General features: G+C 44.3%; 6 protein-coding genes across 6 annotated transcripts; 5 read left to right on the top strand and 1 right to left on the bottom strand.

Annotated features, from left to right (window-relative positions):
• Positions 1 to 16401: 16401 nt before the first annotated feature.
• On the top strand, positions 16402 to 20557 carry LOC127307651 (transcription factor HY5). Its single transcript, XM_051338394.2, has 4 exons — positions 16402 to 16817; positions 16995 to 17175; positions 19542 to 19698; positions 20058 to 20557. Exons 1-4 carry the CDS (start codon positions 16736 to 16738, stop codon positions 20106 to 20108), a joined length of 471 nt encoding a protein of 156 aa, XP_051194354.1. The 5' UTR covers positions 16402 to 16735; the 3' UTR covers positions 20109 to 20557.
• Positions 20558 to 21231: 674 nt separating this feature from the next.
• Positions 21232 to 26007, top strand: LOC127307650 (F-box/kelch-repeat protein At1g55270). Its single transcript, XM_051338393.2, has 2 exons — positions 21232 to 21509; positions 24598 to 26007. The coding sequence occupies exons 1-2, from the start codon at positions 21483 to 21485 to the stop codon at positions 25855 to 25857; spliced, it is 1287 nt and encodes a 428-aa protein (XP_051194353.1). The 5' UTR covers positions 21232 to 21482; the 3' UTR covers positions 25858 to 26007.
• A 14860-nt stretch (positions 26008 to 40867) lies between these two features.
• LOC127310400 (protein FAR1-RELATED SEQUENCE 5) lies at positions 40868 to 44175 on the top strand. The gene is made up of 4 exons (XM_051341080.2): positions 40868 to 41242; positions 41360 to 42944; positions 43030 to 43633; positions 43803 to 44175. The coding sequence occupies exons 1-3, from the start codon at positions 41033 to 41035 to the stop codon at positions 43356 to 43358; spliced, it is 2124 nt and encodes a 707-aa protein (XP_051197040.2). The 5' UTR covers positions 40868 to 41032; the 3' UTR covers positions 43359 to 43633; positions 43803 to 44175.
• A 1122-nt stretch (positions 44176 to 45297) lies between these two features.
• On the top strand, positions 45298 to 49246 carry LOC127307648 (uncharacterized). Its single transcript, XM_051338392.2, has 8 exons — positions 45298 to 45621; positions 45709 to 45837; positions 45960 to 46075; positions 47840 to 47921; positions 48074 to 48133; positions 48221 to 48328; positions 48436 to 48481; positions 48701 to 49246. The coding sequence occupies exons 1-8, from the start codon at positions 45520 to 45522 to the stop codon at positions 48916 to 48918; spliced, it is 861 nt and encodes a 286-aa protein (XP_051194352.1). The 5' UTR covers positions 45298 to 45519; the 3' UTR covers positions 48919 to 49246.
• Positions 49247 to 50029: 783 nt separating this feature from the next.
• Positions 50030 to 52248, top strand: LOC127307647 (uncharacterized protein At2g34160). Its single transcript, XM_051338391.2, has 5 exons — positions 50030 to 50364; positions 50502 to 50550; positions 51651 to 51713; positions 51790 to 51854; positions 51928 to 52248. The coding sequence occupies exons 1-5, from the start codon at positions 50221 to 50223 to the stop codon at positions 52027 to 52029; spliced, it is 423 nt and encodes a 140-aa protein (XP_051194351.1). The 5' UTR covers positions 50030 to 50220; the 3' UTR covers positions 52030 to 52248.
• Positions 52249 to 52425: 177 nt separating this feature from the next.
• On the bottom strand, positions 52426 to 54975 carry LOC127307646 (adenine nucleotide transporter BT1, chloroplastic/amyloplastic/mitochondrial-like). The gene is made up of 3 exons (XM_051338390.2): positions 54523 to 54975; positions 53426 to 54035; positions 52426 to 53333 (listed from the first exon to the last, which is right to left on the bottom strand). The coding sequence occupies exons 2-3, from the start codon at positions 54005 to 54007 to the stop codon at positions 52665 to 52667; spliced, it is 1251 nt and encodes a 416-aa protein (XP_051194350.1). The 5' UTR covers positions 54008 to 54035; positions 54523 to 54975; the 3' UTR covers positions 52426 to 52664.
• Positions 54976 to 70378: the final 15403 nt, after the last annotated feature.

Genomic DNA, 70378 nt, shown 5'->3' with positions numbered 1-70378 from the left:
TACTCCTGAAAATACTAAGTTGTGTGACTTCACAACCACAAATAATAATGATTTATTATGCACACCTATTGCTCCACCTGCTACTACAGCAGAATTCTTTGAAATTAAACCTGCTTTACTAAATCTTGTTATGCGAGAGCAATTTTCTGGTGTTAGTTCTGATGATGCTGCTGCCCATCTCAATAATTTTGTTGAATTGTGTGAAATGCAAAAGTATAAAGATGTAGATGGTGACATTATAAAATTAAAATTGTTTCCTTTCTCATTAAGAGGAAGAGCTAAAGATTGGTTGCTATCTCTGCCTAAGAATAGTATTGATTCATGGACTAAATGCAAGGATGCTTTTATTGGTAGATATTATCCCCCTGCTAAAATTATATCTTTGAGGAGTAGCATAATGAATTTTAAACAATTGGATAATGAGTATGTTGCACAAGCATGGGAAAGAATGAAATCTTTGGTTAAAAATTGCCCAACCCATGGACTGACTACTTGGATGATCATCCAAACCTTTTATGCAGGACTGAATTTTTCTTCGCGGAACCTATTGGATTCAGCTGCTGGAGGTACCTTTATGTCCATCACTCTTGGTGAAGCAACAAAGCTTCTTGATAATATGATGATTAATTACTCTGAATGGCACACGGAAAGAGCTCCACAAGGTAAGAAGGTAAATTCTGTTGAAGAAACCTCTTCCTTGAGTGATAAGATTGATGCTATTATGTCTATGCTTGTGAATGGTAGGACTAATGTTGATCCTAATAATGTTCCGTTAGCGTCATTGGTTGCTCAAAAAGAATATGTTGATGTGAATTTCATTAAAAATAACAATTACAATGATTCTAGGCCATATCCTACTAATGGTAATTCTTATGGTAGATATGTTTCACCTAATGAGGAAAAGATGTTAGAAATTGAAAGATCCACCAAGAGCTTTATGCAATCACAATATGAGCAAAATAAATTGTTTACTAAAACTATGAATGAACAATCTACCCTGTTGAAGAATATAGGAAATCAACTTGAAAATCTGAATATGGAGATCTCTGGGTTACAAACTAAACTTGCAAATGGTGAAAACCGAATCTCATACATGTCTGCGTCACAATCTTCTTTAATTAATAAAATGGCTGCTAAACCTGAGGATATTGATAATAAAATTGTTACTACAGCAAATGCCATCCAAGTTAGAATTAATGAGAATATAAGATTGATGGCCGAATTGCGTGCTAGGTGGGAAAGAGAAGAAAAATGAAAAAGAAGATAATATAGCTAAAGTCTGGACTATTACCACCACTAGCAATGCTAATGCTTCACATGTTGCTGCACCTCCTACTAATAATGGTAAAAGAATTGGTGTTGGTAATGTTTCCACTTCAAATGCAAAGAGCGAAAAACTGCCTGAAATTGCTAAAACTGCTGAAATTGCCTGTGATAAAACTGCTGAAATTTTTTCCAACATTGGGGATGATGATCCCATTGCTTTAGATTATAATGGTTTAGATTTTGATGATTGCCACATCTCTGAAGTTATAAAGTTCTTACAAAAACTTGCTAAGTGTCCTAATGCTAGTGCTATAAACTTGGCTTTCACGAAACATATTACAAATGCTCTCATAAAAGCTAGAGAAGAGAAACTAGAACGCGAAGCTTCTATTCCTAGGAAGCTAGAGGATGGTTGGGAGCCTATTATTAAGATGGAGGTCAATGACTTTGATTGTAATGCTTTATGTGATCTTGGTGTAAGTATTTCCGTTATGCCTAAGAAGATTTATAATATGCTTCACTTGCCACCATTGAAAAATTGTTATTTGGATGTTAATCTTGCTGATCACTCTACAAAGAAACCTTTGGGGAGAGTTGATAATGTTCGCATTACCGTTAACAATAACCTTGTCCCCGTTGATTTTGTTTTCTTGGATATTGAATGCAATGCATCTTGTCCCATTATATTGGGAAGACCTTTTCTTCGAACTGTTGGTGCTATCATTGATATGAAGGAAGGGAATATTAAATATCAATTTCCTCTCAAGAAAGGTATGGAACACTTCCCTAGAAAGAGAATGAAGTTACCTTTTGATTCTATTATTAGAACAAATTATGATGTTGACACTTCGTCTCTTGATAATACTTGATATACACTTTCTGCGCCTAGCTGAAAGGCGTTAAAGAAAAGCGCTTATGGGAGACAACCCATGTTTTTACTACAGTACCTTTATTTAATATTTGAGTCTTGGAAGTTGTTACTACTGTAGCAACCTCTCCTTATCTTAGTTTTGTGCATTGTTGTGCCAAGTAAAGTCGTTGATAGTAAGGTTCATACTAGATTTGGATTACTGCGCAGAAACAGATTTCTTTGCTGTCACGAATTTGGGTCTAATTCTCTGTAGGTAACTCAGAAAATTATGCCAATTTACGTGAGTGATCCTCAGATATGTACGCAACTTTCATTCAATTTGAGCATTTTCATTTGTGCAAGTCTGGTGCCTCAATAAAATTCGTCTTTACGAACTATTCTGTTTTGACAGATTCTGCCTTTTATTTCGCATTGCCTGTTTTGATATGCTTGATGGATTTTTCTATTCCATTAACTTTCAGTAGCTTTGTGCAATATCCAGAAGTGTTAAGAATGATTATGTCACCTCTGAACATGTAAATTTTGAATATGCACTAACCCTCTAATGAGTTGTTTTGAGTTTGGTGTGGAGGAAGTTTTCAAGGATCAAGAGAGGGAGATGATACAATATGATCAAGGAGAGTGAAAGCTCTAAGCTTGGGGATGCCCCGGTGGTTCACCCCTGCATATTTTAAGAAGACTCAAGCGTCTAAGCTTGGGGATGCCCAAGGCATCCCCTTCTTCATCGACAACATTATCAGGTTCCTCTAGTGAAACTATATTTTTATTCCATCACATCTTATGTGCTTTGCTTGGAGCGTCGGTTTGTTTTTGTTTTTTGTTTTTGTTTGAATAAAATGGATCCTAGCATTAATTGTGTGGGAGAGAGACACGCTCCGCTGTTGCATATGGACAAATATGTCCTTAGGCTTTACTCATAATATTCATGGCGAAGGTTGAATCTTCTTCGTTAAATTGTTATATGGTTGGAATCAGCAAATGCTACATGTAGTAATTGGTAAAATGTCTTGGATAATTTGATACTTGGCAATTGTTGTGCTCATGTTTAAGCTCTTGCATCATATACTTTGCACGTATTAATGAAGAAATACATAGAGCTTGCTAAAATTTGGTTTGCATAATTGGTCTCTCTAAAGTCTAGATAATTTCTAGTATTGAGTTTGAACAGCAAGGAAGACGGTGTAGAGTCTTATAATGTTTACAATATGTCTTTTATGTGAGTTTTGCTGCACCGGTTCATCCTTGTGTTTGTTTCAAATAACCTTGCTAGCCTAAACCTTGTATCGAGAGGGAATACTTCTCATGCATCCAAAATCCTTGAGCCAACCACTATGCCATTTGTGTCCACCATACCTACCTACTACATGGTATTTCTCCGCCATTACAAAGTAAATTGCTTGAGTGCTATCTTTAAATTTCTATCCTCTACCTTTGCAATATATAGCTCATGGGACAAATAGCCTAAAAACTATTGTGGTATTGAATATGTACTTATGCACTTTATCTCTTATTAAGTTGCTTGTTGAGCGATAACCATGTTCCTGGGGACGCCATCAACTACTCTTTGTTGAATATCATGTGAGTTGCTATGCATGTCCGTCTTGTCTGAAGTAAGGGCGATTTACCACTCATTTAATGGTTAGAGCATGCATATTGTTAGAGAAGAACATTGGGCCGCTAACTAAAGCCATGAATCATGGTGGAAGTTTTAGTTTTGGACATATATCCTCAATCTCATATGAGAACATTAATTGTTGCTAAATGCTTATGCATTAAAGAGGAGTCCATTATCTGTTGTCTATGTTGTCCCGGTATGGATGTCTAAGTTGAGAATAATCAATAGCGAGAAATCCAATGCGAGCTTTCTCCTTAGACCTTTGTACAGGCGGCATAGAGGTACCCCTTTATGACACTTGGTTAAAACATGTGCATTGCAATGATAATCCCGGTAATCCAAGCTAATAAGGACAAGGTGCGGGCACTATTAGTATACTATGCATGAGGCTTGCAACTTGTAAGATATAATTTACATAACACATATGCTTTATTACTACCGTTGACAAAATTGTTTCTTGTTTTCAAAACCAAAGCTCTAGCACAAATATAGCAATCAATGCTTCCCTCTGCGAAGGGCCTTTCTTTTACTTTTATGTTGAGTCAGTTCACCTATCTCTCTCCACCTCAAGAAGCAAACACTTGTGTGAACTGTGCATTGATTCCTACATACTTGCATATTGCACTTGTTATATTACTTTACATTGACAATATCCATGAGATATACATGTTATAAGTTGAAAGCACCCGCTGAAACTTCATCTTCCTTTGTGTTGCTTCAATACCTTTACTTTGAATTATTGCTTTATGAGTTAACTCTTATGCAAGACTTATTGATGCTTGTCTTGAAAGTACTATTCATGAAAAGTCTTTGCTATATGATTCATTTGTTTACTCATGTCATTTACCATTGCTTGGATCGCTGCATTCATTACATATGCTTACAATAGTATGATTAAGATCATGTTGGTAGCATGTCACTTCAGAAATTATCTTTGTTATCATTTACCTACTCGAGGACGAGTAGGAACTAAGCTTGGGGATGCTGATACGTCTCCGACGTATCGATAATTTCTTATGTTCCATGCTTGTTTTATGACAATACCTACATGTTATGTTCACACTTTATGATGTTTTTATGCGTTTTCCGGAACTAACCTATTGACGAGATGCCGAAGTGCCAGTTCCTGTTTTCTGCTGTTTTTGGTTTCAGAAATCCTAGTAAGGAAATATTCTCGGAATTGGACGAAATCAACGCCCAGCACCTTATAATTGGACGAAGCTTCCAGAACACCCGAGAGGGACCAGAGGGGGGCCACAGGGCCACCAGATGCTAAGGCGGCGCGGCCAGGGGGTGGGCCGCGCCCCCCTACTGTGTCGCCGCCTCGTCGACCTTCCGACTCCGCCTCTTCGCCTATTTAAAGGTCCCTGACCTAAATCATCGATACGGAAAAGCCACGGTACGAGAAACCTTCCAAAGCCGCCGCCATCGCGAAGCCAAGATCTGGGGGACAGGAGTCTCTGTTCCGGCACGCCGCCGGGACGGGGAAGTGCCCCCGGAAGGCTTCTCCATCGACACCGCTGCCATCTCCACCGCCATCTTCATCACCGCTGCTGTCTCCCATGAGAAGGGAGTAGTTCTCCATCGAGGCTCGGGGCTGTACCGGTAGCTATGTGGTTAATCTCTCTCCTATGTACTTCAATACAATAATCTCATGAGCTGCCTTACATGATTGAGATTTATATGATGATGCTTGTAATCTAGATGTCATTATGCTAGTCAAGTGGATTTTACTTATGTGATCTCCGAAGACTCCTTGTCCCACGTGTGTAAAGGTGACAGTGTGTGCACCGTGTGGGTCTCTTAGGCTATATTTCACAGAATACTTATTCACTGTTATGAATGGCATAGTGAAGTGCTTATTTATATCTCTTTATGATTGCAATGTGTTTTGTATCACAATATATCTATGTGCTACTCTAGTGATGTTATTAAAGTAGTTCATTCCTCCTGCACGGTGTAATGGTGATAGTGTGTGCATCGTGTAGTACTTGGCGTAGGCTATGATTGTGATCTCTCGTAGATTATGAAGTTAACTATTGCTATGATAGTATTGATGTGATCTATGCCTCCTTTCGTAGCGTGAAGGTGACAGTGTGCATGCTATGCTAGTACTTGGTTTGGTTGTGTTGATCTGTCATGCACTCTAAGGTTATTTAAATATGAACATCGAATATTGTGGAGCTTGTTAACTCCGGCATTGAGGGTTCGTGTAATCCTACACAGTTAGTGGTGTTCATCATCCAACAAGAGAGTGTAGAGTCTAGCATCTATCTATTTATTCTGTTATGTGATCAATGTTGAGAGTGTCCACTAGTGAAAGTATGATCCCTAGGCCTTGTTCCTAAATACTGCTATCGCTGCTTGTTTACTGTTTTACTGCATTTGTACTGTCCGCAATATTACCACCGTCAACTACACGCCAGCAAGCACTTTTCTGGTGCCGTTGCTACTGCTTATACTTATTCATACCACCTGTATTTCACTATCTCTTCGCCGAACTAGTGCACCTATTAGGTGTGTTGGGGACACAAGAGACTTCTTGCTTTGTGGTTGCAGGGTTGCATGAGAGGGATATCTTTGACCTCTTCCTCCCTGAGTTCGATAAACCTTGGGTGATCCACTTAAGGGAAACTTGCTGCTGTTCTACAAACCTCTGCTCTTGGAGGCCCAACACTGTCTACAAGAATAGAAGCACCCGTAGACATCACTAATCGATCCCACTCTTTTTACTAAGAAGGTCAATGGGGAGCTTTTCGTTTGCCAATTATATGTTGATGATATTATCTTTGGCTCTACTAACAAAGCTTTCAATGATGATTTCTCAAAGCTTATGACCGATAGGTTTGAGATGTCTATGATGGGAGAGATGAAGTTCTTCCTTGGTTTTGAGATCAAGCAATTGAGGGAAGGAACCTTCATCAACCAAGCAAAATATCTCCAAAACATGCTCAAGAGGTTCAAGATGACCGAGATGAAGGGTGTAGCCACTCCTATGGTTACTAAATGTCATCTTGCACTTGATCCCAATGGTAAAGAGGTGGATCAAAAGGTATATCGCTCCATGATTGGATCCTTGCTTTACCTTTGTGCATCTAGACCGGACATAGTGTTGAGTGTTGGTGTGTGTGCAAGGTATCAAGCTTCTCCTAAGGAGAGCCACATGATGGCTCTCAAAAGAATCTTTCGGTATTTGGTTGATACCCCAAGATATGGTATTTGGTACCCCAAAGGCTCAAGCTTTATTCTCAATGGATACACCAATGCGGATTGGGCGGGAGACAAGGATGATAGGAAATCAACTTCCGGGGTTTGCCAATTTCTTGGTAGGTCCTTGGTGTGTTGGTCTTCTAAGAAGCAAAATTGTATATCTCTCTCACCGCCGAAGCTGAATATGTTGCCGCCGCAAGTGGATGCACTCAATTGTTATGGATGAGGCAAACTTTAAAGGAATACGGTGTCATTTGTGACAAAGTGCCTCTATTATGTGACAATGAAAGTGCCATCAAGATTGCCTATAATCCGGTGCAACATTCAAGAACGAAGCATATTGAGATCCGGAATCATTTCATTAGGGATCATGTTGCCCGTGGTGATATTGAGCTTATCTATGTTCCTACCAAAGATCAACTTGCCGATATATTCACGAAGCCCCTTGATGAAGCAAGGTTCACTTATTTGAGGAATGAGCTAAATATCATTGATTCAAGGAGTATAGCTTGACCATCTTGCAAACACACCTTCATCTCAAAACTCTATTTGGTTTAGATGTGGGCATGGAAATAGGGGGAGTGCGGTTTAAATTATTGAGCTATCCCTCCCCCCATAATGCCAACATTAAGAAATCATTCTCTTTATATCATATGATGATATGTGAGCTTCAATGATGAGTAGTGGCTTGGACCCAAGATATATCTTCGCGGTGCCATGTCACAACACTCATATATGGTGGCCTAGGCCACCACACTCTTCTTTGTGAAGAATTGGAGTTATTTGGATCTTATCGCCTTTTATTTGTCATCTCCATGTTCTTATGGGAAATCACTCTAGTTTGGCCTTATTTGCTCATGTCTTGCAAACTTGAGTGATCATGTACCATTAACAGTTTGTACCCTCTAAACTTAAGCCTACACTCTCCTATAAGCCACTTCCATCTTGCTCATTTGTCATGTTTGGTAAAAACTTGGAGTTTGAGGCTTCTCGGTCGGATGATCTAGGTTGCCCCATCTTATTGGTAAATATGCATCTTATATGTGACGTGATACATTATTGCATCACATATGAGTTCACGCAAATAACCAACTAAAGATAGGCAGGATTTCCGGTGTTCTGGAATTTTCCAGAAAACCGGATAATCCGGCCCCCTAGCGCCCCGGAATATCCGGCCTGGCCGGATTATCCGCCCCTACTTTGGGCCGGATTATCCGGCCTGGGCGATTTGTGGGAGGATTAAGAGAGGCCGCGGGGAGAACGGTTGCCACAGCAATCAGTTCACCCCACGCGCCCTCCTCTTCCTCCTCAAGCCGCCGGAGCTCCTCCTCCTCGCCGGAGTCGCCCTGTCCGCTCCCTCTCGGAGTTTTTGGGTGCATCGGGTGCCTCTCCTCCCTAGCTACCTTCTCCTCCAAGCGGCTTCCACAATGGATGCGGGTATGACTCACAATCCCTAACCCTAGGTGTTGTGATTTGTATGTGCTATTTTCTTGGTGGAGATGGTGTCTAGTTGTTCCAAATCGTGTGTAGTATACTCCTCTTGCATGCTATGAGGCCGATCTGGTCATAGACACGCTTTTGATTGGAAGAACTGCAAGATTCGCAGGGCCGGATTATCCGGACCCCGCGCAAACCGGATTATCCGGCCTGGCCGGATTATCCGCCCCCAGGGGACACCGGATTATCCGGCCTGGAGCTTCATCGCCGCTGCAGTTTATTGTTTCAATCTATCTTGTCTAGACTTGTACCGACTTATAGTATGTTTCTAGAGTACATTACTGTATCATACATGACTTATGAGCATTATCTTCTCTTTTGCTATCCATCTTTGCTTCTCACAGGTGGTGCTTCTCGGGGTGGTCGGAGACGCCCTAGGCATGATCGATCAAGTGACGAGTTTGCACCCAATGCACCTCGCAAGTCCTCCGCATCTAGGCAGAAGAACAAGGCTACAAGGAAAAACTACAAGACCATGGACATCATCTCTTATTCCGCTATCTGCATGAAGAACTGGTATGAAGACCTCCCAAGAGATGAAGAGACTGAGGGCAGGAAATTTTGGTGCATGGAGCAGGAGTTCATCTACAAGGACATCTATGAGCCCATGAAGAATCTGAGACCCATGCAAGCTATCGATGTGGACCTTCTGGCAGTCAACAATCACTTTGAAGATGCAATCTGGGTAGCTGGCAGGATGGGATTGAAGGATATCATGAAGATTCAATGTGACTATAGTCCAGAGTTGGTGAAGCAATTCTTTGCCACTTTGGCCATCAAAAAGGATGAGGACCGCACTATGGAATGGATGACTGGCTCCACTCACTGTTCGGCGACCTTGCGCCGGTTTGCTGGTATTCTTGGACTTTCTGCAAGTGGAGGTCGTCGCCTCCATGGACCACAGAGGGCAGATAAGAGTGTGCTGTTTGATCTCTATACCTCAGCTGGAAAAGTTGGTTCTTCCAAGGGGCTGCTTCCCATCTATGGTCAGTTACTCAGGTTCTTTCGGGCCACCATTTCTCCAAGTGGTGGTAACAATGATGCAATCCGGGGAACCCTTGTGGATCTTATGCACCTCGGCTTTAGGTGTGCTCGTGATGTTAATGAGGAATGGAACTACACTATTGATGTCATGGACTTCATCTTCCATGAGATTCATGATGCCATGGTCTCCCGGACTACCATACCTTATGCACCATACATCCATCTCCTCATCAACAACTATGTGGCCTTGGATGGTGAAGACTTGAGCGGGTACCCTTTGATGAAGCACAATGTCAAGAAGGCTTACAAGCTTAAGCCAGTCTCTTCTGCTGCACACCTGACTCCTTCATGGGTGATGCTCGTTCTAGTGGTTTTGCTCCTGCTCGCCATCCTGACCTCCCGGCTATGAAGAAACAAGTGAACAGACTTAGTTGGTTTCAGCGTCACATCCTTTGCATGAACATTGAGATCCATAAGGAGAACTATGCGGCCAGCCGAGAGCGTTCTGAGATTAAGCATACTCAGGCGGTTATTCTGCACAAGCTCAGTGGTGAGCAAGGACCCCCGCCTCAGCCTCCAGTTCACCCAGGTTATAGTGGGTGGCATTCTGCACAGGTTCCGTGGAGTGATCTTGATGATTGCATTCAAAGGTCCAACCTCACTCGCCGCTCTCCGGATGCCCCTGACACTGAAGATGAAGATGAGGAAGCGGCGTACCAGTCCGATGATGACGATGCCTCCAAGTGATCCCCATGGGGCGAGTAGCATCGCGCTTGTCCCCTTTTTGGCGTATCGATGCCAAAGGGGGAGAAGTGTTCTATTAGGACTTATCTCGGGGATTTGCATGGTTTGGGCACAAGCATATGCGTTTATCATTCTTCTATTGCTTGTGTTCCGTCTTATTTGAACTATTTGGTTTGTTTGTGTTCCGTTTAAAACTATGTGCTATTTGGTGTGAGACATTGTTATGGTTTTCGGATTTCTATATGTTGAGATCAAGGATATTATATTATGTGTGATGCTATATCTCCGTATTATATATCTACACATGGGTATGATTTCTAGCATCCTATCTCAACTTCATATATGTCTATGTCTCTTGTTAGAGCTCATGTTGGATACCTCTAGTGTTGAGGCACCTCCCTCCTATGTGTTGTGTATTTGTATTCAAATGCAAATTACTTATATGCACACATGTAGGGGGAGTGCCTCTATGCTTTGCCATCATGCTTGTCTCTATAGTGATTCTCTTGCAAATCCGTATATTGTCATCAAACACCAAAAAGGGGGAGATTGAAAGAACATCTCTCATATTATGTTTTTTGTGTTTGATGTCAATGTATGTGATACACTAATGTTTGTCTAAGTGGTACAGGGTTTATATAGATACATTTATATGTGTGTTGGATGTGGTCAGTTCTGTCAAAAAGAAGCAGCAAAAAGATCATCAGGCCGGATAATCCGGGCCGGATATTTCCAAAATATCCGGCCCCCAGTTTTCGGCTAAGGACTCGAGGTTTTGTGGCTCAGTATGCTTCTGGATAGGGGCCGGACATTTGCCCGGATATTGTCCCGGTTTTGTCCCAAGGCCGGATTATCCGGGCCGGACATTTCCGAAATATCCGGCCCCCTCGAAAATGACTAAGGACCTGAAGAAAAGCAAGTCTGGATAGGGGCCAGACATTTGCCCGGATATTGTCCCGGTTTTGTTCCAAGGCCGGATTATCCGGGCCGGACATTTCCGAAATATCCGGCCCCCTCGAAAATGGCTAAGGACCTGAAGAAAAGCAAGTCAGGATATAGGCCGGATATTTGGCCGGACATTCTCCCGGTTTTGTACCTGAGGCCGGAGTATCCGGGGGGGGGGGGGGTGGATTATCCGGCCCTTACTTAGGCCGGAATATCCGGGCCTCCGGAAGCCCCAACGGCTGGATTTTGGGGAGGGGTATTTATACCCCTCTTCTTCTTCCTTCCTCCTTTGCTCAATCATTGCACAAGAAATCTGCCAAGCTTCACCTCCATTAGAGCCACCTCAAGAAACACAAGATTTGCAAGATCTCCTTCCTCCCCCAACCAAAGCTCTTGATCTTTGGAGATTCGAAGGAGAAGACACCGATCTACATCCTCACCGAAGCATTTTTCATTTCCCCCTCATTTGTTTGAGGGATCTCATTCTAGTGTTCCTATTTGGTTCCCTAGTTCATTTGTGTTGATGTGTTGTTGTTGATTGTTGTATTGTTACAGATTTGGGAGCCTCCAATTCAGTTGTGGATGTGTGCCCCAAGAACCTTGTAAAGGCCCGGTTTCCGCCTCGAGGAAATCCCTTAGTGGAAGTGGGCTAGGCCTTCGTGGTGTTGCTCACCAGAGATCTGAGTGAAGCCTTCGTGGCTGTTGGTTTGGTTTTCGTAGCAACCACACTCCTCCAAATGTAGACGTACCTTCTTGCAAAGGAAGGGAACTACGGGAATCATCTCCGTGTCATCGCGTGCTCCACTCTCGGTTACCTCTATCCTATTCTATCTCTTATATTGCTTAGCTATATCTTGCTTAGTTGATTGCCTTGTCATATAGGTAAATTCACTTAGTTGCACATCTAGAGAATTTACCTTTGTGTCAAGCCTAAATTGAAAAAGAACTAAAAATTGGTTAGCACCTATTCAGCCCCCCTCTAGGTGCGGCATACGATCCTTTCAGCAATGGAAAGCCCTGAATCCGAGAAATGGCTGGAAGCCATGAAATCCAAGATTGGATCCATGTGCAACAACAAAGTATGGACTTTGGTGGATATTCCTGATGGCCACAAGATCGTTGAGAATAAATGAATTTTCGAGAAAAAGATTAATGATGACAGTAACACATTGTCCTTACCGGACGATGATGCTATTTCAGAATTTGGAGTTATTGCGTATCGAAGACCTTGTCAGCATAATCTTGCAGTCAAGAAAGGCAAGTTCATCGCTTTCTCATGTCATTTGAGTATTTTTACCAAATTACTTGCAAAGTACTCTACTTATCACTCTTGCATAAAAAGCAAAAGTACTATTTTCATAACTATGAATATGACTATGTGGTGGGCAATGGAACCATGGTATGTGTTGATATGGTGGAGGTTCCATTGCAATGGGTTTATATCCATCTAGGATTAAATAACAAATGTCGTCTAGTGATTCTTGTGCCGTAAAAATCATGTTAACCATAAGATCTGGAGTGGGACGAAGCAGTCAATTGTATTTCCAACACTTGTACATCAACGGATGCGCTTACCATAGAGGTTGTGTCTTGCGGGAACAATTTGAGGGTGGGGATCCCCTTCTAATTCCCCACGGTAATGCAGTCTATGATGGGTTGCAATGGCCGGCGAAGGACCATGGTTGCGACCTGGTAGTTGTCGAGGTCGGAAGATATCCAAGTGATATAGGCCGGCGAGGATCCAAGGTTGGATTTGCAACAAAGGGTGGGTGTGCGAGGTAGCGGAGGAATATGATTGGCTAAGACCTTATACCGAGCCTCACACCAAAGGAAGTGTCGACAGGTTGCGCGCCCGGTTGGCACCAAGGTTAAGACCTCTTATGGGTAAAGCAACACACCTCTGCAGAGTGTAATGAATCGTGACCTGTCACTCCCTGTTCCGGGTTATGGAACTGCGAACGCTGCCGGAAAGGAACTCCATGAAGTTCTAGTAAACCGGTGAAGGCTGACGGACATAGTTCTTTTGAATAAAAGCAACCTTTTGAAGAAATGGTTATGAAAACCTGTAATGGTATTAGACTTTCTGGTCTAATGATGTAGCTAGTGCATTAAACACCTCTTTCCTATAATGAACTTGTTGAGTACGCTCGTATTCATCCCACTCTTAAATCCTCTGCTTAGATATGGAGGCATCAAAGGAGGATCTACAGTGCAACTCGAAGGTCGAGGAGTCAACAACTACTACAAGAGACAGGACCTTGTCAAAGGAGTCGGATATCACATCCAACAAGGAGAAAACCTAGATTAGCAATAGAAAGGAACTAGCTTCCTAAACCTAGCTCCTATTTAGCTAGAATCTATTCATAACCTCTGTAGCTAGTTAAATATTCTACAATAGAGGTATAAGATTAGATTACGAGTTGTTCTTCTGGAATTTATTTGCAGTTTTACCTCATTGTAAAGTAGGAGGCTTTGTGGATCTTTTGTAAAGAGTCAGTGTTGTAATTCTATAGACATGCCTTGGACCCGCATATGCTTCTGTTGTACCACTCTGAGCGATATAATACTAGTGGAACGGTATTTCATTGGTGTTATATCAGACTTGCATACTACACCATGCAGTGGTATGCTGGGTCACCACATCTTGGCTATGTTATTCTGTCGGTAGGAAAAAATATATTTGTTCCTACGGAACCCTACATCGGTGGCCTCCTCCACTTTGAAGGCAATGGTGAGGAGGGAAGAGTTGGCGGAGGGACCTCGCGCGACGGCGCTTCTTCCGCCGTGGATGCGCGAGGGAGCTGCAGCGCGGGCCTGTTGGTGCGGTGGTCATCTATGAGTGTGTGGCGGAGCGGCAAGGTCAGTGAGGCCACATTGGCGTGGTGCCTGTGTTGAGCTCGAATTTCAAGTCCTCCATTCCCACCTCCGAGCGTCTGCATCGCGACCGGCTGGGGCAGCAGCTATCGGCTGCTCGCCATGAAGGAACTATATGTGTTCCGGCTACTAGCAACAGTATATCAAGACGGTGGCATCGGGCGGACCTGAGGTTGGTGGCGAGCGTCTTCGGGTACGAGGGTGGTGATGTAGCCGGCTTGGCCAATGGAGCCTCGTGCGCGTTGGATCTGCTCGATCCTTGCGTTTGGCCGAGCTGGCTTTGCGGCGATGGACACCTGTGTGTGCCGTTGACTTTCTTTGAAGAGCCGTTGAGGGGCCATTATGGGGAGCCGAGTCATTTCAGGAGCCACGAATTTCACTACAGCCACGAAGTCCACACACGATGTTGTTGTGGCTGCGACGCAAAAAGGTGGGGCGGTGCTAGGAGGCGGGGGATGCCCTGGGAGGTGGTTGGGCGGTAGTCACGGAGGTGGTCATAATGGGAAAGAAGAAGAAGACGAATAAAGGAAAAAAGAATAAAAACCTTAAAAACCTGCTTGGTGGGCTCGCTAAAGGAATACTATTTTAAGGTTTCTATTTGACGGACATGTCCAGTGGGAAATCGTGCGGCCCCTTATATGTGTTTTTAAGAATCATTTTTACGGAAATATGTTAGAGTTACTCTTACGACGTGATTGGTTGCTAGTAGGGTTTTCTCGCATCTGTGGAACATGGCATGTGGATGATGTCTGAGGTAATGCAAGCTCTAATCCTTGTTGTGCAACTTGTTTGGTTGCAACAATTCCTAGTCCGCATCAGTTGTAAAGCAAAGTTCTCGTCATTTGTTTGCCAAGAAATCGGTTTTCAACAACTGCCACGGTTGTTTGGTTACATCTTGTTTGCCGAATACGGTCACCTCCTACCCTTCTTGTTGAGCTTACGCAGTTCACCATATATGCCCCTAAGGTGTTCGACGTAATAGGAAATGACACGACAACAACCATAGTTCAAATAATCAACAAGGCTAGCATACAGATAATAGTTTTAGCAGTTGATCATAGTGTTGCTCCACGAGTTCATGAACAACAGCTTGTGTTGCAACATAAGTTTTCATCAAGTGAACCGAGGCATAGCCCGGTGGTTGGGATGGGCTGATGCATCCCCGCCCGCCCAGGTTCGAGTCTCCGCACTCGCAATTTGGTGTCGTACACACAATCACTTCTAGTAAAATCACAGCGCTTTGGGTTTCTTCCCCTTAAAGCCAAACATTTTTTTTTTTTTATAAGTTTTCATCAACGGAGGGTTACATAAATACCGCCTCGTAAAATATAGATACTTGCCATCAATTTAGATTAAACATATCTACTTCCAAAATATACATCATCGATGCGTTGTTCGTCATCATCAGCAGAATAAGCACGCAACAAGCATCCAATACTCCAACTCTCAAGAGATAATACCTCGTCAGAAAAGCAAAGGGGTCATCGCAGGATACATTTTGGCTTGTGTGTTGTGGTTTATGAGGTGACTCAGAGCATGATAAACCACAACGAAAATGAACGGATCAGCTGAAACACACCCGGGTTCTCCATGGGATCTCATCAACGACTCGCGTTGAGGCGCGGTATCGAAGCTTCCGAGCTAGACAGAGCGCAACGATCTGCATACACTGTACAGACTCGATGGATGCTCGAAGGGCCAATGGCCGAACTTTTATTAAGAAGAAAAGAAGCGTTTGTACAAGGTGTACAAGGGGACAAAGAAACGCACAGAAGTGCGACAGCAACTAGCTAAACAGACTCGATGGATGAACACGGCATGTTCTTTTGCTGTTAATATCTCACCTGCTAGCCGACAAAGCATGCCTCGATCAGTTGCTAGATGCGGTGCGCACCAAATGCTAGGAAATGGAGTACTCCGTATATATCTGGTTGCACGATCTTGCTGCCGTGCCGTCGTTCGTTGCCCGATCGGCTTCCAGGACGGCGATATTGATCAAAAGGGGGCAGCGCAACGTGCGTACGATAGAGATATTCCGCCCCCAATCTCTCCCCGTGGCCGACGACGCGCCACCGAGCCATTGAGCCGACGCGCACGCGAGCGGCGGCATCAGGCGAAAGCGCCGGCCCCGACGTTATCCAGAGATCTCACCGACGGGTGGGGAAGCTGGCGAGATGGCCCATGAGTCAGCGTGCTAGGGCGGAGCGGAAGGGCCTGGGCGTCTCCACGTAGCGGGGCTCCGCGCCTTTGGATGGCGCCTCCGGGCGCGTGGTCTCCGCGGCGGCCACGACGTCGGGCTGCCGGCCGTGCGATCTCCAGGGCGCTGGTGGCTGGGATCGCCCCGCTAAAACCCCAGCCCCATGGAACTTTCGGGACAATCAATGCCATAGCTGGAAACCGCGCCTTGCAGAAACCCCCATCCTTCGATCCTGAATTTCTTTTCAGCCCCTGCTGCTCTCTGATAAAACGGTCCAGGGATTGGAATGTGAACTAGTGAGGATCTGTATGAAGCGATTGTGGCTTCTTAGGGGCTGATCCGTAAGGTACCTTGTGCTTTGTGCCGTCTTAAGAGAGAAAAGTTCCCATGGTCCATACTACAAGCAAGTAGCTGGTAGGAGGAGGAACCGAGGAAGAGATTGAAGCAAGTAGCTAGATAGGGAGGGAAGAGCAGGTACTAGGTAGATATCTGAACGAGCGACCTGCCTCGTCTTCCTTGCGAGCGAGCGAGAATGCAGGAGCAGGGGGAGAGCTCGCGGCCTTCCAGCAGCGACAGGTCCTCCAGCTCCGGCCACCAAATGGACGCCAAGGAAGGTAAGCAAACCAAAGCAAAGCGCCACACTCCTTCGATTTCCTTCTCGTCACGGCATTTCTTTCCAACAGTGCTTGAATTATATTGGCGTTTTGAGGCAAGATCGCGCAGATGCTTTTGCTCCACGGGAGCTTGATTAGCCAGCTGAGCTGACATGTGTTCTGGTGATCGAGCTGCAGGGATGGAGAGCGACGACGAGATAGGCACGGTGCCGGAGCTGGGCCTGGGGCCAGGCGGCCCTTCCACGTCCGGCAGAAGGGACCCCGGCGGCTCCGAGCGCGCGCAGTCCTCCACGGCGCAAGGCAGCGCGCGCCGCCGCGGGCGGACACCGGCCGACAAGGAGCACAAGCGCCTCAAAAGGTACTACTCTCACTTAACACCGTCATAGTTAGTATAATGAAATGGTTTCAGATCGAGTTCCTATAGCTGCCTAAAAGTAAAAGAGTAGACGTGAGATATTTCAATCTGCTCAATCTTGGACAAATACCACATCTGTGATATGTTTGGATGATAGATAGCTGCGTGCCCATGCTGCATGTTTTGGCAGTGCACGCTGGTCCTCACTACCGAATCCCTCATGGTCCATATTGTCATGCCACCATGGATAGGTCCCCTTTGTTCAGTTTGGATAAGACAAGATTTGCTTGTGGATCTAAGTTAGAGAGACAGAAAATAAAATCTCAGTCTCAAATATTTTTACGATTTTGCCAGTTCACGGTTGGCCGAGAATTAAGCTAGAGCCTCGGTCAGCTCTAGAACCGTCGGATTTACATCGTGATTCGTGCACCTGATAATTGCACGAGCGAAAAATTACAAGCAAAAAATATAAAAGCATTGAAGAACAGCTTGACACATCATGGCCCTCTTTCAAGATCAGCAAATCGGCGCCAGAGGAACTCAAGTGAGAGTCAGCAAGAGTGACTTGACATAGAAAGCACATGGGAACCCAGCACTAGCCTCACCCTGTCCATCGCCGTAGAAGGCACCTTGCCTCCTCGTCCTGGCTCGAAGGACGCCATACTGTCGGGCGATGGAGGCGCTCCCCTGAACTTGCATGAATATTGACGTCGAGAACCGAGGAACACGGTTCCAAGCAAGTCCAACACCATGCCTCACACACATACCATGAGAGCAACGGTAGACCAGAGATCAAAAATATCGGACAAGAAGTTGTTGGGTAGGCTGGAGAAGAAGGCAGGAAGTAGGAGCCAATGGAGGCACCGCATGCCACATGGACGGACCGGACACATAAATGAAGGTGGCCCTTGAACCACCACTGTGAACTCTGTCATCAACAACAGCAGGGAGCCTTCCCCAACGACACGAACATGTCGGCGACACGCGCAGGTCAACAGAGGCACACGGGGCAGTCAGGACACCCAAGATCGCCGAGGTCCGCCATCGATTTGAAGAACGCCGCTCACACCAGCACCCATTGAGCACCAACACACCTCCACACACACAAACACACAACACATTCCCACAACCAACTCGAGCTCCCCAAGGCCGCACCTTCAGCAAGGGGGTGCGATGCCACCGTGGCCCAATCAAAGATTAGGTTTTCACCCGGGGAATTAGGTGGAAGGGAGAGGGACAGTACCTTGACGACTCCCCTGGCGAGGAAGACGGCACCCTTAGACGTCATCTACGTTGTGACTGGCATCACTGGTTGGGGATTTCTCCCGGTCGCAGAATCCCGCCACCAACACCTCAGCCAATTCAGATCTGGCAAGGTGGGACGCATCTGAGGAGACGAGGGTCTAGAGTCTTCAAATATGGCACCAGTGACCACTGAGGGTGCACCGATCCATGGCTAGCACCCACTGACTCCACGCCGTCCACACGGCCACAGAGGTCGGCTCGCACCCGCAAGCACCTCTCGCCGCCGATCCGATGTCACCCCTACAGACGAGGTCGCCGCCTCAGAGTGCCAAGGCCCTTCACGAAGAAGTGGCAAAATCCCCGCTGCCACCATCCTTGGCGAGCTCTCTGGGTTGCCCGAAAGCTATCTCCAGGTGGAGCAGGTAGTGGTTAGGTCGCCTCACGTGTCGTCCCTCGACCGGAGCGATGTGGGGCCCAAGCGTTTTTGCACATAGACGTACACTCAAGATGTCATTCAAAGTATTGTATTTGTATGAGAAAAAATCGTGAGGGGATTACTATTATAGTATCCTAGGTAAAAAAGACAAAATCGAAAAGCCTAATATCCATGTACTGTTCATGTTATATTCGTCATAAATTTCTCTTTTTAGCCCAGGATACCATGTCAATCATTTTGAGCCCAAACATTTTTATACGAGTACAAACTAGATCATCTTTTGTTTTCAGGAGGATTCCTTTTTCTTTCAATATTTGAAATTACTACGAATTTTCGGGTGCATAGCACCCATTTGCTAAAAATTCAGGTTCCTTTATGTCAACCCTAATTTAGTTTTTTTTTGTATAACTTTTTTTCTTTCGAAAATGGATAATTTATTACTTAACGTAATGGACCCGGCCTCTGCATAGCTAGGATGCACACAGCCGCACAAATGTCTGTTACAACACCACACCAACTTGTAAGAAAACTAGTTCCTATATATCTACTTGTTGCTTCCTTGGGCTTTGTTTGGGTGAACGTTGTTATAACTTTGGGCTTCACGTCTCTGAGGCCAGGAGAGCGTTCTCTTCCGTCATCCAAAAAACATAAATATTTTCCCACTTATATGTGTATGTGACTTGTGAAGGTTGCTGAGGAACCGGGTATCAGCACAGCAGGCAAGGGAGAGGAAGAAAGCTTATTTGGGAGATCTAGAAGTGAAGGTGAAAGACCTAGAGAAGAAGAACTCGGAGCTGGAAGAGAGGCACTCCACTCTTCAGAATGAGAACCAGATGCTCCGTCAGGTACAACTTTTCCCTCCTTATTGTTCCGAAATTCTTCAATTGGGCGGTTCAATATAATATACACTGAATATACAGATAATTCGAAGCAGTCTGTTTAGGTTGATCATGATCACAATTCACAATGTTTCATAATTTTGTTATGCATGTAATTCACTGCTATATGAATGTCAAAACCGCTGTTACATGTGCGGTTCGGATTCTGTAGCTCCTGTATTGGATTGTATAGGCCATAGAAAGCTCGAACCATACCATCTAAGGGAAACTCAAAACCTCCATCTGCAACATACCGATGACCACTAGTTAACTCTGAAGATGAACAAAGAAAACATGTCCTGAGTTAGTTATTCTTTGTTGTGCAGATCCTGAAGAATACCACTGTGAGCAGAAGAGGGCCGAGTGAGGGTCAATAGCATACAAATGCCAGGGTTGATTCGCGGAATTTCACAGCAAACAATTCAATTCCCACGGGAGACAGGAGAAATCCCCGGAATACACCAGGTCCCCAAAAGTTTATTCGGGTTGAAACCTTTCCGGGCAAAGGATAACCCAAAAAAGTGGGTCAAAAGCCTGTGTAGATCTTCACAGATATCCCACCATACTCTATGAATTTAGCACTAGTTGTGCTTCAATAATAGTTTCAGAAAGTAGTTGTGGGGTGATTTAACATATGGTTTATATCAATTTTTACGTATGTACAAGTACAATTCGGACATTTTATAGTTGGTCAATGTACCCCCTATTGGAAATGAGCACATCTGGTGCTGGCGTTGCAGCCCTGTCGTGTGATGTATCTTGCAGATAAGCAGATTGATGACTTGTGAACAGTGGCATATGGTGATATGTGGAAACATCTTGCCCCCTTCCATTAGCATCTTCCCTCTTGTTCTGATTCCAAGGCACTCCAAAATGATGGCGTGGTGTGCGTTCGTTTTATATTAGTGTGATCTTGATATGGACCGTTGCCTTTTTCTCTTGTCTATTATTGCTGCTTTTAGAGATCCCGTCTTTGCATGATTGTCTTTGTAGTTAGATAATTGGGTAAAAAGGTGAGTATATTACTACATATGTCCATAAATAGGCGTCTGGGATTTATCTAAATCTAGATGTATCTATACACTATTTAGTGTTTAGATACATCCAACTTTAGGCAAACCTCAGACATCTATTAATAAACGGCGAAAGTATTAAAGTCTTACTAATTTGTCCTCTTTAAAATACAAAAGGAGGGGAGAGGTGGAGAATAGTGGCCTCAGAAAAAGAGAGGAGAACAGAACAGTGTACTCCTACATGATACGTATTAGATTTTATGCTACCAATAATCAAGTTATCTTCAGACTAATTTTTCTTCAAAAAAGACTAGTCAACCAGGAAAACAAACAAACAATGAGAAAAAGGTGGTTGACTCAATCAGCATAGAAAAGAGATCTTAAGAGAAAACAGGCTCAAGTTTGCCTTGGTCATTGGGTGAGGGTGACCTGTGGCTGCGGACAGGTCCCACAACCACACACACCTGCCTTAAATCCAAGAGGTGGTCTCCATTTACTAGTGTCACCACCTTCGTCTCCTCACCAGCATCCTCCTCTCCTCCTCCCCTCTCCCCTCCCCTGGAAACCAAGCTTGGGGTGCTACCAAAAGCAAGCTTCTGGTTAGGAGGGTCTAGTTGCATCACTCATGTCCAAAGGGCTGGTAGAATTGAACAGGTGCATAGCAACTATGTGATGTCTGTTTGGTGAGTGTGTCCTTGTGATTTCTCGATTCTTTGCTTCAGGAACAGTCAGCCAGACATGGATAGACGGATCCAAGCTCCTTTGGTGAGTCTTCATTCACATATATGTCTCCTCTTCTTTTTCTGCATGCACACCATGCTTAGATCGATGAAATTCTGCGTAGTAATGCTTTTAGATAAATCAACCATCCATTTCCCCTTGCTCTTCCATCAGCATGATTGCGTAGCATTTCAGAATTTTAGATCAGAAAATGACCAAACAACTGATTTTTTTCAAATGAAGTTCTCTATTCAGAATCAGTTGTGCTTCTTTTGTGCTCAAGCGTTGCATATGAACAGGATTTTTTTCTTTTCTTTTGTTGATACTGTACTATCGTACAAAAAATATAAAATAGAGTTCGACTTGTGAATTATGTCTACAGATGGTCAAAACTCTAGAAAAGCTGTAGTGAAAAGGGTGCTTCATTAGGCTGAACTTCAACCAAGTAGACGAGTAGTAAAGGTTTCTTTCAAACGAAAATTTCTTCAAGATAGAATTTGCAGTTCCTGACTAGAACATTTCTTCCACAAAATAACTGTAGGCCTACCATGTTGCTGGTAATTCCCCTCGTGCTGAAGCTTGTGTGGCCATTACCAGAAATCTGGTCCCCGCAAAGTAGGTAAACAACTTTTGTAGGTATCAGTTGTTTCCTGACACAATTGATTGTTCTATGTTCATGTCTCGTCACTTTGGGCATCATCCACCAAATCAACAACTTTTAGGATGTGCAGTCAAATTTTAGTCTTGAACCACACCGTCTTGTTTTTATTTTTCGTTTTTCCTTTGTTGAGGTTAGTGGGCAAAGACTTATTCCACACCAATTTAAAAATCACCTCAGAAAAGAGACTCCCACCTCCACCTGCCTCCCTGGGTGGGTTAGGTTCGCAAAGGCGGGTTCCCACCATTGCATGTACTCGCTCCGAGGGAACCTTTGGATACTGGATGCAATCGGCTGATGACGGTTGTACGAGCTATCTTCAGCCAGGGTGGTTGGTTTCATACTAAACATCTCCATGATGCATAAGCGAGCCATGTTTTTCTTATTTCGTTGGCTGATCTTTGTATCAATCCTTTGTGATTCGTGAGTTGTAAACCTTGATATTTGATACTCGTGTTGCCATTAATAAATAAAAAGCCGTGTGCATCGTTTCAATGCAAGGCTGGGGCGTTGCTCCCATTTCAAAAAAAAATATACTCGCTCCGTCTAAAAATAAGTTTCTCAAAATTTTCAGATATGTATGTATCTACAACTAAAGTGTGACGTATCTAGACAAAACTAGAACACTTATTTTTGAACGGATGTAGTAGAAGATTTCTAACATGCCAACCAACTAAGATGCATCTATCAAGATAATGTCTTACATACAGAGTTGATGTACAATAAGGTTACATATTTCAAAAAGGGCACGGCCAGGGTGAGCACGCTCTCCACTGAGCGGTGGTGCCGAGAGGAGGACAGTCCCCCTGCCACCTCCTCCTATTTTGGGTTCCTTTTATTATAATTTTCGGGTGTTTCCTTCTTTTTTTTTACTTTTCTTGACTTTCCTAGGTTTTACAATTTTCGAATCTTTTGAGCAATGATGTAATCGAATCTTGATTTCAGCAGCAAGTTTCAGACGCACTCTTTTCCTTACCATGGTACCTAAGGGGATGGGAAGGTTTTTAATGAGGCGGCTTGCTAGCTTAATATATATTTGTGTTTTTTTTAAAAAAATACTTTTCTTGACTTTCCTAGGTTTTACAATTTGTGAATGGTGCTCTTTGTGCTTATTTTTTAGAAACATGTGAGATCTTTGAAATAAGAGTAGGGTTCAATTAGAATTTATGAGATGCAAAACAAACCATGTTTGTGGTCCTACCACGACAATACCACTATGTGTATGAGATACAAAACAAAATGTGTTTGTGGTCCTAGGACGAAAATACCGCCACATATAGACGATGATAGGAAACTTCATGTGCTAGGCTATTTTGGCCAAGTTCGGAAACCTATAACATGTCTATTTTTTATCCATCTTTCCTACTTCTAAAGGTTTGTAATGTTATGCAACCCAAATCAGGATCAAGCCTAAGTAGTTCGAGTAGTATAAACTATTGAATTGTTTAGTTTAGGGTTGTAATGTTATACAACCCTTCTACTATTATATGTGGGACCTTTTGTAAAATAGGTAGCTTAGGGGCAACGGACAGTCCAACTCAACGCCTTATCTAGAGGATTCTAGATTCTTACCATTTTCCCATACTATGAGTATATATGACAAAATGGATAGGATGGCTCTATCAAACTATTCCGCAATCATTTCCTCACGAGTCTTGTGTCTGCGGTCTTTCTATCTCAGTCGACATTCTCTTGCTGCCTCCCTTCTCCAATCGTCGTCCTACAACATATCAATGTCTAAACTATAATCCCACTTCACTTATTCAAATACCTGTCCCATGGCTGCTTCAATTGCTCCAAGAAGTCTCATGCGAAAATTGTAAAGTAAATGCTCTGCTTTTCATTTTCTTTTGAATTTTTTTGCACAGTCTATGGTGGAACTATAGAACAAGTAAGAGGACTAAAACTAGGGATATTTGTAATGTTGTACAACCCGAATCAGGATCAAGCCTAAGTAGTTTGAGTAGTATAAAGTATAAACTATTGAATTGTTTCTCAAGTTCCCGTCGACAACGAGATGCATGTGGTGACTTCGTCAATCTCAAGACCTGTCGGATGAGTTCTTCGACGTAGTCTCTTGGAGGTGCTCATAGGGGTAGGGTGTGCGTGCGTGCGTGCATTCATATGGGTGAGTGTGTGTCCGTACGGGTGAGCGTCTTTAATTGTGCTGTGTGTTTCGCAAAAAAAAAACTAAATAATACCCAACTTGAATTCAAAGGAAAACTGGGATTTCCAGTTACCATCGGAACCGCGGTGTTTCACTAGTTAACCAAGTCCCTGGCGAGTAACACCATAAATAGATGATCGAATCTATGAAATCATGTGTACATATACAAGTTAATTGCCATCGATGTGAACACACGTTGATAAAAATTGTGATTTTGAAGTGTGGCATTGCTGTTGGTTCTGTCTTGCCATGTCCCTCCCAATTTGTTCAGCTTACCTCAAACTAATTCCTGTCATCTTACTCGATAGGTGGATAGCTCGTCATGCTTGTGCAGAGCAGAGAGAGGTGTCGTCGTCCCCGGCGCCGGCAGCCACGTCCCGAGATCCAGACTGTGCGTGCAATCGAGCATAACAGCTTCCATCCACCCACTGAACGACAAGAGACCGGCGCGGGGTGACCGCCGACGCGGGCAACAATGGCCGCTGCTCCCCGGGCTTCCCGACGACCTCGCCATCGCGTGCCTCATCCGCGTGCCACGAGCCGACCACTGGAAGCTCAGGCTGGTGTGCAGAAGGTGGTTCCGCCTCCTCGCCGGCAACTACTTCTACGCGCTCCGCGGGAGGCTCGGCCTCGCCGAGCCGTGGCTCTACGCCTTCAAGTGCGACGGCGACGGGCGCGTCTCGTGGGACGTGCTCGACCCGGAGGCGGCGCGCGGCGGCGGGAGGGCGTGGCGCCCGCTGCCGCCCGTGCCCGGCGAGTATGCGGACGCCACAGGATTCGGCTGCGCCGTGCTCGGCGGCTGCCACCTGTACCTGCTCGGCGGCAGGGACCCGCGCAGGGGAGCCATGCGCCGGGTGGTGTTCTACAGCGCCCGGAGCAACCGGTGGCACCGCGCGCCGGACATGCTGCGCCGCCGCCACTGCTTCGGCGCCTGCGTGATGGGCAACCGCCTGTACGTCGCCGGCGGGGAGAGCGGCGGCGGCGGCCTCAGGTCCGTCGAGGTGTTCGACCCGGCCAAGAACCGGTGGGCGTTCGTGTCCAGCATGGCTGCCGCGCTGGTGCCGTTCGTCAGCGCGGTGCACGGCGGGAGGTGGTACGTCAAGGGGCTCGGCGCGGAGCGGCAGGTGCTGAGCCAGGTGTACATACCGGAGACCGACACGTGGTCGACGGTGGCCGCGCTCGACGGCATGGTCGCCGGCTGGAGGAGCCCCAGCGCCTGCCTCGACGGACGGCTCTACGCCGCCGACTGCAAGGACGGTTGCCGGATCAGGTCCTATGACGAGGCCACGGACGCGTGGTGCGGCTGCGCCGATAGCAGGCGCCACATGGGCAGCTCACACGCTCTCGAGGCGGCCGCCATGGTCGCTCTTCGCGGCAAGCTCTGCGTCGTTCGGAACGACATGAGTGTGTCAGTTGTCGACTTCGCCGTCGGGGCGGAAAACCAACGGTGGCAGACCCTCGCCAGCAAGCGACAGATCAAGAGCTTCGTGACGAACCTCCTTTCCAGCGTCGCCGGCCGCGGCCGCGCTAAGAACCGTGTTCTCCATTGCCAAGTCCTCGAGGCCTAGCATGAAGTATTATCGACGCATTACATATGCGGACATTTAATTTGAACGAATCATCGATGTACAGTTCAATGTTCAGTAATCGTATGACAGATGTGTTTCATGAGAATAGAGTTTTCGCACCTATTTTAGAACGGAGAGAAATTGCTTCTATCCGGTTTTTTATGAAGGCCGTGGCTCAAGCTATCCGGGTTTTTTTACGATATGCCATTCTTGTTTTTATAACAAAAAATGGGATTTGCAAAACCATGACGGATGCTATATCCCAATTTTGAAGGAGCGATGATGAAAATACTAAAAAATAAATTGGATGGCAGAAATTGCGTTATCCTAAACGAGAGTGTGATTTATCTAGTCAAGGTTTTATTTCTTTTTCTGCTCCGGTGTCAATCCGGAAGACTCTTTGTATTGATATTATGTGATCAATAAAGTGTCGTTCTCTGTCAAAAAAAAAAAAAAAAAACGAGAGGGGGTATGGGTTCAGATTTTTTTTTTTTTTGAAATCGTATCTATCTATATAAAACACACCAGCAAGCCGCCTCATTAAAACCTTCAAGTCTCCTTGGGTACCCTGGTAAAAAAAAGAGTGCGTCAAGAACTTGCTTGGTCCAAATCAATGTATCGTTACATCATCTACGGGGTAGGAAAAATAAAGCTAGGGGATCATCGTCCCAATTACAAGAGATTTTATCAATATAACCCTTCCTCGCTAGCTCGTGAGCCACTTTATTTGCTTTCCTCTAGCGGTGGACAAAGGATACTTCACCTATAGATAATCCCAGATCAATACAATCTGCATAAATCGCTGCCGAATTTGTCCACCACCTACTTGAACCATTAACCGCTTCTATATTTTTCAGAGAATCTGGCTCGGCAACAATAGCACAACACCCATGTCTGGCAGCTAGTAAGAGCCCCTCTTTAATCGCCAACGCCTCCGCCATCGATGCTGAAACAACATGAGGGAAAAACTTTGTGGATGCAGATATGAAGTGGCCCTGGTAATCACGAAGAACTGCACCCGTTGCACCCTCACCTGACTCCTCAATAAAGGAGGCATCCACATTAAGTTTCACCCATCTAGTACAAGGTTTGGTCCAAGCAGTAGCGGGGGGGGGGGGGGGGGGTTACCACAGCCATAGTATTCTTCGCATTAGCAGTAATGGAGATTATAGATAGCTTACATCTGTTTATCGGTGGAACATCCTCATCATGTGTTCTCCTCCTTCTAATCCACCATAGGTACCAACAGGCAACCATCATCACCTCTTTAAGACCAATATCAAAATTATGGAAACTCATATCTTCTTTACATAATAGGTGTTCAATGATAGCTGATCCAGAACGATCACTTAACAAGGCATCATCCACAACGCTAGTCAGACCGAGGGCCTCCTAGATTTCTTTCGCCCTAGGGCAGACAAATAGGAGATGAGCAATATCCCCCGGACCAGTAGCACAAATAGGGCATTGGCCCGACGTTCCAATATGGCGATTTACCAGAATACTTTTTAGAGGGAGGATGAAAGGATCGTATGCCGCACCTAGAGGGGGGGTGAATAGGTGCTAACCAATTTTTAGTTCTTTTTCAATTTAGCCTTGACACAAAGGTAAATTCTCTAGATATGCAACTAAGTGAATTTACCTATATGACAAGGCAAACAACTAAGCAAGATATATCTAAGCAATATAAGAGATAGAATAGGATAGAGGTAACCGAGAGTGGAGCACGCGATGACACGGAGATGATTACCGTAGTTCCCTTCCTTTGCAAGAAGGTACGTCTACGTTTGGAGGAGTGTGGTTGCTACGAAAGCCAAACCAACAGCCACGAAGGCTTCACTCAGATCTCCGGTGAGCAACGCCACAAGGCCTAGCCCACTTCCACTAAGGGATTTCCTCGAGGCGGAAACCAGGCCTTTACAAGGTTCTTGGGGCACACATCCACAACCGAATTGGAGGCTCCCAAATCTGTTACAACACAACAATCAACAACAATACATCAACACAAATCAACTAGGGAACCAAATAGGAACACTAGCATGAGATCCCTCAAACAAGAGAGGGGGAAATGAGAAACGCTTCGGTGAGGATGTAGATCGGTGTCTTCTCCTTCGAATCTCCAAAGATCAAGAGATTTGGTTGGGGGAGGAAGGAGATCTTGTAAATCTTGTGTTTCTTGAGGTGGCTCTAATGGAGGTGGCTTGGCAGATTTCTTGTGCAATGATCGAGCAAGCATCCAAGGTAGAAGAAGGGGGGTATTTATACCCCCCCAAAAAATGAGCCGTTGCAGCTTCCGGGGGGGCGGATATTCCGGCCTAAGTAAGGGCCGGATAATCCCCCCCCCCCCCGGATAATCCGGCCTCTGGGACAAAACTATGACAAAATCCGGCCAAATGTCCGGCCCCATGCCAGACTTGTTTTTCTTCAGGTCCTTAGCCAAATTCGAGGGGGCCGGATATTTCCAAAATATCCGGCCCGGATATTCCGGCCCTGGTACAAAACCGGGACAATATCCGGGCAAATGTCCGGCCCCTATACTGACTTGCTTTTCCTTCAGGTCCTTAGCCAAATTCGAGGGGGCCGGATATTTTGGAAATATCCGGCCCGGATATTCCGGCCCTGGTACAAAACCGGGACAATATCCGGGCAAATGTCCGGCCCCTATACTGACTTGCTTTTCCTCAAAGACTTAGCCGAAAACTGGGGGCCGGATATTTCCACAATATCCGGCCCGGATTATCCGGCCTGATGAACTTTTGCTGCTTTCTTTTGACAGAACTGACCACATCCAACACACATGAAAATGTATCTATGTAAACCCTGTACCACTTAAACAAACATTAGTGTATCACATACATTGACATCAAACACACAAAACATAATGTGAGAGATGTTCTTTCAATCTCCCCCTTTTTGGTGTTTGATGACAATATACGGATTTGCAAGAGAATCACTATAGAGACAAGCATGATGGCAAGACATAGAGGCACTCCCCCTACATGTGTGCATATAAGTAATTTGCATTTGAATACAAATACACAACACATAGGAGTGAGGTGCCTCAACACAAGAGGTATCCAACATGAGCTCTAACAATAGACATTGACAAATATGAAGTTGAGATAGGATGCAAGAAATCATACCCATGTGTAGATATATAATACGGAGATATAGCATCACACATAATATAATAGCCTTGATCTCAACAAATAGAAATCCGAAAACCATAACAATGTCTCACACCACATAGCACATAGTTTTGAACGGAACACAAATAAACCAAATAGTTCAAATAAGAGGGAACACAAGCAATAGAAGAATGATAAACGCATATGCTTGTACCCAAACCATGCAAATCCCCGAAAGTCCTAATAGAACACTTCTCCCCCTTTGGCATCGAGACGCCAAAAAGGGGGCAAGCGCGATGCTACACGTCCCATGGGGATCACTCGGAGGCATCTTCATCATCGGACTGGTATGCCGCTTCCTCATCTTCATCTTCAGTGTCAGGTGCATCCGGAGAGCGGCGAGTGAGGTTGGACCTTTGAAGGCAATCATCAAGATCACTCCATGGAACCTGAGCAGAATGTCATCCACTATAACCTTGGTGAGCTGGAGGCTGAGGCGGGGGTCCTTGCTCACCACTGAGCTTGTGCAGAATAACCGTCTGAGTATGCTTAATCTCAGAACGCTCTCGGCTGGCCGCATAGTTCTCCTTATGGATCTCAATGTTCATGCAAAGGATGTGACGCTGAAACCAACTAAGCCGGCTCACTTGTTTCCTCATAGCCGGGACGTCAGGATGGCGAGCAGGAGCAAAACCACTAGAACGAGCATCACCCATGAAAGAGTCAGGTGCAGGTACAGCAGAAGAGACTGGCTTAAGTTTGTAAGCCTTCTTGACACCGTGCTTCATCAAAGGGTACCCGCTCAAGTCTTCACCACCCAAAGCCACAGAATTGTTGATGAGAAGCTGGATGTAGGGAGTATAAGGTATGGTGGTCCGGGAGACCATGGCATCATGGATCTCATGGAAGATGAAGTCCATGACATCAACAGTGTAGTTCCGTTCCTCATTAACATCACGAGCACACTTAAAGCTGAGGTGCATGAGATCCACAAGGGCTCCCCGGAGAGCATCATTGTTACCACCACTTGGGAAAATGGTTACCCGAAAGAACCGGAGCAACTGACTGTAGATGGGAAGCAGCCCCTTGGCATAACCAACTGTTCCCGCTGAGGTATAGAGATCCACCAGTGCATTCTTATCTGTCTTCTGTGGTCCATGAAGGCGACGACCCCCTTCCGCAGGAAATCCAAGAATACCAGCAAATCGGCGCAGAGTGGCACTACAGTGAGTGGCGCCAGTCATCCATTCCATAGTGTGTTCCTCATCTTTCTTGATTGCCAAAGTGGCAAAGAATTGCTTCACCAAATCTGGGCTATAGTCACATTGAATCTTCATGATATCAATCAAGCCCATCCTGCCAGCTACCCAGATTGCATCTTCAAAGTGATTGTTGACAGCCAGAATGTCCACATCGATAGCTTGCATGGGTCTCAGATTCTTCATGGGCTCATAGATGTCCCTGTAGATGAACTCCTGCTCCATGCACCAGTATCTCCTGCCCTCAATCTCTTCATCCCTTGGGAGGTCTTCATACCAGTTCTTCATGCGGATAGCGGAATAAGAGATAGGGTCCATGGTCTTGTAGTTCTCCCTCACTTCCTTGTTCTTCCGCCTTGAAGCGACGGACTTGCGAGGTGCATTGGGTGCAAACTCGTCACTTGATCGATCATGCCTAGAGCATCTCCGACCACCCCGAGAAGCACCACCTGTGAGAAGCAAAGGCGGGTAGCAAAGAGAAGGTAATGCTCATAAGTCATGTAGGATACAGTAATATACTCTAGAAACATACTATAAGTCGGTACAAATCTAGACATGATAGATTGAAACAAAACTGCAGCGGCAATGAAGCTCCAGGCCGGATAATCTGGTGTCCCCTGGGGGCGGATAATCCGGCCAGGCCGGATAATCCGGTCTGCGCGGGGGCCGAATAATCCGGCCCAGCGAAACTTGCAGTTCTTCCAATCAAACACTTGTCTAAGACCAGATCGGCCTCATAGCATGCAAGAGGAGTATACTACACTTGATTTGGAACAACTAGACACCAATTCCACCAAGAAAATAGCACATATAAAACACAACATCTAGGGTTAGAGATTGTGAATCATACCCACATCCATTGTGGAAACCGCTTGGAGGAGAAGGTAGCTAGGGAGGAGAGACACCCGATCCACCCAAAAACTCCGAGAGGGAGCGGACGGAGCGTCTCCGGCGAGGAGGAGTTCCGGCGACCTTGAGAGGAGAGAGAGGAGAGAGAGGCGCGTGGGGGGTGGTGTGAACCGTTTGCCCCCACGGCCTCGTCCTCAGCCCTTTCATGATCTGCCCAGGCCGGATAATCCGGCCCTAGTTTAGGGCGGATAATCCGGCCGGGCCGGATTTTCCGGGTCGCCAAGGGGCCGGATTATCCGGTTTTCTGGAATTTCCAGAACGCCGGAAATCCTGCCTATCTTTAGTTGGTTATTTGCATAAACTCATATGTGATGCAATAATGTATCACGTCACATATAGGAAGCATATTTACCAATAAGATGGGGCAACCTAGATCATCCGACCGAAAAACCTCAAACTCCAAGTTTTTACCAAACATGACAAATGAGCAAGATGGAAGTGGCTTATAGGAGAGAGTAGGCTTAGGTTTAGAAGATACAAACTTTTAATGGTACATGATCACTCAAGTTTGCAAGATATGAGCAAATAAGGCCAAACTAGAGTGATTTCCCATAAGAACATGGAGTTGTCAAATAAGAGGCGATAAGATCCAAATAACTCCAACTCTTCACAAAGAAGAGTGTGGTGGCCTAGGCCACCATATATGAGTGTTGTGGCATGGCACCGCGAAGATATATCTTGGGTCCAAGCCACTACTCATCATTGAAGCTCACATATCAACATATGATATAAAGAGAATGATTTCTTAATGTTGGCATTATGGGGGGAGGGATAGCTCAATAATTTAAACCGCACTCCCCCTATTTCCATGCCCACATCTAAACCAAATAAAGTTTTGAGACGAAGGTGTGTTTGCAAGATGGTCAAGCTATACTCCTTGAATCAATGATGTTTAGCTCATTCCTCAAATAAGTGAACCTTGCTTCATCAAGAGGCTCCGTGAATATATCGGCAAGTTGATCTTTGGTAGGAACATAAATGAGCTCAATATCACCACGGGCAACATGATCCCTAATGAAATGATTCCGGATCTCAATATGCTTCGTTCTTGAATGTTGCACCGGATTATAGGCAATCTTGATGGCACTTTCATTGTCACATAATAGAGGCACTTTGTCACAAATGACACCGTATTCCTTTAAAGTTTGCCTCATCCATAACAATTGAGTGCATCCACTTGCGGCGGCAACATATTCGGCTTCGGCGGTGGAGAGAGATATACAATTTTGCTTCTTAGAAGACCAACACACCAAGGACCTACCAAGAAATTGGCAAGCCCCGGAGGTTGATTTCCTATCATCCTTGTCTCCCGCCCAATCCGCATCAGTGTACCCATTGAGAATAAAACTTGAGCCTTTGGGGTACCAAATACCATATCTTGGGGTATCAACCAAATATCGAAAGATTCTCTTGAGAGCTATCATGTGGCTCTTCTTAGGAGAAGCTTGATACCTTGCACACACACGAACACTCAACACTATGTCCGGTCTAGATGCACAAAGGTAAAGCAAGGATCCAATCATGGAGCGATATACCTTTTGATCCACCTCTTTACCATTGGGATCAAGTGCAAGATGACATTTGGTAACCATAGGAGTGGCAACACCTTTCATCTCGGTCATCTTGAACCTCTTGAGCATGTCTTGGAGATATTTTGCTTGGTTGATGAAGGTTCCTCCTCTCAATTGCTTGATCTCAAAACCAAGGAAGAACTTCATCTCTCCCATCATAGACATCTCAAACCTATCGGTCATAAGCTTTGAGAATTCATCATTGAAAGCTTCCTTAGTAGAGCCAAAGATAATATCATCAACATATAATTGGCAAACGAAAAGCTCCCCATTGACCCTCTTAGTAAAAAGAGTGGGATCGATTAGCCCAACATCAAACCCACGGTCTACCAATAATTCCTTAAGGTGCTCATACCAAGCTCTAGGAGCTTGTTTGAGACCATAAAGGGCTTTATCAAGCTTGTAGACATGGTTAGGGAAGTTGAGATCCTCGAACCCCGGGGGTTGCTTAACATAAACCTCTTCATGCAAAGGACCATTAAGAAATGCACTTTTCACATCCATTTGTTGTAACTTAAAGTTATGATGCGATGCATAAGCAAGAAGGATACGGATGGACTCAAGGCGAGCCACGGGAGCATAGGTTTCTCCAAATTCAATTCCTTCAACTTGAGAGAACCCTTGAGCCACCAATCTTACCTTGTTCCTCACAACATTGCCAAACTCATCTTGCTTGTTCTTGAATATCCATTTAGTGCCAATAACATTGCGGCACCCCTTTGGCTTCTCTACTAAGGTCCACACTTTGTTGCGCTTGAAGTTGTTGAGTTCTTCGTGCATAGCTTCCAACCAATCCGAATCTTCAAGGGCTTCAAATACTTTCTTGGGTTCCACTAAGGAGATGTAAGCATGATGATTGCTAAAGTTAGCCAATTGCCTTCTTGTGGAAACCTTTGCCCTTATATCACCAAGAACCTTATCATGAGTGTGATCACGAAGCTCAAGGTTCCTTTCTCTTCTTGCTAGACGACGGGCATCGATCTCCTCCTTGGTTCTTCTTGGCCTTGGAGGTATCACTTGATCAACTTGATCTTTTGGGTCCCCGTCTTGACCTTCAACTTGAGCAACTTCAATTTCTTGAGAGTGCTCAACCTCATGTGCTTGATCTTGGACATCATTTGGTGCGGAGCAAATATACAATGGATACTTGTCGGAGCCATCATGAATTCTTGGTTGATCTTGATCTTGATCTTGTCCTTGATCTTGTCCTTGATCTTGTCCTTGATCTTGCACACAAGAGGGAGAGTTTTGTTCTTGTTCTTGGGTTGGTGCATCATTTGCTTCACTTGATGGGGTTTGTTGATGTTGAGAAATGAGGGCTCCACCGTGGTAGAGCATAGTCCTTCCCGAGACGCCACACCGTGTCCCTCAATGGGGCGGAAAAATCCCACACCCATTCTTACTATGGCATCTTGAGGTATTTCATCACCTGCACATACATCAACTTGCCCCACTTGGGAGCCATCATTTTCTTCGAACCTCACACTACAAGATTCAATGATAATCCCGGAGGCTATATCAAAGATTCTATAAGTGTGAGACTCGGCACCGTAACCAACAAATATACCCTCCAAAGCTTTAGGAGCAAATTTAGATAAACGAACCCCTTTGATTTTGTAGAAACACTTACACCCGAACACCTTGAAGTATGAGATATTAGGCTTGTTCCCGGTGAGTATTTCATATGGAGTCTTGTTCAAGCCCTTGCGGAGATAGAACCGGTTAGAGGAGTGACAAGCGGTGGAGATGGCTTCGGCCCAAAAGTTATAGCGGGATTTATACTCCGCCATCATAGACCTTGCCATATCCATAAGAGTCCGGTTCTTCCTCTCCGCAACACCATTTTGTTGAGGGGTGTAAGCAGCGGAATATTGATGGCGAATCCCCTCATCACTAAGAAAATCATTGAGTGTGTAGTTCTTGAACTCGGAGCCGTTGTCACTTCTTATTGCCATAATGAGGAGGTTGTGTTGGCGTTGCACCTCGGTAGCAAAGTCAATGAATATTTGTTGAGTCTCATCTTTCGTCTTGAGAAAGTATACCCAAGTGTATCTTGAGTAGTCATCGACAATCACCAAGCAATGTTTCTTCGCACCAAGACTTGCATGAGTAACGGGACCAAAGAGATCCACATGAAGGAGCTCCAAGATCCTCTTGGAAGAGATGATGGTCTTGCTTAGATGTGGAGAGTCATGCATTTTGCCTTCAACACAAGCCCTACAAACACGATCTTTGGCAAAAGACACATTTTTCATTAGTCCCACAATATGGTTCCCCTTGTGAAGACTTTGCAAAGTTCTCATGTTGACATGGGCTAGGCGGCGATGCCACAACCAACCCACGTCCGCCTTTCCGAATAGGCACATCGCACTTGTCGTGGTGGTCCCCGAAAAGTCCACCACATACAAGTTGTGTTCGCGATACCCAACGAATGCGACTTTTAGAGTCTTGCTCCACAAGAGGACCACAATATCATTATCAATAAAGACGGCGAAACCCATCTTGCTAAGGGCGGAAACGGAAAGCAAATTGTAACCAAGGGTTTTGACAAGCATGACATCCACAAGAGTAATGTTGTGTGCAACCACAACCTTGCCAAAACCCAATACCTCGGATGTAGAATTATCGCCAAAGGAGACGGTGATATGATTTATGTTTGGCCTCAACTCCTTGACGAGGTTCTTGCCGCCGGTCATATGACTTGTACATCCACTATCAAGTACCCATTTTGAACCTCCGGCGGCATAGTCCTACATGAGATCAATTCTTGGATTTAGGTACCCATTTTTCAATGGGTCCTCTTTTGTTAGCAACAAGGGTCTTTGGGACCCAAATAGACGAAGCAACATAACCATCATATGGACCAACATATTTAGCATAAAAATCACCATAATAATCTTTAAAGAGAACATAGTGAGGGTTATCTATTCCCGCACCATCATCATTAATGGTTTTGCCCTTTCGGGTTTCACCATTAGCTTTCTCATGTGCGGGCTTAGCCTTTTTCTTGTTTGCATTCTTAGCCTTGGTATTAAAACCAAGTCCCTCCTTCCCATTGTTTGACCTTTGCTTACTCAAAAGATCATCCAAGGAAAGTTTACTTTGGGGAGAGGAGGCCTTAGCAAGTTCATCTTTCAACCTAGCATTTTCCTCAATAATATTTGCATGTTCACATGAAGGAGTAGAGGTACTAGGTATGTCATATGAAGCAATCCTAATTTGAAGTTGCTCATAAGACTCGGAGAGGAGAGAGTATTCACTCTTCAAGGCTTTGTGAGCCTTGTCTAGTTCATCTAGATCCTTCACAAGTTTCTCATGATCAACACCAAATTTGGCCTTTTCCTTTATAAGCACTTTAGTCTTAGCTCTAGCAAGATCTCTAGCTTTAGTGAGCTTGTTAAGTTTATCTTGAGGTTCTTCAAGATTTTCTAGTCTCTCTTCAAGAGATGCTATAGTTTCTTGACATTCCTCAAGAGCATTTTTAAGAGCATGTATTTCTAGAGAGTCTTCTCTCTCTATTTGGCACTTTTTCTCAAGAGTATCATTTAGTTGAGCTATACGAACCATGAGACTTGAAACATGCTTCTTAGTGTTACCTTTTAGGTTACTAATGAAATCATCAAACTCAAGCATTTCTTGTTTCACTTTTAGACTAGCGGGGTCAACCCCTAGATCATTAGAAATGTTAGGCGTAGAGGGGTTGGGAGATGATACCTCGGAAGATTTAGCCATGAGGCAACTTTCTTCCTCCACATGAATGACCTCATTGGGAGATTCACTTGTTGATGAAGAGTTAGTAGAGAGGGAGGCAAGGGCAACCAATCCATTTGAGGTTGCATCTTCTTCTTCATCAACATCTTCATCTACGGAGGTATACTCTTCTTGAGTTGATAGCACAATAGATGTGTCCAAGGTGGACCTTGCCATGAAGCAATGTGCATTCTTGCGTTGAGGGTTCTCATTGGGTGAATCAAAGAGAGAGGAAGAGGGAATGTTGGTGGTGACAATGGCGGCCACTTCTCTTGAGCTTTCCTCTTCATCATCACTAGCACTTTCAATCTCATCGGAAGAATATTCTTCATTAGCCACTAGCACAATCCTAGAGGGCCTTTTGCCCTTCTTGTTCTTGTTATAGAATTTCTTGTTGGGGGGCTTTGAATATTTGCCCTTTGAGTCTTTGCTCTTGTCCTTGGGGATGAGCCTTCCACCATGAGTCTCCCTATTCTCATAGGGACATTCGGCAATGAAATGGCGCTTGTCATTGCAATTGTAGCAAGATCTTGTTCTTGGGCCCGAGCTTGAGGGACCCCTTGAGTTGTTTCTCTTGATGTTGTCCTCCTTGGCCTTGGAAGGATCAATCCAAAAGGTGTTTGCATGGAACGCCATGTGGTCATGGTAGTGGTGTTCCAAGTCTTCCGGATAGGTCATGCTCCAAGATGCCCTATAAGATTCTTGAGGAATCACTTCTTGCACGGGGTTGACCACCAAGGCAAGGTTGGACCCTTTTGTCATCCCAATGGCACGATTGCGGGAATCATGAGAGTTTTGCTCAAGCACCTTGAGAGCTTGCATCTCGTGCACGGCTTGTTGAGAGGTGAGAGAGGCATAGCATTCTCTTCCGACAAGAGTCTTGACATCAATAGGCTCAAACGGCATCATGCACTCAATGTACTTCTCCTTGATCCAAGAGTCATTAATGTGAGTGGCTCCAACATTCCGGAAGGAGTCGGCAACGGTGAGAAGTCTTCCATACATGTCTTCATGATCTTCATCCGGTAGCCTCATGAATCCTTCGGCTTTATTCCGAAGAGCATTATACTTGTTTCTTCTTGTGCTCTCACTTCCAATGCAACTCGCGGCCAAACCATCCCAAGCATCCTTGGCGGTGGTGAAATACCGAACACGAGACAACTCCTTTGTCCCCACGGCAGTTTGAATCATGTGCAAGGCGGTGTTGTTGAGTTGCCTATCAACCGCTTCTCTTCTAGTCAACTTGTTGGGGTTGTAAGGCTTGAAGCCTTCCTCGATGATTCTCCAAAGTTCATTGGAGGCACTGCGAACATGAGAGCTAAACTCAAATTGCCAAGTATCGTAATCATTAATGGAAAACTTAGGTGGGTCGCCCCGGATGTTTATATGAGGATGGGGAACCGGTATATCGGGTGATTGGAAAGGTGGAGGTACTCGATTGTAGCTCTCACTTCCACTAGTTCCCTTGGGAGATGCAATGGGGGGTTTTATAGTGTTTAAGTTATCACCATCCATGGGTGTGGTAGCGGAGGGTAATACCGAAGTATCACCCTCTACAACCGCATCCGTGATATTAACCTCTATGGTGGGAGCCACGGGACGGGGAGGAGTCAAAAGCTCGGAAATCATTTTTCTCATGCTTTCCATTTGAGCATCCATGGATGACTTCAACGAATTGATATCATCCATGGTGACCGACCTAGCCTCCCCTTCCGAAGGTCCATCGTCCGGCATACTCTTAGGCGGTTAAGCCCGAAATAAGAGCCGAGGCTCTGATACCAATTGAAAGGATCGTATGCCGCACCTAGAGGGGGGGGGGGTGAATAGGTGCTAACCAATTTTTAGTTCTTTTTCAATTTAGGCTTGACACAAAGGTAAATTCTCTAGATATGCAACTAAGTGAATTTACCTATATGACAAGGCAAACAACTAAGCAAGATATATCTAAGCAATATAAGAGATAGAATAGGATAGAGGTAACCGAGAGTGGAGCACGCGATGACACGGAGATGATTCCCGTAGTTCCCTTCCTTTGGAAGAAGGTACGTCTACGTTTGGAGGAGTGTGGTTGCTACGAAAGCCAAACCAACAGCCACGAAGGCTTCACTCAGATCTCCGGTGAGCAACGCCACGAAGGCCTAGCCCACTTCCACTAAGGGATTTCCTCGAGGCGGAAACCGAGCCTTTACAAGGTTCTTGGGGCACACATCCACAACCGAATTGGAGGCTCCCAAATCTGTTACAACACAACAATCAACAACAATACATCAACACAAATCAACTAGGGAACCAAATAGGAACACTAGCATGAGATCCCTCAAACAAGAGAGGGGGAAATGAAACGCTTCGGTGAGGATGTAGATCGGTGTCTTCTCCTTCGAATCTCCAAAGATCAAGAGATTTGGTTGGGGGAGAAAGGAGATCTTGTAAATCTTGTGTTTCTTGAGGTGGCTCTAATGGAGGTGGCTTGGCAGATTTCTTGTGCAATGATCGAGCAAGCATCCAAGGTAGAAGAAGGGGGGTATTTATACCCCCCCCCCCCCCCAAAAAAAATGAGCCGTTGCAGCTTCCGGGGGGCCGGATATTCCGGCCTAAGTAAGGGCCGGATAATCCGCCCCCCTCCCCCCCGGATAATCCGGCCTCTGGGACAAAACTATGACAAAATCCGGCCAAATGTCCGGCCCCATGGCAGACTTGTTTTTCTTCAGGTCCTTAGCCAAATTCGAGGGGCCCGGATATTTCCAAAATATCCGGCCCGGATATTCCGGCCCTGGTACAAAACCGGGACAATATCCGGGCAAATGTCCGGCCCCTATACTGACTTGCTTTTCCTTCAGGTCCTTAGCCAAATTCGAGGGGGGCGGATATTTCCAAAATATCCGGCCCTGGTACAAAACCGGGACAATATCCGGGCAAATGTCCGGCCCCTATACTGACTTGCTTTTCCTCAAAGACTTAGCCGAAAACTGGGGGCCGGATATTTCCACAATATCCGGCCCGGATTATCCGGCCTGATGAACTTTTGCTGCTTTCTTTTGACAGAACTGACCACATCCAACACACATGAAAATGTATCTATGTAAACCCTGTACCACTTAAACAAACATTAGTGTATCACATACATTGACATCAAACACACAAAACATAATGTGAGAGATGTTCTTTCAGAGGATACTATGTAATGATCGCCATACAAAAAAAATTATTTTACTTGGCAACTTCAGTTTCCATAATATTTTCCAAACTGGATTCGTTGCAGAAGCACCTGGGAGGGCAAGCAGCCATAGTATGGGTTCAGATATTTCAGTTCTTTTAACTTAGATATGCTTGCCAAATAGGTGTGCAGAGGTAAATATTACCCTCATGAAGACGTTTTAGAGGTAGGACCAAAATCAGGCTCATCATATGTGGCAAAGTATCATCGTCGGTTTGGCAACATTCAAAAGGGGATGTATCTGGTGAGTGGGTACATGTGAGAGCATTAACATCTACACATGCCTCTAGATCCCTTCAAGTACAGATAGAAAATTTGTCACACCAGATCGATAACCTGGTCTTCTCGTCGCTTCTTCGCATCTGGAGAGATCTGTTTCTCGACGTGTCGTTGGTGTTCGCCGTTATCGACGACGCCGTTGGGGGCTGGAGCGAGGTGGATGCTCTGGAGCAAGGAGGTTGATCCAGAGGTGGTGGTTATGTCGTTGTTCCCCGACTTCATTGATGTGATGTCGTGGATCTTGTTCCGAGATAGCACGGGAACGTTCCCGGTCGACGTGCCACATCGACATGTGCATCGTTGCTTGCAGCGAGCATGTTCATCGACTCACAAAGCGTCCTTTGAGATAATGTTCTTTTGGTTCTGGAGAACCAATAGTGGAGGCTCAACGTCTCTTCCAACGCGCGTTTAGGTTGCATTGAAGTTTGGTTTCCGTGAGTGCAGGAAACCTATGGATAGTGTTGTATTTCTCTATCATTTAGGATTTTTTCTGCAATATTTTCAGGAAACAGTTTTCACCTAGTACTTTTCATGTTTATTTACTCGTGTAACTTGATTTTTTATTATTAAAATATCGTGATTGCTCTAAAAAAAAGCTTCTCTAAGTTTTTTTTAGGGAAAAAGTTTCTCTTAGTTTTGAACAACGTTAGATCTCAGATTCCATCAACACAAAGTGTTTGTAGTCCAGAGTACTAGTACCTTTTTTCAGGGGAATTTTATTTTCCTTTTTAATGAGAACTGGACAGTTTTGTTTTACGAAGTCGTCACCTCTATTTCTACAAGGCCCCAAACCGCCTAACCAACTAACCAGCCCATGAGCCTATTTTCCATAAAAAACTGCCCATGAGCCCGTTTGGCCCATGCTTCCAGTGGAACGCTCGTCGGAGAAGGGAAAGCCAACAACACACCCGAAAAAAAAAAAACACCCGGAAGTCCACCGCAGCCGTGCCTGAATACTTCGCCGCCGCCCGCCCGCCCGCCGGGCGGTTCTCCATCAGTCCTCAGCCCGCCGCCCCTCCCAGCCGCCTCCGCTGCATTTCCTCAGCTCGCGAGCGGCCGGTGGTGATGTCTGGCCTCGTCCCCAACCCCCCGGCTCATGGGCCGACGCCGGCTGCGGTGCCGGGCCCCGACTGCGATCCCTCCGCTCGGCAACTGCCGGTTACTCCGGGCCGCGTGCCCGGCGCCGTTGTCAATCAACCGCCCTCCACGGTGCCCCGCGCCGTCGGTGAGCCCTCCGCTCATGAACCGCCTTCTGACACAACCTCAGCACATACGGTAAACCTTCTTCATCTGCTTAATTAATTGGGACTCTTTTTTTTCCATTTCAAATTTTCTTTGTCTTTCCAAAATCTAACCTGTTTGCTTGTCTCGTCCATCTTTCAATTTTCCTAGGTAACTGCTCAAGGCGTTCAAACTAATCATGCACCAAAAGTGGGGATGTCATTTCGGACAGAGAAAGAGGCGTACGAGTTCTACAGTTCCTATGCTAGGAATGTTGGGTTCAGTTTCCGAAAGGGCCACTCGAAATCGAGGGCCGATGGGACTCTTTGCTCCAAATATTACGTTTGCAGCAACGAAGGGCAGCCAGTAGCGAGTGTGGCCAAGCCTGGGCGGAAACAACGCCCTTCGACAAGGTCTGATTGCAAGGCTCGTGTTCAGTTCAATGTTAGTCGAGAAGGTGTATGGACAGTGCAGAAGGCTTTGCTCGATCACAACCACTTGCTCGCAAGCCCGGATATGCTGCACATGTCAAGGTCGCAGCGCCGCATCGCGGAGTCCGATCGACAGATACTGAATCAAATGCGGAGAGAAGGGATTACGGCAGCGGATATACAGCAGGTCTTGCAGCAGTGGTCCGGGGGAGGTGAAAATGTGAACCTTCTCAATAAGGGTTCTGAGAACCAGTACCTTGAACCCAACTATGCGCAGTCACTGCTCGAGTATCTAAAGAACAAGCAAGTAGACAACCCTTCCTTCTTTTATGCAGTTCAGTTGAATGATGATGGTCGGATAGCAAACTTCTTCTGGACAGATGGCCAGGCTATTGTGGACTACGCCTGTTTCGGTGATGCCGTGTCTTTTGACACAACATTTGAAAGAAGCAGGTTTGAAATGCCGTTCGCTCCATTTGTGGGTACCAACCATCATAAGAAAACCATCATTTTCGGAGCTGCATTGTTATACGATGAGACTTTGGAGTCTTTCCTTTGGCTATTTCAAACTTTCCTTACCGCAATGTCTGGGAAGCAACCGGCAACAATTTTGACAGATCAATCTGATGAAATATCGAAGGCTATTAGGTCGGTGTTTCCAAACTCAGCTCACCGTATAGGTTTGCATCAGATCTGTCATGGTGCGTCTAAGAACGTAAATCATGCAATATGTAACCATCCGCAATTTCTGTCTGATTTTAAGGGATGTGTGTATGAACAAAGGTCTATTGCATCCTTTGATTTGAAGTGGAAGGAGATGCTAAGTACGTATAATCTAGAAGGTAACGCGTGGATGAAGAATTTATATGCAAGCCGTGAAAACTGGGCTGCTGTTTATTGTCATGATTCATTTTACGCTGACATGATGTCGACTCAAAGTAACAAAGGCAGAAATAGCACGTTTGAGAAATTTCGAAGGAAACTTTGTCTTCCAGAATTCTTAGAAGAGTATGAGAAGTGCATAACTAGTCTTCGCCACAATGAACTCGAAGAGGACTATAAGTCACGCCGTACCAACCCAGTTCCTTATTTTCATGATTTACCTATGTTGAAAACAGCTGCTGTATCGTATACAAGAAATTTGTATTCTGATTTTGAAGAAGAATTCAAAAAGTCGTTAACTCAGAATTGTACACTGCTGTCGCAAGATGGGACAATTAGCACTTACAAGTTTATGCCTGCGAATTGCGAAGGAGAAGCATATGCTGTTTTCAATTCTGACGATGTGACTATATCATGTTCTTGCAAAATGTATGAGCGCACAGGTATGCTGTCTTGTTGGACATGTTATTGCTTGAATTTGAATTTGCTGTCTTATTGCTATAACTCGAGGTGATTACATCCTTGTAGGTATCCTATGCAAGCATGCGCTAAGAGTCTTTAACCTTAGCAATGTTTTTGAATTGCCATCTCACTATATATTTAAAAGATGGACAAAACAGGCGAAAGCTGGATTGTTCTGCTGCAGAGCCAGCGACCAAAGTGGCGCAGAAAGTGTAATGTCAAGGTGTGCACGCATTTCTCAGAAGGTACATTCAGCTGCACTGAGAAGTTCAATGTCTGACGATGCACTTCAGCTTTTGGAGAGTGGTGTAGATAGGCTGCTTTGGGAAGTAGAAAATTCATCGAGTTCGACGAGCTTAGATGGGAATGATATCCGTGAAGCTCTTGAGTCATGATTTTTGCAATGGTGCAAGGACAGCAGAAAATTATTAGATAGTTCAGGGACCTACACACTTTCTCAGAAGTATGGACGTGTAATGTCAAGGTGTGCACGCATTTCTCAGAAGGTACATTCAGCTGCACCGAGAAGTTCAATGTCTGACGATGCACTTCAGCTTTTGGAGAGTGGTGTAGATAGGCTGCTTTGGGAAGTAGAGAATTCACTTTCTCAGAGGTATGAAAGTGTTCTGGAGGAGAAACGGGCACAAGAAATGCACTGATGGAAAATAAGGTATGTACAATCATATTTTATTTCCGTTTCTGACAATGTACATCCAATAATGTTTCAGATTTGCAACCGTGGGGTATCTCTTAATGATAAACTCCATAACTACAACCCATGACTAGTTAGAATTACTTTAGTCCAAAGCTCCTCATTTACGTTCTTCTCCTTGATTCAGGAAAACTGAAACAAATGTAATTGTTCCAACCCGTTCCATATGGTGCATCTTCTGGAGTTCTTAGTATAGCATTTGTGCTCACCCACAGCAGCTTCTACGGATCTCTTTACTTGGTGATGATGGCTGATAACCAACATTGTACCAACATTTCTGTTGCAGTGTTCGTTCTTTTAGTTGTGAGCAATGCAGTGTCTGATAATACTGTATTTTAATGTGTAGATTGTTATGCCAGTGAAAACAGGGTCCAGATCCCATTCCTCCAACTTTGTTGCTTCGTAGTTCTTACTGGTGGGTGTCTGAATCTGTAAAATGTTCTCTGGCTACTCTTCTGTAGTTTGACAGTTTCAGCAATCGATGGGTGTGGTGCTTGTTACTTCGTTCACGATATGAGGGTACCTTCGTCATGTACTACTGTTGGATCTGAAGGTGCTTGTCAGTTTGTTCAGATAGAGTAAATATCCCGTGTCCTCGTTTGGTGTCTTAGATCAACGTTGGAGTTCTTTGTATCGACCCCATGGGCCACCACCTTTGCAGCATGAAATTATGTCTCAGTGCCACATCAAACATGTATGTACAGAAAATTACCAGAATCCGATGCTTTTATACTGTAACAGTAATCTGATGATGACTAACTTCCTACAACTCAATTTTCATACTAACTTCCTGTATTTTCCTTTTTTGTGTACGTTAACGTAGCCACTCCATTGTCTTGCCTTGGCAGGCTCAAATGGATAGTTGAATTCGACAACATTGTGCCTATCAGATCAGAGTAGCATGACAAGAGTTTGATTCAATTAATAGATCTTTGTAGCTTAGCTGTTATGACGTTTCAGTTTTCATTAGACACCAAAGCTCCCTTTCCATGGATTCGGGGATAATTCATGGATGATGGAACATAATGTACCAGAGAAACAAAGATGAACAAGATAAAAAAAAAATTATTCCCTTATGTAAATTTTATTAGAACTGTATTGAATTCACAAGTCACAACACATCTGGATAAGTTAGAACATGCAAGTTCATTTGCATTAATAATTAAATTTGACAGTATACCAAAACAAAGTTTGAAAGGGCACAACGTGAGATACTCACATGTACATATATTAAGGAGTATATTATATTACTGACCCATGACTTTATATGCACATAAATTATAAGGTTATTCAACTTTTAAGTAAAAAGGGGTGTTTAGAAAGTTTTTTTATTTAATTAGTCATATACTCCCAAATTAAGTTGATGTTTATAATTTAACCATATTATTTGTTTGTACTTTACCATTTACCATTTGCCTAATTCATTGAGGGAGAAGATATATAGAAAAGCATTTGAACTAGAAGAGTTTTACATAAGCAAAAACAATGAGTTTATCAGAAAATAAGAAAAGAACACAAAGTTTTTTATTTTTTTTGAGATCAAAAGAACACAAAGTTACTCACATAGACAGTTACTGCTACGTGCTGGGCCTAGCCCAACAAACATGTACCAGCCCAATCCACTGCACACACGCGCCCACAACGCATTCCCCCACGCTGTCTCGCCGGCGCCGCTCCCCACGGCCGTTAGCTCTCCGGCTCCGCCAGGCCCGCCGCGGCGCCGCCGAACAAGACTAGGCTCCGAGGAGACGGGGCGACGGAACAGGCTCAAGCCTGAACAAACTCTAGCAGAAACTACGACCTAGGGCCTCTCTCCGCGACCGGGCTCGCGGCGCCGCCTTGCGATGTTCGCCGCTTCGGCGCGGCGGGTGGCCGCCGCCGCCGCCGCTAACTCCTCCTCCTCTTCCGGCCGAGCCTCCCAGATTCCGTCCGCGCTGAATCACCAGGTGAGTGTGGACGCGTGGATCTCCCTATCTATCTGATTTCATGCTCTAGCGCTGCTAGGTGGTGAGTAAATTTCTCCGTGGCTGCAGAGATGGATTCACGACCGGAACAAGAAGGCGATGGAGCTGGTGGTCAAGGGCTGGAGCGCCCTCCAGGAGGTCGATCGCGTCATCGACTTCGCCGACCGCAACGACAAGCGCCTAATCCCACTTCTTAGGGTACTGCAACCCTGGATTCGCCTTCCTCGTCTGTCCCCATTTGGCAGCGCTTTTTTCTTTTGTAGTGACCCATTGTTGCGGGTTTTAACATTTTGCTGTGCAAATCTTTCTCGGTATGGAAGGGCGCAAAGGAGAACTTTGAGCTGGCCCTAGAGATCGACAATATGAATACTCACGCGAGGTGTTGGCTGGCCAAAATGCATTTCAAGTACCATGTTCCCGGAGCTTGCAAGGCAGTGTGAGTTACTTTTACTTCTAGCGATGCTAGTGTAATGCAACTTCCTTTACTATGTTGTTCAAAGTTGCCCATATGGGCTATGGCATGTTCCTTGTGGTTGTTTCAGTGTTGTTCCAGGAACCTGCAGACACAATGCAAGCCAACTAGTTTGGTCGCTGCATATGTAGTTATGTTGTTGTTTTGTCTCAATCTGAATCTTCTGTAACTCTGTAAGTGACCTGGCTGGTATGTCATTTTCATGATTCTGAATACCGTTTGTGCGTCAGGTAGCTTGTTGTGTACCAGAATTGGTTTCTGGATGATACTATATTAGAATGGACACTGCAAGACTACTATTATACAAGGGACAGGGGTTCTTAGTACGGAGTATTTTTGTATCAAGTTGCAGATTATATCGTGTTCGCTTTTTCAGTTTTTGTTTTATCTAACAGAGCTAAGTTGCAGGATAATTTTCTTTAAATTGCATATAGTCTGGCTAGTGGTAGATATATGCCTTGCGAAGTGTTCTAGTAATATTTATGTATCAGGTCGTGTCAATAAATCTCTTACAAAAAAATTATACTTTGCTGACGTCCAAGTCATGCGTCTCTTATTGGTCTTGCTACTCTGGTAGCTACTAATACTATGCTGAGCAGCTCATGTGAAAGACTAGTTTCCCCAAAAAAAAACATCACTTTGTTTGTGAATCTTGATCAATGTTTATAAGGTGTATGTAGCATTTGGGAAATGTGGGTAATGTTCTAACGGAATTGGTAATAGAAAACAATAAGTTGAATTTATCTGGTACTATTCTCGGTACTCAATAGTCGGAACAACTCAAGGTTCAAAAAAGCGCTAGGCGCTAAGCGAGCGGTGAGGCACTGCTTAGAGGAACTGTTGCTTAAGCGAGCTTAAGCGCCGCTTAAGCGCTCAGGCTAAAATCGTACGAACGTGAAACAACATGAAAGAGGAAGTCAAGATGGGCACATATAACCCTATAATATGCTGTAAATTTGTATCCTAAGCATGTAATGCTACATTTCTGAGGAATACGAGAATTAATACCTTGGTTAGCCTCGGTTTTGCTCCAATTTTCTTATACACACAAGCAGCTAAGCAAACAATGTAACAAACACAAACAAGAAGCTAAGCAAACAATGTAACAAACACAAACAAGCAGCTAAGCAGTACTGGAGTAGCAAGCAGCTAAGCAAGACCTAATCAAATTAACATAGCATCAATGCATCGAGCAAGGAGCAGAGCAACACAGGCAACACACCAACACTCGCATAGAGGAGATTCTAGCACAAAATATGACCAGATTCTCTGTCTCGCTTAATCGAACGCTTAGGCCAAAAGCGAAGCGGAAGGCAACCGCTCAGCGCTTAAGCGTACCTAGGCGTACGCTTTTTTGAACCATGCAACAACTTCAAAATCCAAAGTGCAGTTGAACGTTATTCTCTTGCTCAAAATGTTCAATAATCCACTGATATGCATCGGTCTTGACACTTTGAGCTAATTGGTACAAACAATATACCTGAACTGTGGGTTATGCATCCAATTAGCTGTAGCATTCATTGGTGCCTTACTATATCGGACGGAAAATTAACGTGATTAGCAGCTTCATTGGAACGAAAATTGGTAGCCATGTTTACTGCCTTGACCTTCGGTTAAATCTTAAAATACTGAGTGAGCAAAACCATCTTTTTGTTGGATGTGTTCTAGTTGGAACATTCATTTTGCTGCCGCCTCATAATTCACCCTTGTCACTTTCCATGTGTACAGTGGTGCTGCTTTGCTAGTTGAAGCTGCAAACATGGGTGACCCAGAGGCACAGTATGAACTTGGATGTCGACTAAGAATTGAGGTTTTCACCCTTCATGTGCCTTTTACCCCTTTCCTTTTGCTTCAGTCATTCAATCTTAGTTATTTGCTAGGCAATTGATAGCTTTATTCTGTATACACTCTGTGTGGAATACGTCTTCACCTCAGTTGACAGTTTACCTTTGTTGCTTGTAGAACGATCATGTTCAGTCTGATCAACAGGCTTTCCATTATATAGAGAAAGCTGTTGACCAGGTATGCTTGCCACCCGAATGTTGATCACATTTTCAGATTTGCTTCTTGATAAGCCTATTCAATTTTTACATGAATCTTTGAATGCAGTTGCATCCTGGTGCTTTATATCTTCTTGGTGCTGTGTATTTAACTGGGGATTGTGTCAAGAGGGACATAGCTTCAGCCATGTGGTGTTTCCATAGAGCTTCGGAGAAGGTGATACATGGAAGAGATCAACTAAAAAAATTATCTTATTTTATTTGCATTCCATGAATCACATTGTTATTTCTGTTTCTCTGACATCTGAGATTTGAACATCTCAGGGACATGCTGGAGCTGCAGTTGCATATGGATCTCTTCTTCTTAAAGGTTTGTCGAAAATTAACTCTAATGTGTCAGGAGATAATTGTGGGTTTCTATATTATTCTTCATGGAATAAAGGCAATCTTAGAGTAAAACAGGTGGCAAAATTATGATTTGAGGACTAATTTGGACAGCTCTTGGTCAACTGTGGTTGTTTAATTTTGGCTGGAACTGTTAAATTACTCCAAAGCCAATGCGTTTACGCTAACAGTATGGTTGTTTCAGGTGCTGAAGTGCCTGAAGTCATTACCAGGTTCAACTCAGGCAAGAGCCCATCGACTGGGAAGGTGCGAAAAAAGGACATGCAGCAGGACCCACTAAAACTCGCAAAGGAGCAGTTCCAGATGGCAGCTGAGGGTGGATGTGACCTTGGTCTACGGTGGTTAAAGAGGCTCGAGGATTATGACAAACATCCAGAAGAGCTTAAACAAATCCAACAATGACCTCCCGCTGCATCAGGCGATTGATGTATGTTGCAATGTTGTTGCTGCGCATAGATATAGCTTCATGTTTTGTCTGCCTTCAGCCCTTCAGAATGTGGAGAAATGTTATCCAGGAACGTTCATGTCAACGGAACATGTGGTCGTGATGGAAAATTGATTTCTAGATTCTCAGGTTGAGCTACAGGATCAAATAGGTCCAAAATTTGTTACCAAGGATTTTGCCATAGCAGGATAATCATACTGATGGCCCCAGTAACAAAAAATATCACCATTCATGTAAGATTTTCTTGGTCGTAAGTGATTTTTTTTATAAATGTGATTCCAGCTAGCCTTGGTAAACAGGCCTAATATGTAAGATGACATTACTTTTCCCTTTGTTCAACCATACTTGGATACCTCTGGAAAAAATGAATTAGTTTTGCAAGAATATAGCAGGTGGCTCTTGTCAGATAGATTTTATGCAACCCTTTGATTTTTCCCAAAAGGCAGGTGTGATGCAAATTAGGTTGCAAATGAGCTAGTTTTTTTTTTTTTTTTGGGTAAATCCTTGCAATGCTAATGTGGCCTTAGTTTGGGATTCTGATGTAACGGGCATGTTGCCAACGTTGTGGTGGGCTATGTGCCCCATTTCTCATGATAAAGTTTGATGTTTCAGAAAAAGTATATAGTAAAAGGTATCAATATGTTTAATATAAAACCATGTGGTATACGTGGTGAGCAATTAAACAATTGTTATACAGAAAAATATGTTTAATATAAAACCAATATTAATAGAATTATCATAAAAGTTTATTTCCATATTACTGTATATGAATTTGGTAACATAAACTTTTGCATTTTTCACACATACTTGTTCAAACTTTGTAAAGTTTGACTTTGGCTAAATTCAGTATGTAGGGTAATTATAAACAGAGAGTGTACTTCTCTTTTAATGCACAAATGCATTGAGATTTGTGTAGCATAGAGTCATGTGGCGTTTCTCGGGAAAATATTTGCAACTGCACAGTCTATAATTTTCTTTTTCAGGGATACTTGAGTTGCAGTTTATATGTTAGGTAGGACTGTAGGAGTACTGAACTTTCGGTAGGGTGACCTGAACTCTGTCTTGCCCTCTTGTCCGGAAGGAGAGAGAGAGTGAGAAATCGGAAGACACCAAACGTCCAAACCCTACCCCGTATAAAACCCCAGGCCGCGATAGCCCATCTTCCCCCCTCCGTCGCCGCCGAAATCTCTCCCTGCTACACCACTACTCGAGCTGCCCCCCCAAGTCCCCGTAGTACCCAGTTTCGCTGCTCTCGCGCCATGGAGGAAGTGACGGAGGCGGTGAACAACCTCAGCATAGCGGAAGGAGCCGCACCGGCGGCGGGGGCGGAGGGCCACAAGAAGAACCGCATCCAGGTCTCCAACACCAAGAAGCCCCTCTTCTTCTACGTCAACCTCGCCAAGGTACGAAAAGGAAACCCAATCTGTGCTCACAGAGAAAGCGTGCGGTTGGTTGGGGATTTCCTGCGGGTTTAAAGGTCCATCTTGTCGGAGTGATTCCGTGAAATCGACGAGGCTAATTTGGTTTTGTTTGTGTGCAGAGGTACATGCAGCTGCACGAAGAGGTGGAGCTCTCGGCCCTCGGCATGGGTAAATCTCTTCATTCGCTCAATCTTATCTCTGTATCAGATTCGGCCTCTGCCCTGATAAATTGTCCCCAGGAAGCTATGCTAACAATGAGCATTGAGATTTGGTAGTAAAAGGAGACATGTCATGTCTTATCTTTTGATAAAAGGTGTGATGTGTGCTTAGGAACACTGATGACTTGTTATACTGTTATGGTATCTCTATGCTTGTCAAAAAGGTGTGGATGGCACTTTAGTACCTGCCAACTTAGTTTGTTTTGCCCATTTTGTATGTTATCATGGTTAACCAGCTGCCCTGTTGAAGGAGAAAACTACAATTATGTCACATAATTCTTCCTTTACTACGGTCGATGCCTCTCTTTGTCTCAGAATTGAGCCCTTTAGCTCTATATCTGCACTTTATATTTCTTTAGTAATAAGAATTTGGAAGTTGGACATTCCAAGTCCCACCTTGGGAAGATTTCAGCTGTCTGTTCTGTTCATTTGGCCGGGGAGATTTAGATTATACTATTCTTGAAAGTTTACGAACACAAGAATAAATAACCAATGAAACAACTGTCTTTTGATACTAAAGAATTAGCTGAGCCTTCATCCACTGAGCGTACCGTTCGTTGCTTATTGGTCAACAAATCGGTATTGCTTATATATTCATGGGAAAGTTTTGCTGATGTAATAATATCTCCGGCCAACAATCCTCTAGCTCTGGACATGTAACACTTAGATCAAATCACAAACTACTGATGACTTGTCGTCCTAAAATTATTTCTCCCTTGTAGTTTCTGTTGTTCAGTTGTGGCTGAAGTCTGTTAGTCAGCTACTGCAGTGTGTGTGTTGCTGTTTGCCTGTTTAGGCCTTGGGCTACACTTGCTTTAGGCACCTTGGCAGTGGATTTAATAATAATTTTGTTTAGACTGTTTATAAAGTTGAACTAATACATTTACATCAGCATGCCATATACTTTTTGTGGATGCATAGGTTTTTGTTTGAAACTCTTGATACATAGTTTGGTTTGATTTTCTTTGTTGGTCAATGTGATTCTACTATGCTATTATTAATCGATGCTCCTATTTTATCCTGCTGAATCTGGTAACTTCGTCCTTTCAGCTATTGCAACTGTGGTTACTGTTGCTGAGATTCTGAAAAATAATGGCCTTGCTGTCGAGAAGAGTGAGTCTTGTTTCTCGTAATTTTCCTTGATTGCATTCTCTTTTCAGTCTCTTAACTTTGTTGAAATTACTTGCAGAAATCATGACATCTACTGTTGATGTCAAAGATGATGCGAGGAACCGCCCTATCCAGAAGGCCAAGGTTTGTGTTCTTCATATGAAAACATTAGTTTTCAGAATGTATTTTTCTTACTCACATAACCTGCACTGTTCAGATTGAAATATTGATTGGCAAGACGGAGAAATTCGATGAGCTGATGGCAGCTGCCGCAGAAGAGAGGGCGGCAGCTGGTGCTGCCGAGGAAGAGCAAAGCTGAACCACTTGGAAGGTTCTTGTTGTAGCTTAATTTTACTGTTCTTCTCCTCTTTTCTGTATTTTAATTTGCTGTGCGGACGAGAGACAAGTGCTTGGGTTGATCAAATTAAGGCGCAGCTTATTTAGTGCGCCTTTTCTTGGTTTGCTAGGGTTGTATGTCGACTTGTGATCATGAGATTATAAGTATGATACTCTTGATTTGTACCATGTTCATTTGGAAGCTGCCCTGTTCACTGTCTCTCTGTGAACTCATTCAGAAATATGTGAGGCTTCTTCAATAAGAAACTGAAATTTAGATAGTTCTTTTCACTTTGCTAATTTGTCACATCCAACTAAATTTATCAAAGAGTTGAACAAAAGCTGCAATACAAAACCTCGTCTGAATAGTACAGCAAGATGCAGAGCATGCGTCATTATTGAACTGAATACAAGAAGGTGCGGAAATATTGAAACAAAAAATAGTCCCTGAGCACAACAAAATAAATCAAAACCATAATGCGCAATTGAAATTTTGCTCATCCCGTTCCAGCTTGGGCGGGATCCGATTGCAGCACCACGCCACTGCAATTGAAATTTTGCTCATCCCGTTCATGGTCGTCCGCTGTTGGGCGCCGCCTGTCTTTCTGTCTGTCCTGTTCAGGCATCGTCCTCTTCCTCCTCCTCAGCTTTGGCGGCATCTTCTTTGTCGTCGACGAGTATCTTCTTGCAGGCCTCGTAGCACATGAAGGAGATGCCGGCGGCGGGCATGAGCTTGATGCAGCTGGGGCCGAGGCCACGGTACAGGCCGGCGGCGCCCTCCTTTTTGAGGATGCAGTACATGGCGTGCAGGACGTTCTTGTACACCTGCCTCCCGCCCACGGCGCCCACCTGCATCTGCTTCCTCGCCACCTCCAGCGGGAACGTGGCCGTGCTCGCGATGGCGCCCGCCGCCGACCCGATGAGCAGCGTCGGCACGTTGCCCACCTCCTCCTTCCCGGAGACGCGCCGGTACATGTCCCGCAGCGTCTCGTAGGCGTAGAAGTTGGCCGCCGCGTACGGCACCACGCCGATCACGCTCGGCTCCAGCCCGCGGTACAGCTCGCCCGGCCCTTCGTCGCGCACGATCTTGACGAACGCGTGGAGCAGGTTGTCGTACACGTCCTTCTCGATGGTCAGCCGGGTCTTGACCAGCTCCATGGGGTACGTGCACAGGGTCGAGGCCACTCCGGCGAGCGCTCCGGCGACGAGGGGAATCGGGATGGGGGACTTGGGCGGCTCGCCGGCCTCCGGGGTCAGGTACTTCTTGGCCGTGTCGTAGGTGAAGTGCTGCACCGCGCCATGCATGTGGAATTAGCTAGTTAGTGCTGCTGATCTACCAGAGCAAAATTCCATTTCCAAGGAAACATGAGCTTGCTTGCCTCGATGGCCTTGCTGGGCGCGACGCGGAGGACATTGACGGCGTTGCCGCGGAAGAGGCCGGGCCAGCCCTCCGTCTGCATGATCCACCGGAACACCCCGCCCATGGTGTCGGCACCGCAGCTGCCTACCATCAGGTGCGTCCTGATCGTCTCCAGCGGCGCCACGAAGGTCCTTGACAGGGCGCCAGCGAGAGCGCCGCTGACCAGCCGCCGGAGGTGCGGATTGCCGATCTTCACCCTCACCTTCCTCAGCCGCGGCACCAGCTGCAGCTTCTTCTTGGTCTTCTTCGTCTTCGGCTCCTCCTCCGCGGAGGCAAGGTCGAGGTCGTCGGCACCAACGGCAGGACGGGCCTTCCCACCGTGCTCGCGCGCCCCTGGTGGGGCGCCGAGGGACGCGCTAAGGCCGATGCTTGCGAACAGCGCTCTGCGAGGAAAGTCCAAGCTCTTGCAGTCGGCTTGAGAGCTCCAAGGGAACGCGACCTCAGGGAGCATAGGAAAGGACCAGCTGCTCTTCCTGTCCATGGCCAGCGAGCCGCCCTTGTTCCCGGTCACCATCGTCGTTGCCGCCATTGCCGCCGCCATGATCTTTGTTCAACTCGCTCACTCTTGCCTGAAGAAATAAAAACATTTAACTACGATCGATCCTGCAAACATAGACGTGTATACATAAAACAAGAAACGTAAGCCACCGAAATTTGTGTAGGATCCACAACTTTCCATGCAAGTTAGGCCACAAATCACTCAAGGGATCATTTAACACAATTCAAAATGAACACCATTTAGTAGATCTTACGAGCAGATTGGCTTATCCATTCTCGGAGTGATAAACACTAGTACTAAACGGAAAAGTTGACATGCGCAACTATTCAAGGTAACAAATTATCTAAATGGCAACGAACTATTCAGAGTTGTTCTTGAATACTAAAAACGACATACAATTATCTTAGCTCAAACTAGATCCAACTAAAACTGAGGCTGTCACTTGTTCTCCAACCTATGCAGCCAGTGCTCACATTCAGATCGATCCTTTTCGAGCCGACCTCTATGATTAAGACTTAAGAGGATCCGAAAATTGAGCTTGTTTTGCAGATCCATACCTCGAGGAAGGAAGCCAAAACTGTTATGTGCCCTGCGTAGGGGTTCTTCACTCCCCACTCCCTCACTGGCTTCTGTCGTTCTTGGGAAGGAGCTAACAAGGCGCCATTTTATACCCGTTTGAGCACCCTCTCCATAGTTGGTTAGTTGCCGTGTTCAGAAGAGCAACGAAGCCTGGCCTCTACCGCGCCCCAGTACCACCGCACACCGTCGCTAAAATCCGTTGGCCGCGAAGGGCAATACGGCCAATTGATCGATATTGTGAGGTTGGAGCCAATTGCCAGAACGGCTTCGTTAGCTTGGCACGCCGATTGTGTGCCGTGTGCGTCATACTCATGCCTGCATGGATCCATGGGCTACAGCTACAGATGCCATCGCTTTGCCAGTTCAGTTCCTTCTCCGGGAGGAAGAAGACGACAGAATCCGGTGGCGGCTAGCTTCTTCATGCGCTCGAGAGCAATCTTCGAAACGAGCCGCAACTGACCCGCCATGCCTTGTTCTCTGCCGCGCGCGGCTGCCGGGAGGCTGGCCGGAGAGGGGTTTAAGGCGATGTAGCCTTGTGGGCGCCTGCTGAAACGTGGGGCTGGAAGCTCACCTGCCTACTTGGAAGCTGGTGGACGGGTTGTCTCTTGTGCTTCGGGGCTGTCGTTTTGTCGACTTTGCTTAATGTCCGGTCATCTCTCCCTCACACAGCTTGAGGGTTTGGTTAAACTGCTTAGCTCATCTGTAGCAGACCACTAGTGGAGAAGAGGCCTTTGGTCCCAAGCAAATGTCCTAGTTCTGAACCAAACCGGGACCAATAGGAGGCATTGGTCCCGGTTCGTTTGGCCCAGGGCGATCTCACTCGCTGGAGCCTGTCCGTTAGTGGCCTTTGGTCCCGATTTGTACCAAAAACCAGGACTAAAGGGTCGGCGGCAGGGCGCGACAGACCGTGTCAGGCGTGGGAAACCTTTAGTCTCGGTTTGTATTACAAACCGGGACAAAGTCCCCAATCTGGCTATATAACCTTGCCCCTGCCCAAGTGTGAGCCACACTTAGCCATTTTTTCACTTTCTTCACAAGAGGAGTGTATTGCTTTGCTCTCTTCTTCACATGCACAAGAGGTGTTCGATGAAATGCTTAAGAGAATTTGCCACTTGAGTTTACACAAATCAAGCCACACTTAACTTGTTTTTTTCTTCTCCATCGAGGTTAACAACTTTATCCTTTTCATCTGTAATTGATAAAATGCATGTGTTTATATACATCGTGATGTTCTGTAATGGTTTTGATCAGCTTAATTATATCATGCAGATGAATCGGCAATGGATGTACATTGACCGACGCTTTGACGAGTTCACTTCGGGCCTGAGTAATTTTATGGCCGTGGTGGAGGCAAACAAACATGGTGGCTTCATGTATTGTCCATGTGTTGACTGCAAGAATACCGTAAATTACGCTCACTCGAGTACCATTCACGGCCACCTTATGCGATCCGGTTTCATGCCCAGTTACTATTGTTGGACCAAGCACGGAGAAAGAGGGGTTATGATGGAAGACAATAAAGAAGAGGAAGAGAATGATGACGGTTATCCCAATTTCCCTGAATACGATGATACTGCAGAAGGCAATGAAGACAATGAAGTAGAAGATCAAGAGGCACCAGATGAGCCTGCTGATGATGATCTTGGTCGGGCCATTGCTAATGCAAGGAGAGAATGTGAAACTGAAAAGGAAAGGTTGGCCTTCGACAAGATGATAGAAGATCACAACAAATTGTTATACCCAACTTGCGAAGATGGCCATAAAAATCTAGGCAGCACACTGGAATTGTTGCAATGGAAGGCAAAGAACGGTGTCACTGACTCAGGATTTGGAAAGTTGCTGACAATAATTAAGAGGAAGCTTCCAAGGGGTAACGAATTGCCCGCCAGTAAGTACGAAGCGAAGAAGATTGTCTGCCCTCTAGGATTAGATGTGCAAAAGATACATGCATGCATTAATGACTGCATCCTCTACCGTGGTGAGTACGAGAATTTGGATGCATGTCCGGTGTGCACTGCATTGCGGTATAAGATCAGACGAGATGACCCTGGTGATGTTGAGGGCGAGCGCCCCAGGAAGAGGATTCCTGCCAAGGTTATGTGGTATGCTCCTATAATACCACGGCTGAAACGCTTGTTCAGAAATAAAGAGCATGCTAGGTTGTTGCGATGGCACAAAGAAGACCGCAAGAAAGACGTGATGTTGAGGCACCCTGCTGATGGATCCCAATGGAGAAAAATCGATAGAGAGTTCCCAAACTTTGCACAGGATGCAAGGAACTTAAGGTTTGGTCTAAGTACGGATGGCATGAATCCTTTTGGAGAGCAGAGCTACAGCCATAGCACCTGGCATGTGACTCTTTGTATATATAACCTTCCTCCTTGGTTGTGCATGAAGCGAAAGTTCATTATGATGCCAGTGCTCATACAAGGCCCGAAGCAACCCGGGAACGACATTGATGTGTACCTGAAGCCATTAGTCGAAGAACTTCTACAGTTGTGGTCCATAGCAGGTGTACTTGTGTGGGACGAGCACAAGCAGGAGGAATTTGACCTACGAGCGCTGCTTTTCGTAACTGATGACCCACAAGTATAGGGGGTGTATCGTAGTACTTTCGATAAATAAGAGTGTTGAACCCAACGAGGAGCAGAAGGTGTTGACAAGCAGTTTCGATGAAGGATTCACTGTAAATGCTCACAGACAAGTATTCAGGGGGTTTTGATGTAGCAGATAAATAAAGTACGAGTAAGTAAAATGCGAGAGAAATAATTGCAGCGAGTGGCCCAATCCTTTTTAGCACAAAGGACAAGCCGGTTTGTTTACTTATAATGACCAAATGTTTTTGAGGACACACGGGAATTTAGTCTAGTGCTTTCGCTTTATATAGCTGATTAATCTTCATTGTTTTGAAAAGTGTTGTGTGGGTGAACCTATGCTAATGCACCGCCCTTCCTAGGACTAATACATACTTGTGATTATACCCCTTGCAAGCATCCGCAACTACAAGAAAGTAATTAAGATAAATCTAACCACAGCCTTAAACTCTGAGATCCTGCTATCCCTCCTGCATCGATATACCAACAGGGGTTTAGGTTTCTGTCACTCCGGCAACCCCGCAATTGGCAAAGGAATACAAGATGTATTCCCCTAGGCCCATAAAGGTGAAGTATCATGTAGTCGACATTCACATGACACCACTAGAAGAATAACACCACAACTTAAATATCATAACATTGAATATTACCCAACATAATTCACTACTAACATTTAGACTTCACCCATGTCCTCAAGAACTAAATGAACTACTCACGAGACATCATATGGAACATGATCAGATGTGATATGATGATGAATAACAATCTGAACATAAACCTTGGTTCAATGGTTTCACTCAATAGCATCAATAACAAGTAGAAATCAATACCGGGAGAGTTTCCCCTATCAAACAATCAAGATCCAACCCTAATCGTTACAGCGGTGACGAGATGCAGCGGTGGAGATGGCGGTGATGATGATGGAGGTTATGGTGATGATGATGGAGATGATGTCCAGCTCGATGACGATGGCGTCGATTTCCCCCTCCGGGAGGGAATTTCCCTGGCAGATTTCAGCCTGCCGGAGAGCTCTTTTCTCTCTGGTGTTTTCCGCCCCGCAGAGGCGGCTGTGACTCTTCGCGACTATCCTCTGGAGCTTAGGTTTTCGGGACGAAGAAGTACGCGAAGGAGAGGAGGCCAGAGGGGGCTGTGGGCCCCTCCCCACAAGGCGGCGCGGCCAGGCCTGGGCTCGCGCCGGCCTATGGGGGGGCCATGGCGGCCCTCCTCGGCTCCTCCTTTTGGCTATCTTCGTCTTCTGGAAAAATAGGATTTTCAGTGTAATTTCCGTCAATCGTTGATCTTCCGAAATACTGCATTCTGACGGTGCTTTTTCCAGCAGAATCCTGACTCCGGTGCGCGATTCTCCAACAATCATGAAACATGCAAAATAGATGAAATAACATAAGTATCACCTCTAAATATGAAATATATCAATGAATAACAGTAAATTATGATATAAAATAGTGATGCAAAATGGACGTATCAACTCCCCCCAAGCTTAGACTTCGCTTGTCCCCAAGCGAAACTGAACTCGGTAAACAGGACCACATGTTTATGGAGTGAAGAGTCGATAAACCAAATACGGACAAGAAGCATCATATTAATTCACACAAGACATTCTAGTGAACAACTTCCTCATATAATTCAACTTGAAACAAGTAGAAGGTAATCACAAATAAAGGTGCATAAGAAATCATAATTGGTGATGGCAAACTTCGTTTCTTGGTCAGAGAATAGTTAACAGATTGTACTTATCTATTGAGCAGCGTTCTTATATTAAAGCTTATATGGCACAACTTGCATACTCAATCATAATAATCTCTCATAATCATTGATAACTTTCAAAGCTATATTCATTCAGATAAAACTTGTACTAAACAAGGAAGAGTAGAAGGCATGATTAAGCAGATTACAGTATAAATGGTTTGATCACAACAACTCAATTGCTTGCTTAAGATGGAGGGAAATAGGTTTACTGACTCAACATAAAGTAAAAGATAGGCCCTTCGCAGAGGGAAGCGGGGATTAAATCATGTGCTAGAGCTTTTTCATTTTTGAAATCATATAAAGAGCATAAAAGTAAAATTTTGAGAGGTGTTTGTTGTTGTCAACGAATGGTAGTGGGTACTCTAACCCCCTTGCCAGACAAACTCTCAAAGAGCGGCTCCCATAAAATTTTATTTTTGGTTGACACTCCTTCCAACCTTTGCTTTCACAAACCATGGCTAACTGAATCCTCGGGTGCCTTCCAATCATTCTCATACCATGAAGGAGTGTCTATTTATTTTAGTTTTATTAGAGATGACACTCCTCCCAACCTTTGCTTTCTCAAACCATGGCTAACCGAATCCTCGGGTGCCTTCCAACAATCTCATACCATGGAGGAGTGCCTATTTGCAAAATTATGAAGGTTAATTAATTGGGGCTGAGAACCCCATTGCCAGCTCTTTTTGCAAAATTATTGGATAAGTGGATGAAACCACTAGTCCATTGGTGAAAGTTGCCCAACAAGATTGAAAGATAAAACACCACATACTTCCTCATGAGCTATAAAACATTGACACAAATAAGGGATGATAAATTTTGAATTGTTTAAAGGTAGCACATGAAGTATTTACTTGGAATGGCAGAAAATACCACATAGTAGGTAGTTATGGTGGACACTGATGGCGTAGGTTTGGGTTAAAGTTTGGATGCACGAGAAGCATTCCCTCTCAGTACAGGTTTTTGGCTAGCAAGGTTGATTAGCAAGCATAAGAGTTGAGGGAAACAAACAAATATACATGTGATAGAAAACAATCATGCATCTTCCTTGTAAGCACAAACAATTTTAACTTCAGAATAATAAGCTAAGAGCTAACAAGAAAGAAAGACAATGAAATAACATATCTACATGTATTTCTCTTTTCTAATTAAACCTCAAAGTGTTGTTGCTATTGACCAATGCTAAGTTTGCCAAAACCAAATGGATTTACTCAATGCTCCCAAAGTGATAACAATACTAACAACAAGATCAATCATATAGTAGAGATTGCAAACTAAAATAAGATGTGCAACATGTAAATGATAAGACTTCTCATTAATATTCCATAACGATAACTCACACCAAGGGATACATAGAACCAACTAAAGAGAGATACTTCCACACTGCAACCCATCTTATATGATAACTTCCCTACTCATGATATGACACTACTTGACAGTAAAAAGTAAAAGATAGTGATGATGTGATACCGCGGCACTCCCCCAAGCTTGGAACAAACCAAGGGGATGCCAATACCGATGATGAATTACTCCTTTGGCGGTGGTGGTGGTGAATTCTTCATTAAGCTTCTTAACAAGCTCCTTTAGCTCATCAATCTCGTACGTGAGGTTGCGGATCATCTCCGAATTGTGCTCGACGCAGTTAAGAAGTATGTCCGACGGCGAGTCCCAACTCTTAGAGTTGTTTCCCCACTCTTCAGCTTCAGGCTTCATCCTTTCTGCAGTGTTAGAACGATCTATATCCCAATTGCTAGGCAATACTGCCTTGGGAATCCTTTCAATTTGACTATTGTAAATTAGATTGCGGAAGGGGTTGTAGGTGCCTGGAGGAGATGTCTTTGGAGCTAGGTAGTGATGTGGAACCTTTCCTCCGGTGCGAATTCTTGCGCTCTTCTTGGTACTGAAAGGGTTTTCCACCACCTCGATGCTTGCGATGGTGGCACGTGGGTATGCACGCGAGTCTTCCTCCACTTCTTCTTCATCTTCTTCCTTGACACTCTCATCCACCTCTTTCCACTCGGGATCTTGAATATCTTCATCCGAAAGCCCCTTACCCTTGTTGTTGGAGACCATGGTGCTTCTAGATCAAAGACAGATCCTGGCAGAAAACAGCTCAAAATAAAACACGTCGAGAAAACGATATACGGATCTCCAGGGGTCCGGGGGATTATATAGCAGGAATTGTTACGACAAAAGGAAAGTACCAGGTCGAACCAGAGTCGGAAAGGGGCCACGAGGGGCTCTCCTCATAGGGCGGCGCGGCCAGGCTGGGGCCCGCGCCGGCCTATGGGGGCACGCCCTCGTGCGTCTCCTCCACTCCGTTTCGATCTCGTAATTTTTCATATTTTCCAAAAACAGCAAAAACATTGTTCGAAAAGTTAAACGCGGACTTTTTTATTACCAGTACTGTTACCTATTCAAAGTTGAACTCTACAGAACTGTCAAATTGGCCTTTGATGAAAGCTTCCGGAGTCACCACTCGAATAACATCAACGTCTTCATTATAAGAATCTCCAGAGATATAATGCTTGAGTCTTTGTCCATTCACCACTTGTGTGGCATCGCCTTGGAGAGAACTAATTTTAATTGCTCCTGAACGATACACCTCCACAATGACATATGGTCCTTCCCATTTTGAGAGTAATTTCCCTGCAAAAAATCTGAGACGAGACCGATACAATAGGACTTTATCCCCAACATTAAATTCTCTTTTGATAATTCTTCTATCATGCCATTTCTTAACTTTCTCTTTAAAGAGTTTAGCATTTTCATAAGCTTCACTTCTCCATTCATCTAGAGAACTCAATTGTAGCAATCTCTTCTTACCGGCTAGTTTAGGATCTTTATTTAGTTCTCTTACAGCCCAATAAGCTTTGTGCTCTAGTTCTAAAGGTAAATGACAAGCTTTTCCATAAACCATTTTATAAGGTGACATACCCATGGGATTTTTATAAGCAGTTCTATAAGCCCATAGTGCTTCCTTCAATTACTAGCCCAATTCTTTCTAGATTTATTAACAGTCTTTTGCAAGATAGATTTAATCTCTCTATTTCATAATTCTACTTGCCCACTAGTTTGAGGATGATAAGCGGAAGCAATTCTATGATTAATACCATATTTAGCAAGAGTTTTTCTAAAACCACCATGAATAAAATGAGAACCTCCATCAGTCATGAGATATCTAGGAACTCCAAATCTAGGAAAAATAATATCTAAAAGCATTCTTAAAGAGGTCTCACCATCAGCACTTTTTGTGGGTATGGCTTCCACCCATTTAGTAATATAATCAACGGCAACAAGTATATGAGTGTTACCTTCTGAAGAGGGGAAAGGTCCCATGAAGTCAAATCCCCAACAATCGAATGGTTCAATAACAAGAGTATAATTCATAGGCATTTCATTGCGTCTGGAGATATTACTGATGACCCACAAGTATAGGGGATCGCAACAGTCTTCGCGGGAAGTAAAACCCAATTTATTGATTCGACACAAGGGGAGACAAAGAATACTTAAAAGCCTTAACAGCGGAGTTTTCAATTCAGCTGCACCTGGAAACAGACTTGCTCGCAAGAGTTTATCAGTAGTAACAGTTTTATAGCAGTAGCAGTAGTGAAATATCAGCAACAGTGTAACAAAGACAGCAGTAGTGATTATAGTAAACAGTAGGATTAAAATACTGTAGGCACAGGGATGGATGACGGGCGTTGCATGGATGAGAGAAACTCATGTAACAATCAAAGCAGGGCATTTGCAGATAATAATAAAACGGTGTCCAAGTACTAAGCAATCCATAGGCATGTGTTCCGTATATAGTCGTACGTGCTCGCAATGAGAAACTTGCACAACATCTTTTGTCCTACCAGCCGGTGGCAGTCGGGCCTCTAGGGAATCTACTGGAAATTAAGGTACTCCTTTTAATAGAGCACCGGAGCAAAGCATTAACACTCCGTGAACACATGTGATCCTCACATCACTGCCTTCCCCTTCGGTTGTCCCAATTTCTGTCACTTTGGGGCCTCGGGTTCCGGACAGCGACATGTGTATACAACTTGCAGGTAAGATCATAAAACAATGCATATCATCATGAAACAATAACATGTTCAGATCTGAGATCATGGCACTCGGGCCCTAGTGACAAGCATTAAGCATAACAAGTTGCAACAATATCATCAAAGTACCAATTACGGACACTAGGCACTATGCCCTAACAATCTTATGCTATTACATGACCAATCTCATCCAATCCCTACCATCCCCTTCAGCCTACAGCGGGGGAATTACTCACACATGGATGGGGAAACATTGTTGGTCGATGGAGAGGCGTCGGTGGTGATGATGGCGATGATCTCCTCCAATTCCCCGTCCCGGCGGAGTGCCAGAACGGAGTTTCTGGTCCCAAGACGGAATTTCGCGATGGTGGCGGCGTTCTGGATGGTTTCTGGTGACTTCGACTTCTCGTCTCGCGTTTTTAGATCGAAACCCTTAAGTAGTCCAGAGGGGGCGTCAGAGGCTGGCCGAGGGGGCCACACACTAGGGCGGCGCGCCCCCCCTCCAGGCCGCGCCGGACTACTGTGTGGGGGCCCTGGGCCTCCCCCAGGCCTACCCTTCTGGCTCCGTGAATCTTCTGAAAAAATAAGCCCTTCGACATAAATTCTGGGGATTTTCCTGAAAGTTGAATTTCTGCACAAAAACGAGACACCAGGGAAATTCTGCTGAAAACAGCGTTAGTCCGTGTTAGTCGTATCCAAAATACACAAATTAGAGGCAAAACAATAGCAAAAGTGTTCGGGAAAGTAGATACGTTTTGGACGTATCAACTCCCCCCAAGCTTAGCTTATTGCTTGTCCTCAAGCAATTCAGTTGACAACTGAGTGCGATAAAAGAACTTTCACGAACACATTTGTTCATATGATGTAAATATTCTCATGATATGGACAAGTACTTAGGCAATTCATGATAAGATACATGCAAATAAGATCATCTAATAGCTATGTCAATCATGGAAAGGTACCAACAAATTAATAATAAGCATCATGAATCATATCTATCAGCAGGATTGCAATGTTCATAAAAGGATATGATAAAGTGGTATCTCGCTTGCCCGTATTTGTACAGCAAAACATAAATGCTCGGGCACCTCTGAAGTTCATGGAAAGACTAGAAGTAGAGATTGTCAAAGATAAAAGCATCAAAGTTATACAACAGTCAGTCACATTTTGGGACAAGCATATTATACTAAGAATGACAGTTGTGCTCTCAAGAAAGTGCTCAAAGAAAGATGGTGACTCAATGTAAAAGTAAAAGATTGACCCTTCGCAGAGGGAAGCAGGGATTAACATGCGCTAGAGCTTTTCATTTTAAAACAGGAGTAATATTATTTTGAGAGGTGTTTGTTGTTGTCAACGAATGGTAATGGGTACTCCAACTACCTCGTCAACCAGACTTTCAAGAGCGGCTCCCATGAAGGACGTGTTTTCTACCAGCAAGGTAGATCATCCCTCTTCTCTTTTGTTTACTGATGACCCACAAGTATAGGGGATCGCAACAGTCTTCGCGGGAAGTAAAACCCAATTTATTGATTCGACATAAGGGGAGACAAAGAATACTTGAAAGCCTTAACAGCGGAGTTGTCAATTCAGCTGCACCTGGAAACAGACTTGCTCGCAAGAGTTTATCAGTAGTAACAGTTTATAGCAGTAGCAGTAGTGAAATAACAGCAGCAGAGTAACAGAGACAGCAGTAGTGATTTTAGTAAACAGCAGGATTAAAATACTATAGGCACATGGATGGATGACGAGCGTTGCATGGATGAGAGAAACTCATGTAACAATCAAAGCAGGGCATTTGCAGATAATAATAAAATGGTGTCCAGGAACAAAGCAATCCATAGGCATGTGTTCCGTATATAGTCGTACGTGCTCCCAATGAGAAACTTGCACAACATCTTTTGTCCTACCAGCCGGTGGCAGCCGGGCCTCTAGGGAATCTACTGGATATTAAGGTACTCCTTTTAATAGAGTACCGGAGCAAAGCATTAACACTCCGTGAACACATGTGATCCTCACATCACCGCCTTCCCCTCCGGTTGTCCCGATTTCTGTCACTTCGGGGCCTCGGGTTCCGGACAGCGACATGTGTATACAACTTGCAGGTAAGATCATAAAACAATGCATATCATGATGAAATAATAACATGTTCAGATCTGAGATCATGGCACTCGGGCCCTAGTGACAAGCATTATGCATAACAAGTTGCAACAATATCATCAAAGTACCAATTACGGACACTAGGCACTATGCCCTAACAATCTTATGCTATTACATGACCAATCTCATCCAATCCCTACCATCCCCTTCAGCCTACATCGGGGGAATTACTCACACATGGATGGGGGAAACATGGCTGGTCGATGGACAGGCGTCGGTGATGATGATGGCGATGATCTCCTCCAATTCCCCGTCCCGGCAGAGTGCCAGAACGGAGTTTCTGGTCCCGAGATGGAGTTTCGCGACGGTGGCGGCATACTGGGAGGTTTCTGGCGACTTCGACTTCTCGTCTCGCGTTTTTAGATCGAAACCTTTAAGTAGTCCAGAGGAGGGCGTCGGAGGCCAGCCGAGGGGGGCGCACGCTAGGGCGGCGCGCCCCCCTCCTGGGCCGCGCCGGCCTAGTGTGTGGGGGCCTCGGACCTCCACCTGGCTTGCCCTTCTGGCTCCGTAATTCTTCTGGAAAAATAAGACCTTCGACATAAATTCCGGGGATTTTCCTGAAAGTTGGATTTCTGCACAAAAACGAGACACCAGAGTAATTCTGCTGAAAACAGCGTTAGTCCGTGTTAGTTGTATCCAAAATACACAAATTAGAGGCAAAACAATAGCAAAAGTGTTCGGGAAAGTAGATACGTTTTGGACGTATCAACTCCCCCCAAGCTTAGCATATTGCTTGTCCTCAAGCAATTCAGTTAACAACTGAGTGCGATAAAAGAACTTTCACGAACACATTTGCTCATATGATGTAAATATTCTCATGACATGGAAAAGTGCTTAGGCAATTCATGATAAGATACATGCAAATAAGATCATCCAATAGCTATGTCAATCATGGAAAGGTACCAACGAATTAATAATAAGCATCATGAATCATGTCTATCAGCAGGATTGCAATGTTCATAAAAGAGTATGATAAAGTGGTATCTCACTTGCCCGTATTTGATCAGCAAAACATAAATGCTCAGGCACCTCTGAAGTTCATAGAAAGACTAGAAATAGAGATCGTCAAAGATAAAAGCATCAAAGTTATACACAGTCAATCATATTTTGAGACAAGCATATTATACTAAGAATGACAGTTGTGCTCTCAAGAAAGTGCTCAAAGAAAGGATGGTGACACAACATGAAAGTAAAAGATTGACCCTTCGCAGAGGGAAGCAGGGATTAACATGCGCTAGAGCTTTTCATTTTTAAAACAGGAGTAAAATTATTTTGAGAGGTGTTTGTTGTTGTCAACGAATGGTAATGGGTACACCAACTACCTCGCCAACCAGACTTTTAAGAGCGGCTCCCATGAAGGACGTTATTTCTACCAGCAAGGTAGATCATCCCTCTTCTCTTTTGTTTACACACGTATTTTGGTTTTATTATGAGTGACACCCCCCCAACCTTTGCTTACACAAGCCATGGCTAACCGAATCCTCAGGTGCCTTCCATCAATCTCATACCATGGAGGAGTGTCTATTTGCAAAATTAAGTTGCTTACTGACGAATCAGAGCAAAACATGCGAAGAGAATTATTAATGAAGTTATTAGTTGGGGCTGGGCACCCCGTTGCCAACTCTTATTATGAAAGTCTGTCAAAAGTAAATGACAAGGTTGAAAGATAAACACCACATACTTCCTCATGAGCTATAAAACATTAACACAAATTGAGGAGCATTTTGAAGGTTTAAAGGTAGCGCATGAGAATTTACTTGGAATGGTTTGAAATGCCATGCATAGGTATTTATGGTGGACACTTTGGAATAACTGGTTTTTCAGGTGTTTGGAAGCACGAGCAACGTTCCTGCTCAGTACAAGTGAAGGCTAGCAATAGACTGGGGAGCGACAAATCAAGAGAGCAGTCACTGTCATAATCATGCTTGCGGCAAAATAAATTAACGGAGGCATAAAAGTGATACAAGAACTCTGAGGCAAAGTAAATCATCGAGGCTTAATTGAATTTTGTTCAGTCATATGCATGCGTGAGCATGTGCCAAGTCGATTCAAATGAATTATTCAGAGGAGGATACCACAGTGTCATACCTATTTATGAATAAAACAATGCAAGCAAACATCCATGACATGCTACTCATATTAATAAATTGGGGCTAAACATGAGAGATCATGAACTACTAGACTTTCTTAAATGACTTATACCTCACATGAACCAACTAAGCATGCTCACATGGATGAGTATATGTACAAAAATGAAAACAAATAGAGTTCATACCAGCCTCTCACCACAGTCGAATTGTCGTAGATCGTCATTATTGCTTTTCACTTGTGTAGCTTGGATAATATGAAATGAAAACCACGCTCCAGCCACCGAAGACCATTGAACTCATAATGAACTTTACAAGACCAAAGAAGAACAGCAAATATTTTTGGTGTTTTCGATTTGGAAACAAGAACAAAAGGAAACAAGCAAACAAAGCAAAATCTTTTTGGATTTTCTTATAGCAAACCAACGATAGCAAATAAAGCAAAGTAAAAGCAAGAAACCAAAATAAACAAGTGGTGAAGAGAAACAACAGAAATATTTTTGGTCTTTTTGTGTTTTAGGAAGGAAACAAAGCAAAAACAAGAAAATGAAAACTAGAAGAGTCACATAAACACAAAGCAGCAGGAATTCGTCAAACTTGACAGCAGTACAGTAATCGATTTTTAAGAAATTCTTCCGCTGCTCAGCTTGAAAAGTGTTCAACTAATGAAAGTTAGATAACAACCTTTGGAACACGCACAAAAATTGGCTTCGCAAAATAACGTTCTGGATATTTTTGAGAATTTTTCGGGTACAGTCCAGAATCTGTTTTCAAGCAGCACTTTCCCAAATATCATCTCCCTCTTATTAGAAAACCACTTAAGGCCTTGTTCGGCACACAGGGATTGGAGTGTATTTTTCCTAGTGTTTTGGGTGAAAACACGTGGTTTGCTCAGGGATCGGGCCTTGCAAAGCTAGGATATTGGTTCAGCTAGATTTGCACAGGTACGACGGTGGGTACACTTCACCTTCCGGGCTCCCTCTGGCGGGTTAGGCTGGGCGAATTTTGCCTGGCTTGGGAATCGATCAGAGTGAACACTGTATGGCAAGCTGGCGTGAAAAAAACGCGAGGACTGCCGAGCGTTTTGATTCACACGTGGAACGGCAGGTTTTGCGTAAATAATTGAAGCCAGAGCATTCCAAAACTGTAGAAACCCGGCCTACCAAACGGTTAAGCCACAGTTCGAAGGGGTCTCGTGCTGTCTCAAGGAATCAAAACACTCTAATCCCATAAAATACCTGTGTGCCGAACGAGGCCTAAAGAAGCTAAACAAGTATATACAAGTATCCAGCAACCATAATATGCAAAGAATGAGTGATGCCGGTATACCTCCCCCCAAGCTTAGGCTTTTGACTCTTCTTGATCACATTATATCACCGTTCTCTCTTGACACTTGAAAACTTCTGCCACAACAAACTTCTCATAAACTTCATTAGAGGGGTTAGTACTCAAAAACTTTAATCCACTTTAGTCCTGTAGTGACACATTGCAAGAACTCAATAAAATATTAGCTACAGCTCTCCACATCTAGAAAGCCTTACTTAAAGTCCACAAGAGACAATGCAAAAACAGAGATAGAATCTGCCAAAACAGGACAGCCAGTAAAGACGAATTTTTTCGAGGTACTTCCGTTGCTCAAATCAGAAAACTCAAAACTAATGAAAGTTGCGTACATATCTGAGGATCACACGTGAATTTTTACAGAATTTTTAGATTCTCCTACAGAGAGAAAAACTCAAATTCGTGACAGCTAAAAATCTGTTTCTGCGCAGAAATCCAAATCTAGCATCAACTTTCTATTAGAGACTTTACTTGGCACAATAATGCAATAAAGTAAAGATACAAAGGTATTGCTACAATAGTAACAAGCACCTTAACTCAAATATAAAAATTGTTCTAATAAAATAATGGGTTGTCTCCCATAAGCGCTTTTCTTTAACGCCTTTCAGCTAGGCGCAGAAGAGTTTAATGATGCTCACATGAAAACTAAAGCATCTTGCAAAACAAGTAGTGCTACAACGAGTAAAACAAGTGGTGGAAGAAAGAAATATTTTTAGCTCCTCTATGCATATAAAAAGTATTTGTTAACAATGTTGATCAAGTCTTGCCACCAAATAAATTTTACATAGCATAAGAAGAAATAAACCTCAAATCAATCATGTTACCTTGAATTATATTGATATGGATCCAATCATGAGATTTTGATATCCTTCTTTAGGCTCATATATAGGACAATCAATAGTTCCAACTTTGATAGTTCTCACATTAGAAATGGTATTAACTCCACATACTTTATCAATCCTCTTGGGGAAATAGACGGTATGCTCCTTGTCATCAACATTGAAAGTAACTTTTCCTTTATTGCAATCAATAACAGCCCCTGCAGTGTTAAGAAAAGGTCTCCCAAGAATAATAGACATATTATCATCTTCAGGCATTTCTAACACAACAAAATCAGTTAATATCAAGCAGTTATTAGTAACTTGAACAGGAAAATCCTCACATATACCAACAGGAATAGCAGTAGATTTATCAGCCATTTGCAAAGATATATGTGTAGGTATCAACTTATCTAAGTAAAGTCTCTTATAAAGAGAAAAAGGCATAACACTAACACCCGCTCCCAAATCACATAAAGCAGTTCTAACATAGTTATTCTTAATAGAACAAGGAATGGTGGGTATACCTGGGTCGCCCAACTTCTTTGGAACTTTGCCATTGAAAGAGTAATTAGCAAGCATAGTGGAAATCTGCTCATTAGGAATTTTCCTTTTATTAGAAACAATATCTTTCATATACTTTGAATAAGGAGGCAATTTAATAGCATCAGTCAAAGGGATTTGCAAGAATAAAGGTTTCATCCAATCGCAAAATTATTATAGTGTTCTTCTTCCTTTGATTTTAGTTTCTTAGCATGAAAAGGCATTTGCTTTTGTACCCAAGGTTCCCTTTCATTACCATGTTTCTTAGCAATAAAATGTTCTTTAGTATACTTTTTATTTTTAGCATGCTTTTTAGGTTCATCTTCAACCTCTTCTTTATCAGAAGCATCATTCTTATCATTATCATTATCATGTTCATTACCACTTTCAGTTTCAGCATCAGAAATAGAAATACTATTAGGATCATTAACAGGTTCAGAGGATTCTACAACATTTTTATGTTTCTTCTTCTTTTTCTTAG

Source organism: Lolium perenne, chromosome 6 (assembly GCF_019359855.2).
Source record: "Lolium perenne isolate Kyuss_39 chromosome 6, Kyuss_2.0, whole genome shotgun sequence".
Lineage (NCBI taxonomy): Eukaryota > Viridiplantae > Streptophyta > Magnoliopsida > Poales > Poaceae > Lolium > Lolium perenne.
Note: the sequence above shows the minus strand (reverse complement) of the source record. Positions and strands in the feature narration are given on the sequence as shown.

Coding starts and splice junctions, on each gene's coding strand:
- LOC127307648 (XM_051338392.2), top strand. CDS start 45,520: ATGTTCGCCGCTTCGGCGCGGCGGGTGGCCGCCGCCGCCGCCGCTAAC. Junction 45,622..45,708: donor CGTCCGCGCTGAATCACCAG/GTGAGTGTGGAC, acceptor CCGTGGCTGCAG/AGATGGATTCACGACCGGAA. Junction 48,482..48,700: donor TGGATCTCTTCTTCTTAAAG/GTTTGTCGAAAA, acceptor TGGTTGTTTCAG/GTGCTGAAGTGCCTGAAGTC.
- LOC127310400 (XM_051341080.2), top strand. CDS start 41,033: ATGTCTGGCCTCGTCCCCAACCCCCCGGCTCATGGGCCGACGCCGGCT. Junction 41,243..41,359: donor ACACAACCTCAGCACATACG/GTAAACCTTCTT, acceptor CAATTTTCCTAG/GTAACTGCTCAAGGCGTTCA. Junction 42,945..43,029: donor CAAAATGTATGAGCGCACAG/GTATGCTGTCTT, acceptor ACATCCTTGTAG/GTATCCTATGCAAGCATGCG.
- LOC127307647 (XM_051338391.2), top strand. CDS start 50,221: ATGGAGGAAGTGACGGAGGCGGTGAACAACCTCAGCATAGCGGAAGGA. Junction 50,551..51,650: donor GCTCTCGGCCCTCGGCATGG/GTAAATCTCTTC, acceptor TCGTCCTTTCAG/CTATTGCAACTGTGGTTACT. Junction 51,714..51,789: donor TGGCCTTGCTGTCGAGAAGA/GTGAGTCTTGTT, acceptor AATTACTTGCAG/AAATCATGACATCTACTGTT.
- LOC127307650 (XM_051338393.2), top strand. CDS start 21,483: ATGGATAGACGGATCCAAGCTCCTTTG. Junction 21,510..24,597: donor GACGGATCCAAGCTCCTTTG/GTGAGTCTTCAT, acceptor CTTACTCGATAG/GTGGATAGCTCGTCATGCTT.
- LOC127307651 (XM_051338394.2), top strand. CDS start 16,736: ATGCAGGAGCAGGGGGAGAGCTCGCGGCCTTCCAGCAGCGACAGGTCC. Junction 16,818..16,994: donor CCAAATGGACGCCAAGGAAG/GTAAGCAAACCA, acceptor ATCGAGCTGCAG/GGATGGAGAGCGACGACGAG. Junction 17,176..19,541: donor GAGCACAAGCGCCTCAAAAG/GTACTACTCTCA, acceptor TGACTTGTGAAG/GTTGCTGAGGAACCGGGTAT.
- LOC127307646 (XM_051338390.2), bottom strand. CDS start 54,007: ATGGCGGCGGCAATGGCGGCAACGACGATGGTGACCGGGAACAAGGGC. Junction 53,334..53,425: donor CGCCCAGCAAGGCCATCGAG/GCAAGCAAGCTC, acceptor GGCGCGGTGCAG/CACTTCACCTACGACACGGC.